This window comes from Monodelphis domestica, chromosome 6 (genome assembly GCF_027887165.1).
Source record: "Monodelphis domestica isolate mMonDom1 chromosome 6, mMonDom1.pri, whole genome shotgun sequence".
NCBI lineage: Eukaryota > Metazoa > Chordata > Mammalia > Didelphimorphia > Didelphidae > Monodelphis > Monodelphis domestica.
Genome location: NC_077232.1, coordinates 903991 through 970428, shown reverse-complemented (window position 1 = coordinate 970428; position 66438 = coordinate 903991). Strand labels below are relative to the sequence as shown.

Below are 66438 nucleotides of genomic sequence, written 5' to 3'. Positions count from 1 at the left end.
CAGTGGGGTGCTTCTGAGGAGGGAGGGGGAGCCACCTGAGGGGTGGGGAGTGTCCTGGGAGCCGGTAGATCACAGTTTGCCCCTCTAGAGAATGAGGGGGGTTCTCAGGCAGGGCTCCTCTCTCGGGTCCTCTCCCGCAGCACCCTGGGAGGAGGGGGTTGCCCTATTTTGTCTACCTCTGGTCATGGGGAAACTGAGGCACAGAAGCTTTGGGCTTGATCAAGTCACCCAGCCTGGAAGGACTTTTCCGGGCCCAGAGGCATTAAGGGATCTGCCCCAGGTGCGTGCCCATCTGAGCAGGGCCGGAGCCCTTGCCTTTGGGCAGAGTCTGAAGTCAGCCTCATCCAGCCCCCGAGGGACGGCCCGGAGGCACCCCGCAGCGCAGCCAGCGTGGCCAGGTTGGTTAGCTCCAGCTTGGAAAGGGCCGGGGCGCCCGGGAGGGGTCTCCCTGCAGCGGGCAGCTCCTGCCCTCCCCAGCCTGGCGCGCCCCTTCATGCACGGAGTCCCCGCCCGGGGGGGGGGGGCGCAGGAGGAAGAAGGTCGGGCGGGGTGGCCCAGGGGTGCCCCTTTGCCTCTGCTTCGGCGTCAGGGAGCGCTGCCATCCCCCGGCAGCCTCTCCCCGCAGGGCAGGCAGAATTCGGCTGCTGCGGCTGCACAGCCCGGGGCGCCGGCTTTGCTGTTGACATTGAGCATTAAAGGGCTTATTAGCGCCGCCGCCGCCGCCGCCGAGGGGAAGCCCCACTCACACTAATCCGCTTTGGCCCTGTGCGAAGAGCCGAGCTGGGAGGACCGGCTCCCCCGCCCCGCCCCCGCTGAGCCCTGTCGGCTGCCCCCGAGAAGCCGAGGCTCTGGCCGGAGCCTCGGACGGGCCAGCCAGGAGAGCTGGAAGGAGCCTCGAGCTGAGTGACGAGGCCGGGCCGGGGCGCACTTACCCGCCTGGTGTGGTGCGGCCGCCGCAACCAGCAGGGTCCAGACAAGGTCTAGGAGGCCCCTCCCCGTGCCCATGCTGAGTGGCATCTGCAGCGCGGCGTGGGGGCCAGCAAGGCTCGGCCACAGGCAGCCCAGGCTTAAATAGCCGGCCACACTGGCTCCCCTCCAGCTCCCACACGGGGCATGGAGGTGGGGCTCTGGGCCAGCAGCATCAGCCGCGGGGGAGTGGGCCCGAGCCGGGGGCTGCCCCTCCCTGGGAGTGGGCACCCTGGCTGTTTGCGCTTGGAAAGGAGCCAGGGAGCGTGGACAAGCCCAAGAGGAAGGGCGCCCCGACCCGACCCGACCCGCCCCGACCCGCCCCGACCGGGCCTGGACAGCTCCTTTAGAGAAAGCTGGGGGCCAGGCGGAGCTCTGATGGGTGGCTGGCTCACACCGTGCCCCCCACCCCCGCCCCCCAGCCTGGAAACTCCTCTGGGGCGGTGGGAGCCCGGGAAGGAAGGAAGGGAGGGAGGGATGGACGGAGGAAGAGAGGGAAGAAGGAGGGAAGGAGGGAGGAAGGAAGGAAGGAAGGGAGGGAGGGAGGGAAAAGGGAGGGAGGAAGGAAGGAAGGAAGGAGGAAGAAGAAAGGAAGGAAAGAAGGAAGGAGGTAGGAAGGAAGGAAGGAGGGAGGGAAGGACAGAAGGAAGGGGGAAGGAAGGGAGAGGAGAAAGGAAAGAAAGAAGAAGGGAGGGAGGAAAGAAGGAGGGAGGGAGGGAAAAGGGAGGGAGGAAGGAAGGAAGGCAAGAAGGAAGGAAGGGAAGAAGGAAAGGAGGGAGGGAGGGAAAAAGAAGGGAGGAAGGAAGGAAAGAAGGAGGAAGGGAGGAAGAAGGAAGGAAGGAAGGAGGGAGGGAGGAAGGGAAGGAGGGAAGGAGGAAGGGAGGAAGAAGGAAGGAAGGAGGGAGGAAGAGAGGGAAAAAGGAAGGAGGGAGGGAGGGAGGAAGGGAGGGAAGGAAGGAAGGAGGGAGGGAGGGAGGGAAAGAGAAGTGGGAGAGAAATCTCTTAGCATGAAGTGAGATCAAAGAATGGCAGCCTCAGAGCTAAAGAAGGACAAATCTTCCCATTCAGCCTCCCTCCATCCCTGGCAACTCCCTGCAGAAAAAAATAAAAGGAGAAAAGGCTTAAGCTCCAGGCCACTGGGCATGACTTTGGTTCATGGCCACAACTCCAGTGGCCAAAGGGATAGTCAGTGAAGCTCCAGAAACAGCAGCAGTGATCACTGGCACCCAGCCTGACTTCATAGAAAACGGGCCCTGCCACTCACCTTATTTCCCTGTTTGACAGCAGCATTACCAGCCTGGTAGGTCAGAGAAATCCTGGAGGTTTTTGTAAAATAAAAAAAATCAATTAAGAGATGGAAAAAGAGGCCGAGGGACCATTTGGCTGGAGGATGCAGTGCTGGCCGCCTGAGCAGACCCACAGCACAGTCTCTGCCAGCTCAGAAGACGGCCTCTCTTGGAAGGCCCCCGGGGTCTGGCCTGGGCTGCTGGGCAGTTTAGGAATGGTGGGCAAAGGGTGGGCTGGGCTGCTTGTCCCATTTGCTGGTGGCTAAGGCAGCAGCTCCAAGGGGAGCCCAGAGCCCCAGGACAACTCTAAGAGCACCAAGGAGGATGGTATGTGTAAAGCCTTTGACTCGGATTCCTAAATCTCCTCCACCCTAAGGCGAGGGCACTGAAGGAGAGGCGTATCTGAGGAAGATCTGGGGTTTCAGTGAACCTCCAGCTCGAGACATGGCAGGACAGGCACAGCCCCCTGAGGCTGCCATGGACAGAGAGCACAGGCCCTCCGCCCGTTTCCATCGTTGCCTTAGAGAGGCTGAGGGATGCTGGGAGAATGGTTCCCCCTCCTGTGTCCCAGGCAACTGAGTCAGTGATGAGCTGCAGAACAGCTCTGCTCTGTCCCAGCCCAGGCAGGAGAATGACGGTCCCTTTAGAGGCTGACCCAGCCTCCCCCACCCCCAGACTCCTCTGTCTCTGTATGTGTCTCTCTCTGGTTTTCTCCCTCTTTCTCTGTCTCTGTCTCTCTCCCTTTATGGACATAAACCCTGTGCAGGGCCACAGCATCCAGGAAGCCCTCCAGGACTCCTGCTCCCACTCAGATCTCTCTCCTCCCTGGGCCCGGCCACCCCCCCAGCCTGTCACAGATGGGCCTTTCCTGAGACCGGGAGATGCCCCAAGCCAGGGCCTGTGTGTCCTCCCGGCTCCCTGTCTCAGGCCCGGATGGGCACCCCCTCAGCCTGGCACCAAAAAGCAGCTTTACTATTGCCAAGGGCACAGGGGAGAGGATGGCCTGGGCCTGCGAGGACCGGTGTGGAAGGGACTCCTTCCTTGAGTGATGCTCAGCACATAGTAGGGCCTCAGCAAGCGCGGGGGGCGGGGCGTGAGGCGAGCAGCCCTGGGGGGGGGGGGGCGGGGCTGGGTCCGGACACTCAGCCCCATTGTGCGCCGGGTCCCATTGAGCCATCCCGGATGTGTGCTGATGGTGTGTGTGGAGGGCCCGGACGGCCTGTTTGCTCACCAGGGTTTACATCTTCACAGTTCAGAGAGCAGAAAGCAGGAAAGAAAGGCAAGAGGGGAGGCTGGCTTCCTGCTCGTAAAGTGCGGCTCGCTCTTTGCCAATAGCCTGCCCTTTGGGAGGAGGAGAGCGCTTTGGCCTTTGAGTGGAGGGCGGCCCTGGCCGTCAGGCTCAGCTCCTTCGTCTTCCTGACAGCCTAAGCCGGGCGGCTCTTGGGTAAACACGCTCAGCTAAGCCTCAGAGCCCGGAACGAGACACCGAGAGGCATTTCTTGGAACCCGCTGGTGCCCCAGTAGCCTGGCCTGCCCCCCCCCCCCCCCGCCTCCGGCCTGGCCCTCGGGCAGCACCCAGAGCTCAGCCTGGGAGCGGGGCTGCCCGCGGCTTCACTAAGGTGGCCCCTGTGCGCTGCCCCCTCCCTCCGTATCCCTCCATGGCCCTGGCACCCAGCAGAGCCGGGCCCATCCCTCTCCCCCTGCCGGGGATGTCCTGCCTGCTCGGAGGCTCTCGGAGGGGTTTTGCTTTCGGGTATTTCGGGTGGGACCCCCTGACCGCTGAGGCCCCGGGATGGGGCTTCGGGCTCGTCTCTCCCCGCAAGGATTTCTCCGACCACGATGGCCTTCCTCAGGTCAGAGAGCCCCGCCCCCTCCAGGCCCCCCACTCCTCTGTGTCTCCTCGTTCTGGTGGCTCCTCCGGCGGAGGGCCCGTGTCTCGCACCCTGGACTTTCGTGGTCACCGTCTAACACGTGGGAGCTTCAAGAAGCCTATCGAAGAGCCAGCACAGCATAGCCGGGCCACAGAGGACGAGGGAGCCAGAGGAACCTCCTTGTCTTTGTTCAGGATTGAGGCAGGAAGAGCAGAGGTGGCCCGTCCCCCTGGCCTGCCCTTCCCCGGCCTTTGGGCCATCATGGCCGCCGCCACCTCTCCATCCCGTGGGGCCTTGGACTAGTCCCTTCCCATCTCCCAAGCCGAAGGGAAGGCGCCATGCTGGGCGCTTCCCCAGATCCCTCCCAGCGCGGAGTCCAGAGACTCCAGGATCGCGGTCCGCCTCGAGCAAACAAGGGTCAGGCAGCCAAGAGCGGTCCAGCCATCACTAGCCCAGAGATTAAGAAGTGTCAGTGGGCAAACAGGCGCCTCCCTTCTCTCCAGGAAAGACGTGTTGACCTTTTTGAGCACATGTAGCACCCACACGGGCACCCAGGAAGCCTCTCGCTGGGCCTGGTGCCAGTGCGCTCCAGATCGGGGAAGGGCCTGGGGTGGGCGGAGGAGGGCAGGAGGCCTACCCTGGACTGAGGGGCAGAAGGAATGAAGGAGAAAGGACAGGGAGGATCCCAGCGAGCCTTTCTCCTGCCCTCCCCCCGGGGGCTAAGCCCCAGGCCCACTCCCACTCCCCTTGCAGGCCCAAAGCCTTCTGGGAGATGCCGAAGACCAGAGGCCCATCCCCACCTCCCAACCTCAGGAAGCCGGACAAGGAATGGGGAGACCCGCTGATGAGCTAATGGCCCTCCACGAATGGCCACAGCGCCGAGGAAGGTGCCGGAGGCAGCAGCGTGCCCGCAGCATCAGGGGGCTGCATGGTGCCAGCAGGAACGGTCAGCCCGCAGGGTCTGAGCAGACCCTTCCCCCAGGCGGCTGCCCAGGCCCTCTTGGCAGGTGAGGAGCAGCCCGAGCGCAGACCCGATGCCCAGCGGATGAGCAGAAGCAGAGAGCAGCCTGTAGAGGAGCAGAACTGGTGGCCGCCGGCAGCCATCGAGGACAAACCCATCCGCAGCCAAGCGAGGCCCTGTGACAGATGCCCGCCACAACCCAAGAAGGGCCTGGCAGGGGCCGGCTGCGGGCCGAAGCTGCCATCGTCCTCTTCTTCCTGAATCGTCGATTGCCCATGGGAGGAGCGCCTTGTGTGCTGGCCTGGGATGCCCTTCACCCGGCTGGGCACAGCCCTGGGCAGCGGGCAGGGACGGGATCTGAGTTCCAAAGGGGAGAACGCAGTGGCCAAAAATGCTTTCTACGTGCGATGGAGAAAATGGACGGGAATCAAGTCTCTCCAAAGGGCTTCTGGAGCCCTTGCTCGGAGCCTTGGGGACCACAGACCCAGCCAGCCCCTCCACGCCGGGACCGCTCGGGCAGCAGCCCCACTTAGGCTTGGAGCTTCTAAGCTCACGCTCTCACCGGCGCCCTCTTGGGCAGGACAGGGCAAGCCTGCAGCTGCCTCGAGTGACTGCCCAGCTCCCTGGGACCCCCGAGGCTTCTCTCTTCCCAGCTGAAGAGCCTCCCAGCCTTCCATGGACTCCCACATGCAGGAACCGCAGGCACTTCCCCATCCTGGGGCTCCTCTCTGGGCGCTGTGGTTTATAAATGTCCTGCTTAAACAGGAGGGCATAGATCACGAGGCCTGGAGGACCTGGGTTCGAATCTGGCTTCACGTGACTGGGCAAGACACTGAACTCTGATGGCCTGTTCAGTGCTCTTAGAGCTGGTACTAAGACAGAAGGTGAGGCTCTAAGAGGAAGCCGGGCCTTTGAAGCCAGCCTTCCACGGTTGTCCTTTGTGTCTCTCTCCTCCCTGGTGAGTGTGTTGGCCACTCTTATCGGTCCAGGCTCTCCAGAACGCTTTGGGGGGACATGGAGGAGGGGGGCCTCCCCTCCCTCTTCCCATACATGTGCACCTTCTCACTGCGTGGAGTCCATCGGGAGTTCTTGGCCACTTGGCTGATTTGGCCCCGGCCGGACCCCTCTCTGGCCCAACGTAAGCCCCCCCCCAACCTCTGGCGCCCTGATGGGGCGCTTCCTCCTTATGTCTCATATGCTTCCCAGCCACCACTCTGCACCCGTTCATGTAGCTCTTTTCAGGCTTCTCACATCCTTCCTTACAGCATAGTCACGTGACTCAGTTTGTTTGACCATCTCCCCAGTGACCGCCATCTGCTTTATTTCCAATTCTTCATTGCCACAAAAAGTGCTGTGACAAGTATTTGGTATGTGTGACTTTTTCTTCTTCTCACACCCCACTTGTGCAATCTCTAGGCTAAGGGCATTTTAGTCACATTATTTGCACGATGCCAACTCCACCAACAATGTACTAGTGTGCTCGTCTTCCCATAATCCCTCCAGCATCAACTATTCCTGTCACTTTTCGTCTTTGCCATTTGGTAGAGTTTGGGGTGGGGGATACCTGAGAGTTGTTCGAATCTGCGTTTCTCTTAGAATTGGTGACCTAGAGCTTTCTTTCATATTGTGCTTAGTAGTCTGAAATCCTTTTTTTTTAAAGCCCTCTACTTTCCCATTTAGAGTCAATACTAAGTATGGATTCCAAGGTAGAAGAGCAGTAAGGGCCAGGCAAGGGGAATTCAGTGGCTTGTCCGGGATCACACAGCTAGAACGTGTCTGAGGTCAGATTTGAACCCAGGACCTTGTATCTCTATCCACTGAGCCACCTGGCTGCCCCCTTGCCATTCTTCTGAGCATGCCTTGTCCATATCCTTTGACCACTTACCTATTGGGGAAAAGCTCTTGGCTGCTGCGTCTTATATCCCGAGCCATTATTAGGGAAATTTGAGCTTCACGATCAGAGCCATCTCTGTTCCCTCTTGCAATTCCCTCCGTTACTGGTTCGGTCCAGAATGCAGCCCCCACCCGGAGCTGGCAGGGCCAGCAGCCCCCCAAGAGCAGCCAGAGCGCCCAGCAAGATCACAGGTGTCCGTTCAGCGTGCCCAGGAAGAGTGCAGAGCGCAGGAGCCTCGCCAGGAGAATGCAAGCATCTTCCTGCGCCCAAATTGCAGAATGGGAAAGGGAAGAAGAGGGGGCCCGAGGCAAAGACTGCCAACGAAGGGGGGTAACCCCTGCGGCCTCCTGGGAAGAAGGGAGGGGCAGGGAGGGGGCATTTTATTTCATTTGGTGGCACTAGAGAAAAATGGTCCACAAAGGGCGATGGAGCCTTCCAGTGATTGCTGTGGGTAGAATTCTGGGCTTGGAGCCAGGAGGGCGAGTACGAAGACAACCTCAGCCACTTGCTAAATGTGACCCTGAGCCAGTCGCTTACCTTCTACTCTGCCTCGGTTTCTCCAACTGCAAACAGGCTAACCATCCCTACTCCCCATGGATGGTGTGAGGCTCCAGTGAGATGATGTCTGTGAGGTGCCCAGCACGCAGTAGGCACTTGCTAATGTTTGTTCCCTCCCCCTTACAAAGGAGGAGACCTACAAGGATTTGGGGCTCAGAGACCTCTCAGCCTGGAGGCAGATCGGAGCCCCGGGAGCGACCGGCACGAAGAAGAGCGGAAGGCCTGGAAGGGGCAGAGATAATATGTGATGGCAAATGAGGGCACGTGGGCACGGTCCTGGGGAAGGCGAGGGTTGTTGGTGACTAGCACAGTCCTGCCACAGGGACACCCCCCCCCCCCGGCTGCCTTCCCGCAGCCCCTGGTTTCCCAAGAACAAGAACCAAAGGCATAAGAAGAGGGCCGGGGCCAATAGCAGAGCAATTACTCAGACACGGAGGCCCAGAGAGGTACCTTCGAAGCCCCGGAGGACTGGAGGCAAAGGAAGGACTAAGTAAGTATTAGGGCCGTGAACCAAAGAATCCGAGACGCCAAATGATTTTTAAAAAGACAAATAATAAACACAAAGGGAAGATTAAGACTAACAAATAAAAGGGCAGCTGGGCGGTTCAGTGGAAAGAGAGTCAAGCCCAGAGATGGGCAGTCCTGGGTTCTAATCTGGCCTCAGATACTGCCTCACTGCGTGACCCTGGGCAAGTCACTTGATCCCCATTGCCTAGCCTTTATTGCTCTTCCCTTTGGAACTTAGTATTGATTCTAAAATGGAGGGTAAGGAAGGATCTAAAAAAAACAAAGTGAATTGGAGGAGAGAAGAGATTTGCCTGAGAAAAAAGGGAGACAGAATGAGGTAACCAGATAAAAAAGAAGAAAGCAAAAGAATCCCCAGAACTCCCAAACTAGGGAAAGGGGTGACGACTCAAAGGCACACCCCAAGTTTAGAAAATGCAGTGGAAAGAAGATTGTCTTAATGTAGCTAGTTAGGGAGGGAGGGAAAAGGGGAGAGATGGAGGGAGGGAGGGAGGGAGAGATGGAAGGAGGGAAGGAGGGAGAGAAGGAGGGAGGGAGAGATGGAGGGAGAGATGGAGGGAGAGAAGGAGGGAGAGATGGAGGGAGGGAGGGAGGGAGGGAGGGAGAAAGGGAGAGAAGGAGGGAGAGATGGAGGGAGGGAAGGAGGGAGAGATGGAGGGAGGGAGGGATGGAGGGAGAGATGGAGGGAGAGAAGGAGGGAGAGATGGAGGGAGGGAGGGAAGGAGGGAGAGATGGAGGGAGGGAAGGAGAGAGAGATGGAGGGAGAGATGGAGGGAGAGATGGAGGGAGAGAAGGAGGGAGAGATGGAGGGAGGGAGGGAGAGTTGGAGGGAGAGAAGGAGGGAGAGATGGAGGGAGGGAAGGAGAGAGAGATGGAGGGAGGGAGAGATGGAGGGAGAGAAGGAGGGAGAGATGGAGGGAGGGAGGGAGAGATGGAGGGAGGGAAGGAGGGAGAGAAGGAGGGAGAGATGGAGGGAGGAAGGGAAGGAGGGAGAGATGGAGGGAGGGAAGGAGGGAGAGATGGAGGGAGGAAGGGAAGGAGGGAGGGAAGGAGGGAGAGATGGAGGGAGGGAAGGAGGGAGAGATGGAGGGAGGGAGGGAAGGAGGTAGAGATGGAGGGAGAGAAGGAGGGAGAGATGGAGGGAGGGAGGGATGGAGGGAGAGATGGAGGGAGAGAAGGAGGGAGAGATGGAGGGAGGGAGGGAGAGATGGAGGGAGGGAAGGAGGGAGAGAAGGAGGGAGAGATGGAGGGAGGGAGGGAGAGATGGAGGGAGGGAAGGAGGGAGAGATGGAGGGAGGGAAGGAGAGAGAGATGGAGGGAGGGAGGGAGAGATGGAGGGAGAGAAGGAGGGAGAGATGGAGGGAGGGAGGGAGAGTTGGAGGGAGAGATGGAGGGAGGGAAGGAGGGAGAGATGGAGGGAGGAAGGGAAGGAGGGAGGGAAAGAGGGAGGGAGGGTTTGTTAAGTTCTTCTCTTCGCAGATGCTGGGCACAAATAGAAAAGTGAGACAGCCTCTACGCAACGTGGGGAGGGTGGCAGCCGGAGAGGGAAGTCTGGGGCTGAGAAGCCAGCAGGGGAGGAACGCTGGGGGCAGAGGCCAGGACGAGGGTCCAAGGCGGCGCATAGGTAGCACATGGCAGAGAAGGCCAGAGGAGCCCGAGCTGAGCAGAGCCGGGGATGGCCGACTGGACCAGGCTCTGGACAGACTTGGGGCCCTCGAGCCGTCTGAGCCCCGGGCCCGAGGGGGGCAGCTCTGCAGGCTGTGCTGGAGCCCTCGCTCTCCTCCTCTGTGCTGGCGGCCGGCCAGCCTCCAGCAGGAAGCGGGCTGCGGTCGACAGGATCCAAGATCCCGCGAGCCGCTTTCCGAGCGAGCCAGCGAGGTCTGAGCCGGCCTGGCGGGATCGGCCACTCGGTGCTTTGGTTTCAGGGCTGTGGCCTGTGGACACAGGATCCTTGGCTAATATTGACCAGCCAGGAGGGAAGAGGAAGTGGGTGGAGGGCGGAGATCGATAGCCTCCACTTCTCTCTTAGGCAACCAGAGGCCGAAGGACGGGAAACCTGAGAAAGGCTCCCTGCGGGCTAGAGCCGGACTAAGGCTTCCCGGAGACTCGGGGCTCGTGTTCATCCAGGAACCGATCCGGCCTCAGTCAGCAAACGCTGATCAAGCCGCCTCTTCCCTGGCTCTCCTGGCCTGGGGAGGCTCTCGGGGGAGGCCTGGCTCAGGGCCACCTCGGCATGCCTCGAGTCCAGGCCTCCCACCTCCCCGGGCTCCGGCGCGCAGGGTGGGGGGATCCCTGAGCTGGGAGCCAGGCGGCCCAGGAATCCCGGCTGTACCCAGGCCGCCCGCCTCTTCTCCAGGGGCCTCCGCTTCCCTCTAGCGATCGCGTGCGGAGGGTCTCTGCGAGAGCCTCCCTGGATGGAGACCCTTTCGTTGTTGAGCCGCCCTCACCCATTCTGGGCAGCCTCCGGGCTCCCAGCCTCCCTGTGTCTCCCTGAAGGCAGTGACCGGAGCATCAGGAGTCCCTCCCACAAGCCCGGCCTGGGCCCTCGCGGAGCTCCGGCCACAAGGGAGACCGACCGTGGTGAAGAGAAGGAGGCCAGCCGGCCCGAAGGAGCAGCCAGCAGAGACACAAGGAGGGGATGGAGGCCGGCCAGCCACAATGGAGGCTGCACTCAGCCCGGAGATGGAAGGTCTCGGGCAAGGAGGCCGACGGACATGTGGAGGGAAGCGAGAGTGACCGGCGGAAGAAGACCGGCCAGCTGAGGAGGGCAGAGGCCCAACGGAGGGCCGTGGGTCCGATTCTGGAGGCAGCAGGAGCTGACCGGACGGAGGCCACGTCTGCCCCTTGGCAAGGCCCCTTGAGTAGCGGAGTGGAGGACAGTCTGGAGGGGGCAGCAGCTCTTGCCATCGCTCAGGCCTGAGGTCCGAGGAGAGAAGAAGGCTGGCGAGGCACGTCCTCAGGCCTTGGCACCGACGTGGACCCAGGGCTAAGAGAGGGGCTCCCGGGCGCCTTCGGCAGTAAATGGGGAGCTGCGGGGCTCTAAGGGGGTCCTGCTCGCCTCAGGACCTAGAGAGAGGCCAGGCTCCCCCTCCCCCCCCCCCCCCCCGTGGGAGCAAAGCCCCCGGCCTGTGCACGCCAGATTCCAGAGGCCTCGCCGCTCGCTGCTCTTGTACAGATGTCAGGGAGGTTCCTGCTCTGGCCGGCATCTGGCCGCAGCGAGGGAAGGGGGGCGTTTCCATGGGAAGAAAACCCTAGAAACGGGGTCTTTGACCTCAGCAGGCCGACATTCCTCAAGCACCCAAAGGGGGGCCCTTTCGCGAAAGAACAAGCCTCTCGGCTCCGGGCGGTGACGTTGGTGCCGGGCCGCGGCCCATCCGGGGCTCCCTGCTGTCCGAGGGGGCGGCCGGCCTGCCTGGCCTTGGCTCAAACCGTGCCCTCGAGGAGGACGCGTAGCCAGGCGGGGCTTGGACAGAGGCGGGGATGGTTCGGTTAGGTCAGGGAGCCTCCAGGAGCCGCGGAGCTTTGGCGCGGGGCAGAAGCCGCCCGTCCATCCCTCTCACAGACCCCAATAGCTCCTCGATCTCAGCCCCGTGGCGCTTCGGGCTCCGTGAATCCCGGCTGGGATGCAGGCAGGCCCCCAGGCCCCTTCCAGGACGCGGGGAGATGGTGGTCGGCACCTAGTTCCTGTCACGCCGTGCCCAGGTTTCCCCCCACGCGTTGTCCCCAAAGCTTGGACCTCTGTTTAGCAGACAGACTCCGGCCGCTCGCTGGCCATTCTGAGCTCATCTAGGCCACGGCGCCGCCATTCCGTTTCTCAGTATCAGCTTGTCTCGAGGGCCGTCAGAGACGTGCTCCTGCTTGGCCACCTTCTTTGCCCTTTTGCCCTTGACCCCCGGAGGCTCCGGAGCGTCTGTCCTTTGGGCTCGCTAGTTTGGTTGGCGTGGACGCCGTCAAGGGAGAATTGTCATCTTGGTCACCTTGACGGGCCTACGCACGGGCAGGGAGCGCCTCTGCAGCTGGCGCCGCCAGTTTGTGTGCGGAAGTGCCCGACGGCCACGTCCCGCCGTCCGGGGATCTGGGCGGGAAGACACCGCGGTAGGCGGAGTTTCTCTTCCCATCTCTTGTCGGTAGCAGAAATGCCGATGATTCACGTGGCTTTTCCGCCACTCCCCTGAGGCTGTTCACTGGGCCACTTGGCTGATTCTGAGGCCGCCAGAAGCCATCTGCAAGGGACGAGAGCTCGCCTTCCTCGCAGACCATTCCAATGCTTCCTATTGCTCGAGGTCCCGTTGCCAGCACGGTAGGGAACCGAAGTGGGGGCGGCGGCGAGCCTTGCTCTCCCCCGGCCTCATGAGGAAGCTTCTGCCCTATCCCCACGATGCAGCAGGCTGCACAGTGCTTTAGGAAGCCGCCACTTCCCGGCACCTTCTAGTGTTTTCGATGTGAATGGCTGGCACACTTTGTCCAAAGCTTGTACTGCCTCCGTGCGGATAACCGCATGACTTTGCTTGCCTTGGTTATTGCTCCGGCCGCAGGGTAAAACCCTGCCTGCGCACCGGGCACGATCCGATCCCTGGCCCGGATTCTTTTGGAAAATGTTGCCTCGATAGTCAACAGGAAAGTGGTCTATATTTTCTTTCTGTTTTCGCTCTTCCCAGCTTAGGTGGCAGAGCAGCGACCAACAGGAATTTGGTGGGACTCGTCCTTTGCCGATTTCCCCCAAAACTTCATATAGGATTGGAACCAATCGTTCTTTAAATGTTTGGTGAATTCACTTGTGAATTGTGGGGACTTGGCCAAAAAGAATTCAATGACAGCTTGCTCACCCCCCCCCCCCAAGATATGGCTGCGTATTCCTTTGTCCTCTTCTGCTAATCAGGGCAATTCATGTTTTTGTAAATATTTATCCATTTCATTGACATTAGTAGATATATTAGCCTATAACAGGAAGATGTATCCTAATAATTGCTTTAATTTTCTCTTGATTGAGTGAATTTGTGCTTTTAACTTTTATATCGGTAATTTAGTTTTCTTCTTTTTTCATCAAATTAAGTTTTATCCCTTTTTCCCATGAAATCATTCCTGCTTTTATTTAGTAGTTCAATGGTTTCATTACTTTCAATTTTATTACCATCTTTAATTTTCAAGATTTCCAGTTTCCTGGTTAGTGGAGGCTTTCTAATGTTTCCTTTTCTATTTTTTTTAGTTGCACAACCAATTTATTGATCTGCTTCTTCTCTGTTTTATTGATATAAACATTTAGAGATATAAAATTTCCCCTAAGTACTGCTTTGGCTGCATCCCATAAATAGGGATTGTCATCTCATTGTTGTTATTTTCCTTCCTGAAATTATGTTTTAATGGTTTATTCTTTGACCCATTCATTCTTTAGGATTAACCTGTTTAGTTTCCAATTAATTTTTAATCTGTGTCTTCATGATTCTTATTGGATGTGATTTTTATTGCATTATGATCTGGATTGGATGCGTTCAATATTTCTGCTTTTCTTCATTTGGTTGTGATGTTTTGATGACCTAATATGGTCATTTTTGTGAAGATGTTATGTATAGCTGAGAAAAAGGTACACTCCCTCTTATTCTCATTTAGTTTTCTCCAGAAATCAATTATATCTAACTTTTCTAAAACTTTCTAAAATTCTATTCATCTCCTTAATTTCTTTCTTGCTTGTTTTTTGTTAGATTTATCTAGTTCTGAGAAGGAAAAGTTTAGTTCCCCTACTAGTATAGTTGTACTGTCTATCTCCTCATTTAACTTTTCCACTAAGAATATAGGTGGATGCTAAAACATTTAGTATATATATGTTTAGTATTGATAGTACCTCATCGTTGATATCTTTTAACAAAATGTAATTTCCCTACTTATCTCCTTTAACTAGATGTATCATTTGCTTTTGTTTATGTAAGGCTTAAATTTAGTGGTTGGATAATAATTCTATGAAATTATGTGCTCAACCTCTAATGCAAATACTATCAACAAAGCAATGGGTTCAAATCAAGAAAACATCTAATGCCCAGTGGACTTACGCGTCGGCTATGGGGGGTGGGGGGGGGGGAGGAAAAGAAAATGATCTATGTCCTTAACGAATAATGCTTGGAAATGATCAAATAAAATATATTAAAAAAAAAAAGAAATTATGTGCTCACCAATATTTATTATATCTCGAGTCAGAAATCTACTTACACATATTTACAAAATGGAGAGGAAACAATAAAGTAGAGAAATGTGAAGAGGTTAGAGAGGTTATCTATCCTATCAACCTAAATGTTTACTCTAGCTCTGCTTAATCCAGACAGAGATTAATTAGCTCTCAACCAGGAAGGCTGGTGGGGAGTTACCACATGGCCTCCTCCAAGATGGAAGCTAGACTCTTAGAAAACTAGGAAAGAAGTCAGTCTTTCACTCACCCGTTGATGCAGTCTAGGAGTCCGAGTCTAAATTGAAGCCGAGCTCCAAGCCCACAATCCAAGCCACAGTCTCCAGTGAGGCTCCCTCAAAGACTCTTCCCAGTCAGAAGACTATCTCCAGAGGACAATCTCTTCAGACTATTTTCTCAAAGATAATCCAGTCTGAGGGAGTTCAGGGCTTGCTTTTATGGCAACATATTGTCTCTTCCCCTTTTCACAGGGGACAAACACAGTTTCCAAATTGTCTATCCCTGCCCAGGGGGCAGTGTCTGGGAGATTCACACCTCTCATCCTCTGAAGGTGTCAGCTCTTATAAAAGGCCTCTGAAGGTGCCAACTCTGATCATAGGATTCACAAGTTTCTGACTGAGTTAAAAAGGTAGAGCTCTCCAAGTAAGTGACTGTGAACTCCCTCACTTAGCATTAAGTAGGGGTGTTTTTAAGGTTTTGGTTGGTTAACTCAACATAGACAAAGAGAATAAAGAATTCCCTTTCACATTTTATCTGAGATCATGAGTGCTAACCCTGTTGTTTTTTTTTTACTTCAATCATATGTTTTTCTTTTGCATTTCTATTCCCACAGTTCTTTCTTGGGTGTTGTTACAAGGGAATCACTTTAAAAGACTGATATATATTAATTTAAGGTCGCCAAGGAATCAGCTATGTAATTCCTAAATGAAAAACTCAAGTCAGCCGTCAGCCTTTTTTGGAGTTTAATTACAATAGGAGCAAGAAAGGAATTAGAGATATATATAGAGAGAGAAAGGGGAGAGAAGGGAATAGGGCTTAAATACCCCTTCTGTTTAGGCTGGGCCAAAAGGCCCAAGCCCTTAGATAGCTGGGGCAAAGAAAAGAGATCAGTCCCTATTACTCACGTGTCCAAAATGGAGAAACAGTCTCAGGGGCCTCCACCTTCAGCTTCCTTCAGAGCAAGCTTCTCAGAGCCCAGGAACCACACCAACCAAAAACTCAACAACCTCCCTGAGTCTCCAGACCCTCCTATCTTTAAGGAAACCATCCAAGTTCCTCCCCTCCTTTCTCCCATCTACCAATCACTGTTCATCAATTTCCCTGTGCCAATGGAGGCTCTAGCTTAACCCAGGACCGCCCAGAGGCTTTGCACATGTCTGTTGAAGGTCATATTTTCAAATGATTAAATCTTTACTCCTTTGCTACAGCCCTTTCTAAATCCTGTTAACCTGAGTAGGGTAGAGATTGGAATAATTAAATTTTGATCTAGGCTGCAGCCCTTACTCAATCCTGTTAGGACTGAATAGGGTGGAGATTTATTCCAAGTATCTCCATTGTATCAATTCTAAAATCAATCAAGACTCAAAGAAATTCCTGTTCTATGCTTAAGCATAGGTCAAAGCTCTTTCCATTGTTCAGCAAAGGGTTTCTGTCCTAAAGTAATCTGAAGAAGGGAAGAGAAGGAACCTCCCATGCCAATGGGGTTCCCATTCCAATAGACTATCAGTAAGAAAATTTCCAAGTATGAAATATCCCAATGGTGAAATTTCCAACATTTATAAGTCTAAGGAAATTTGAGGTTTACAGTGTGGATAGTGTTCTTTCTCATAAATTCCTCAGTGTTGTCTTGGATCCTTGAATTGCTACTACTAGAAAAGTCTATTACATTCTATTGTGCCACAATGTATCGGTCTTTGTGTATAATGTTCTCCTGGTTCTGCTCTTTTTACTCAGCCCTTAACTTTCAGACGTAGAAATATTCTGGGCCAGAAAGTAAGGTTTTAAAAAAATAAGCTAGAAAAATAAATTGGGCATGCAACTAAAGAAAAACTAGAAAAAGAAACATATTTAAAATCTCCAAACTAAATGCCAAATTGGAAATTCTGAAAATCAAAGGAGAGTTAATAAAAATGAAAGCAAAAACAATCATTAAACTAATAGATAAATCCTTGAAATCTTTTTTTAAAACATGCCTTTCAATAGTCAAATAATCTTAAATTATCTTTTAACCCATTTTTCTTGTCAGTCACATTTTATTCTATTTTTTATTCAGTGTTACTGCTTCTTGTAACCAGGAGTTATTAGTTTCCACTTGCCAATTTCTAATTGTTTTGCTTTTAATCTTTAATATATTTTTTCTTTTTTTTTAAACATTATTTTATTTGGTCATTTCCAAACATTATTCATTGGAGACAAACATGATTTTCTTTTCCTCTCCCCTCCTCCCCCCACCTCTCCCATAGCCGATGCGCGATTCCACTGGGTATCACATGTGTTCTTGATTTGAACCCATTTCCATGTTGTTGGTGTTTGTGTTAGAGTGTTCATTTAGAGTCTCTCCTCAGACATGTCCCCTCAACCCCTGAAGTCTAGCAGTTGCTTTTCCTTGGTGTTTTTACTCCCACAGTTTGTCCTCTGCTTGTGGATAGTGTTTTTTCTCCTAGATCCCTGCAGATTGTTCAGGTACATTGCATTGACAATAATGGAGACGTCCATCATGTTCGATTGTACCACAGTGTATCTGTCTCTGTGTACAATGTTTTCCTGGTTCTGCTCCTTTCACTCTGTATCAGTTCCTGGAGGTCATCCCAGTTCACATGGAATCCCTCCAGTTCATCATTCCTTTGAGCACAACAGTATTCCATCACCAACAGATACCACAATTTGCTCAGTCATTCCCCAATTGAAGGGCATCCCCTCATTTTCCAATTTTTGGCCACCACAAAGAGCGCAGCTATGAATATTCTTGTACGAGTCTTTTTCCTTATTATCTCTTTGGGGTACAAACCCAGCAATGCTATGGCTGGATCAAAGGGCAGACAGTCTTTCAGCACCCTTTGGGCATAGTTCCAAACTGCCCTCCAGAATGGTTGGATCAATTCACAACTCCACCAGCAATGCATGAATGTCCCAACTTTGCCACACCCCCTCCAGCATTCATTACTTTCCTTTGCTGTTATGTTGGCCAATCTGCTAGGTGTGAGGTGATACGTGAGTTGTTTTGATTTGCATCTCTCTGATTATAAGAGATTTAGAACACTTCTTCAGGTGCTTATTAATAGTTTTGAGTTCTTTGGCTGAGAACTGCCTGTTCATGTCCCTTGCCCATTTATCAATTGGAGAATGGCTTGATTTTTTGTACAATTGATTTAGTTCTTTGTATATTTGAGTAATTAAACCTTTGTCAGAGGTTTTTATGAAGATTGTTTCCCAATTTGTTGCTTCCCTTCTGATTTTAGTTACATTGGTTTTGTTTGTACAAAAGCTTTTTAATTTGATGTAGTCAAAATTATTTATTTTACATTTTGTGACTCTTTCTATGTCTTGCTTGGTTTTAAAGTCTTTCCCCTCCCAAAGGTCTGACATGTATACTATTCTGTGTTTACCTAATTTACTTATAGTTTCCTTCTTCATTCACCCATTCTGAGTTTATCTTGATGTAGGGTGTGAGATGTTGATCCAAACCCAATCTCTCCCACACTGTCTTCCAATTTTCCCAGCAGTTTTTATCAAATAATGGATTTTTGTCCCAAAAGCTGGGATCTTTGGGTTTATCATATACTGTCTTGCTGAGGTCACTTGCCCCAAGTCTATTCCACTGATCCTCCTTTCTGTCTCTTAGCCAGTACCAAATTGTTTTGATGACCGCTGCTTTATAACATAGTCTGAGATCTGGGACTGCAAGGCCCCCTTCTTTTGTATTTTTTTTTCATTATTTCCCTGGATATCCTTGATCCTTTGTCCTTCCAAATGAACTTTGTTATGGGTTTTTCTAAATCAGTAAAAAAATTTTTTGGAAGTTCCATGGGTATGGCACTAAATAGATAGATGAGTTTGGGCAGGATGGTCATTTTTATTATATTGGCTCGTCCTATCCATGAGCAGTTAATGTTTTTCCAATTGCTCAAGTCTAGTTTTAGTTGTGTGGAGAATGTTTTGTAGTTGTGTTCATATAGTTCCTGTGTTTGTCTCGGGAGATAGATTCCTAGGTATTTTATTTTGTCTAAGGTGATTTTGAATGGGATTTCTCTTTCTCGTTCTTGCTGCTAAACTGTGTTGGAATTATATAGAAATGCTGATGACTTATGTGGATTTATTTTGTATCCTGCAACTTTGCTAGAGTTGTTGATTATTCCCACTAGCTTTTTGGTTGAATCTCTAGGATTCTTTAAGTAGACCATCATGTCATCTGCAAAGAGCGATAATTTGGTCTCCTCCTTGCCTATTTTAATGCCTTCAATTTCTTTTTCTTCTCTAATTGCTACTGCTAGTATTTCTAATACAATGTCAAATAATAGAGGTGATAATGGGCATCCTTGTTTCACTCCTGATCTTATTGGGAATGCATTTAGTTTATCCCCATTGCAGATGATATTAGTTGATGGTTTTAGATATATACTGTTTATTATTTTTAGGAACGACCCTTCTATTCCTATGCTTTCTAGTGTTTTTAATAGAAATGGGTGTTGTATTTTTATCAAAGGCTTTTTCTGCATCTCTTGAGATAATCATGTGATTCTTGTTGGTTTGCTTGTTGATATGGTCAATTATGTGGATGGTTTTCTTAATGTTGAACCAGCCCTGCATCCCTGGTATAAATCCTACTTGATCATGGTGGATGACCCTTCTGATCACTTGCTGAAGTCTTTTTGCTAGTATCCTATTTAAGATTTTTGCATCTATATTCATTAGGGAGATTGGTCTATAGTTTTCTTTCTCTGTTTTTGGACTGCCTGGCTTTGGAATCAGAACCATGTTTGTGTCATAAAAGGAATTTGGTAGAACTCCCTCTTTGCTTATTCTGTCAAATAGTTTGTATAGTATTGGAGTTAGCTGTTCTTTGAATGTTTGATAGAATTCACTGGTGAATCCATCAGGTCCTGGGGATTTTTTCTTAGGGAGTTCTTTGATGGTCTGTTGGATTTCATTTTCTGATATGGGATTATTTAAGAAATCTATTTCTTCTTCTGTTAGTCTAGGCAGTTTATATTTTTGTAAATATTCGTCCATATCGCCTAGATGGGTATATTTATTGCCATATAATTGGGCAAAGTAATTTTTAATGATTGTCTTAATTTCCTCTTCATTGGAGGTGATGTCCCCCTTTTCATCTTTGATGCTGTTAATTTGCTTTTCTTCTTTCCTTTTTTTAATTAGATTGACCAGTACATTGTCGATTTTGTTTGTTTTTTCAAAGTACCAGCTTCTAGTCTTATTTATTAGTTCAATAGTTCTATCACTTTCGATTTTATTAATTTCTCCCTTAATTTTTAGGATCTCTAGTTTGGTTTTCTTCTGGGGGGTTTTAATTTGTTCGCTTTCAAGTTTTTTATTTGCATTTCCAATTCATTGATCTCTGCCCTCCCTAGTTTGTTAATATATGTACTCAGAGATATGAATTTTCCTCTGATTACTGCTTTGGCTGTATCCCATAAGGTTTGAAAGGATGTCTCGCCATTGTCATTTTCCTCGATGAAATTATTAATTGTTTCTATGATTTCTTCTCTAACTAACCAATTTTGGAGTATCATATTATTTAATTTCCAATTAATTTTTTATTTGGTTCTCCATGTACCCTTACTGATCAATGTTTTTATTGCCTTATGATCTGAAAAGGCTGCATTTATTATTTCTGCTTTTCTGCATTTGTATGCCATGTTTCTGTGACCTAGTGTATGGTCAATCTTTGTGAATGTGCCATGTGGTGCTGAAAAGAAGGTGTATTCCTTTTTGTCCCTATTTATTTTTCTCCATATGTCTATTAACTCTAATTTTTCTAAGTTTTCATTCACTTCTTTTACCTCTTTCTTATTTATTTTTTGATTTGATTTATCTAAATTTGATAATGGTTGGTTTAAGTCTCCCACTAATATGGTTTTACTGTCTATTTCCTCCTTCAATTCTCCTAGCTTCTCTATTAAAAATTTGGGTGCTATACCATTTGGTGCATACATGTTGACTAGTGATATTTCCTCATTGTATATACTCCCTTTAAACAAAATATAATTACCTTCCCTATCCCTTTTGATCAGGTCTATTTTTGCTTTGGCTTTGTCAGATATCATGATTGCAACTCCTGCCTTCTTTCTATCAGTTGAGGCCCAAAAGGTCTTACTCCAACCTTTAATTCTGACCTTGTGAGTGTCAACCCTTAATATATTTTTAATATTCACTTTTTGAAATTTTGAGATCCAAATTCTTTTTCTTCCTCTTCTACCTCACCCATTCAAAAGATAAGAATGTGATATTTGCTCTACATATGAAGTCATGCAAAACATATTTCTAACTTAGCCATATTAAAAAAGCAAGAAAAATAAAGTGAAAAAAATAATGTGTCAACGTGTATTCAGATTTCATTAGTTCCCCCTCTGGAGGTGATTAGCATTTTTCATCGTGAATTCTCTGAAATTGTCTTGCCTCATTGTATAGCTAAGTCATTCACAGCTGATCATCATACAATATTACGGTTACTGTGTACACTTCTGCTCGTTTTCCTTTATATCAATTCATACAAGTCTTCCCAGGTTTTTCTGAAGGCTTCTTGCTCATTATTTCTCGTATTTAATTTCATTTTTATTGTCATGCAAAACACACCTCCATATTGGTAATTGTTATAAAAGCACACTCATACATAACCAAAACCCCAAACTGCAACCAGAAATACACTGATGTGAAAGATGACTCGAACAGTTCTTTCTCTGGAGATGGATAGCATTCCCCATCATAATTCTTCCAGGACTGTCCCAGATCAGTGCATTGCTGAGAGTCGTCAAGTTTTCACCGAGACTCATTGCACAGTATTGCTGTTACCATAGAAATTGGTCTCTTGGTTCTCTTTATCTGCTCTGCATTGGTTCCTATAGACCTTTCCAATTTTTTCTGAAATCATCTTGCGTATCATTTTCAGTAGTGCAATAGTATCCCACCACCATGTACTACAATATGTTCAGCCATTCTCCAGTTGATGATGGACAACCCCTCAATTTCCAATTCCTTGCCACTACAGAAAGAGCTACTGTAAATATTTTTGTACCAGTAGGTCCTTTCCTCTTTTTTTATTATCTCTTTGGGATATAGAGACAGTAGTGGTTTTACAGAATCAAAGCGTATACAAAGCAACCTGGTGTTTGATAAACCCCAAGACCCCAGCTTTTGGAATAAGAACTCACTATTTAAGAAAAACTGCCAGGAAACCTAAAGCATAACTAATCCAAAACCAATTGGTAGCTTGATTAGTATCCACTGAATAAGTAAATCAATTTAGATAGAATTGCCATTTTTATTATTTTAGCTTGGTCTGCCCATGGACAATTAATATTTTTCCAATTGTTTAGATCCAACTTCATCTGTTAAAAGTATTTTGTAATTGTGCTCATATAATTCCCATATTTGTCTTCCAATTCTAAATCTTAATGAATTCTTTTCTTCAGTGAATTTGTACTCTTTCCATTTCCAATTCTACTTTTTAGGTATCATTTTCTCTAGAGTATTTGTTTGTGTGAAGAGAGAGAGAGAGAGGGAGAGGGGAAAAGAGAGAGAGAGAGAAGATATGTGCTTCCTTTACCAAGTCATTGACTCTCCTTGTGTAATTTTCTTGCATCATTCTCATTTCTTTTCTCAATTTTGCCGCAACCTCTTTCATATGATTTTTTAAATCCTTTTGACTTCTTTCAGGAATTCTTTTAGGTCTTGTGGCAAATTCACATTTTTTCCCCTAAGGTTTCATGTAGCTTTTTTTTGTCTTTGTTGTCTTCTGAATGTGTGTTTCTATCCTCCTTGTTACTATAGTAACTTTTTAAAGTCAGGTTCTTTTGTTGTTTGCTCATTCTGCAGCTTATTTTTTTACTTTTAACTTTATGTTAAAGTTGGACTCTGCTCCTACAGTGGAAGGAGCACTATCCCAAGCGTTTTTCATGTTGCTGTTTTCAGAGCTAGTTTTGAAATCTGTATATTTTCAGTTCTTCTAAAATGTTATAAGGAAAGGTGTGGTTATCACTCTCCTGGTGTTAGATTTAATTGTGGATGGACTCTGAATATTTATATAGGTGGTTGCCAGGGATTTAATTTCTAAATCCCAAAATGAATTACTAAAGTAAATGGAATTTATGGTAGTTTATTTACAATAGAGGGAAGATATTAAGGAATAAGAGCAAGAGATAGAGAGGGAGAGAGACAGAGACAGAGACAGAGAGACAGAGAGAGACACAGAGAGAGAGACACAGAGAGAGAGAGAGAGAGAGAGAGAGAGACACACACACACACACACACACAGAGAGAGAGAGAGAGAGAGAGAGAGAGAGAGAGAGAGAGAGAGAGAGAGAGAGAGAGAGAGAGATCTGGCTCCTTCTGATATCAGTTAAAATTTCTAAGGCCCTAATTAGGGAAAAAAGTCTCAAGACAATGGGCCTCCAAGAAAAGGCAGGGTCACTAAGTCAGCCTTTCACTCACCAATGGTGACTGTCTAAATGAAAAAGCAGCCTGAGCTTTCCTGCATGAGTTCCTGCAGGGGTCAAGTTCCTCCAGTCCAACCCTGAGTCAGAGAATCCTCCATCCAACTCGAATCTTGAATCGAATATTTTCTTCTGGCCTCTTGTCCTCTTTTTTTTCCATTCCTAAAAGTTTTACTCCACTTACACCAACTTAATACGCATGTTCTCAACCATTGTTCACGGGAATTTCATAAGACATTAATCAAAGCTAGCTGTCATCTCAAGTTATGTCCTTGTTAACTGTTTTTACAGCCCGTGCGTGTTAGGCAAGTTGCAAAAACACCCCCAAAGCAAAAATGCTAAAAAAGGCTCAATACAGGGGTTCTTGTTTTACTGCTGTGCTTGATAGACAGTCACTTTATGCGTGTCAAGCAACTCATTTTTACTGCGTCTTTACTCGTACGTTTGTTCTTAGGTTGCCCAAACCATTTAAATACAAATCAAATGAGTAGCAAAAATAATGAAAGCGACCAGCAGGTAACTTTACAAATGCTGGAATGTGAACCGTTTCTGCCCTTCTCCAGAGTAAATTGGCCGCTTAAAACTTTGCCTTAAGGAACACTTTTGCAGCTGCAATCACGAAGGTGTACACGCTGAGATTTGTCTGTTCCACAGGTACACATGGCATGGCGTGTAGTATCTGCGGCACGTCTGTTTCCACCACAGCCAGGAGTGCTCCAACCCCAAAGTACCCCACAATAACTACACCTGTGGCTGGAACCAATTATCCCCCCCACCCCCCGCCATGACAGGCCAATATGCAGGCAGTTCTCTGTGCTTAGACATGGAAGCTGTTTTAACGCTGGCCTTGTGAAATCACAATGGACCAAAAGTACTATGTGCGTGTAAACCGTATATAAAAATTCCGTATCCCCATCTTGGCCGCCTCAGATGCAAACTCCCCAGACGTTAACGGGCTCTACTCCCCTAATATTGAACATAAAAACCACGTGGGGTGGAGAAATCCAAATAGAAGTAACACAAAGCTGTCATGAATCTACTTGTGGGACAGCCTGGATGACAAATGGGCTGCTGTGTACACTGTAGACTGAGGCAGACAGAAGTTGGAAGGCTGGTTGCTTCTCCCCTCCTTCTCCTGCTTTAGCTGCATCTCCTCGGTGTCCACGAGGTCACGTCGTCTCTCAGCGGCGGCATTATTCGTGTGCTCTCTTTGCACGATTCTTCACTTCCCGGATCAAGTTCAGCCAAGGCTTCCTCAAAAGCTGTCTTTGCAAGGGAGCAGCCTTTCTCTGGAGAGTTCAGGACCTCATCATAGAACACAGAGAAGTTGCCGGCCAGACCCAATGTCAGAGGAGGCCTTGGTTTGCTGACTTCAAATGCTTCCTGATCTGCTTCTTGTGACTGATCCACTACACGTTTCTTGTCATCACCAGCAGCAACCTCAGCCAAGTAGCGCAGTCGTCTCCTTCCATTTTCAAATAGAAAACTTCGTTTTCTGCTTGGGAAGCATTAAGAATCGAGAACTTTCCCAATAGAGAGCACATCACTGCAGGTACCTCTTAGTTCGGTCCGTTTTCTCTGTGTTCTCGGCCCATCTGCTCTTTTTTCTCAGCACCTTCTGTCTTTTGCTCAATGCTTTAAATGGCCCTCCAAGATGACCTTCGGGTCCCTACGACATTTTTGGAAGCAACAGAGAGAGGGTTCCTCTCATTGGATCATTCAGCTCCTTGCTCAGTTATAGACTTCATGCAGGATGCCATGCCGTCATATGTCTCAGCCTGCTCAGCCAAGTTGGCCTCCTGCACCAGCTCATTTTTATCCATGACTGAATATTCTGTGCCTGGAGTGAGTGGTGGTGGCGGCCAGACAAACAGGGGGTTCAGTGGTCTCTGGGCGGCAGCAGCGGCTCTTGTCCTCTTTTTAAAGCCCCTTTTCTCTTGTGTTACCTCCCCTAAATTTCTCATCTACCAATCACAGCACATGCTCCTCTCCAGGGTGGCTCACTCTTTAGCTCACACCTTCTTTGGAGAGATTCTATCTTTTGGGTTACTGAACACCTTTTTGTAGTTAAAATGGGCAGATCTGCTTAAAATACCAAGTTACCACCTTTTTGTAGATTAAAATCTAAAAATAGATTGTGGATTACAATTCAATCTTCCCAATAAAGGAAGAGCTAAGTATCTTCATTGTTACAATCAAGGGAGAGCTAAATCCAATCTTCACAGTTAGGAGAGGCTACAAACATTCTTCTTCACCCTGAAACTGTAATTGGGGCCCCTATCCTCCTAGAGCTCCTCCTCACCCCAAGACTGCAGTTCAGAACTATGTGTGCGCAATGTGACAGTCATGCATCTGCAACCAGAAAAGGCCCCCCTATAATCTCCTTTTGCCAACTTGTTCCCCTTCCCTAATATCTGTGGCCTGAGAGCTCCTGAGGCCACCATTGCCTCTACTGCAACTGCCTCCAAAGCCCTTCCTGATGACCTCCTAAGTTATCTTGATCAACCAGATCTTTTGTTGGTTTTCTGATTGGAATTATGGCATATGGATTGACTTCCCTATACATCAACTGACTCTATTTGTGTCATCCTGGACCTAAATGCCCTGGATAGGAATTCCCCATTAGAGGCCAGGGGTGCTTAACTGTTTGTGTCCCTGGTGTTTGGCACAGAAGGAGTAAGTACTCACTCAATGCTGTTTCCTTTGTTCCGTCACTCACTCAGACCATCTCTTTTTCCTGTCCTCCATCTGTCCGTTAGCATTCTTAACACTGATTCACCTGAGCTATGCAAACATCGAATGAGGGTTATGGGCTCCTCAAGCCCACTTTGATCTTTTCCTTTGCCCTTTGGAGCAATTCCTCAGAGATTGAGGCATTCTGTGACTCTTGCCCATACAACATAATTGGGGAAATACAGCTTTGCAAAGAGAGACCTTCTAAGGCACCACTTATTTCCCCCCAAGTTGCCCTTCCATCTCTCCTCCTCCTTTCCTTCTGGGTCTCTTCACAGCATTCTGTGGGGTGGAGGAGAGGGAGTTTGCACACTTGGGAGAGAGCTTAGGATGCACACACACATACTGAGTCACTGAATGAGAGGGTGAAGGATACATCTAAAAGTTATTGGCCAGATCCAAAGCATCCTATAACTGGAAGCTAATAGCAGCAGCAGCAGCAGGAGGAAGAGGAGGAGGAGGAGGAAGAAGAAAAAGGAAGAGAGAGAGATGGAGGGATAGGTAGATAAAGGGACAATAGAGGGAGAGAGAGATGGATAGACAAGTTGAGCGATGAACAGACAGGGAGGAATGGAGAAATGAAGAGAAAAGGCAAAGTTAGAAGGATGGATAAAGGAGGGATGCATGATGTGGGAAGGATGGATGGATGGATGGATTGGTAGATGGAAGATTAGACAGATGACCAGAGGGGAGGTGTAGAAGAAGAGAGGTATTGATGCATGGAGGGAGAGAGGGATTAAGAGAGTGGTGAAGGGAGGGATAGATACATAGAAAGATATAAGGATGGACATAAATGGAGGGGTGGATGAATGGTTGGAGAAAGGATGGGAAAGATAGCTGGAAAGAGGAAAGAAGGGCAGGACAGAGAGCTGGCTAGATAGATAACAGATTAATGGATAGATGGTTGGTATAAGGAATGGAGAAAAGGATGTATGAATAGATAAAAGAATGGAAAGAGGGGGGATTCGTCAGATGGATAGAGGGAAAGATGGAGAAATAACTGAATGGAGGTATAAATGGATGAACAAATGGAGAGAAGTATGGATAACAGAATATTTGGGTGGGCAGCAGAAGGCAGGGACATATGAGGGATGGTTAGGTGTTAAAGGGAAGGAAGGATGGAGAGATATATGGCAGGAGAGGTTGCTAAAGAAATAGGCAAAATGATGGAGGGAAGGAGGCATAGCTAGATGGATGGACAGGCAAATGGAAGAGCAGATAGTTGGATGAATGGATAGAGGGAGACTTGCATGAATAGATGAAAGGGATGTATGGAAGGAAAGGAGAGGTGAATAGAGAGATGGAGGGAAAATGAAATGGATGCGGAGAAGAATGGACTGATGGGTTGAGACAAAAGAAGAGAATGGATGGATGGATGGATGGATGGATGGATGGATGAATGGATGGATGGATGGATGGATGGATGGATGAATGGATGGATGGATGGATGCTTCTGCAGAAATCCCTTTTGGCCTCCATCCCTTGGAGCTCTCAAGGCCGCGAGGCTGAGATGTCTCTGGGCTCAGCCGTAGCCGCCATGTTCTTTGGAGGAATCCTCCCTTCTGGTGATTCTCTCCCTCCCTGTGCCTGGCTGGCTGGCTGGCTCTGCTGTACACAGAACCTAGACTTCACCCCAACCACTTCCCCTCCAGGTCCGGGACACAATCCCCAGGCTTCCTTGTGACTCAGAAGTAAGCACTGGGTTGAACCTTTCTGGTAATCCTCCCTGGCAGGCCGCGAGGTCAGGAGAAGAGCCTGCGTGAGTGGAGATCATCTTTCCGCCTCTGAACAAAGCCGCTGGTTTCTGTTTTCACTTCCTACCTGTCGCTCCGGGAGAACTGATGAATTGGCGGAGGTACTTCCTGGCTCACCGGCCGGGCAGGACTGCGGCTGCCCACTGCTCATTCTACCAGAACGGGAGGCCAGTGGGAATGGCTGTGCTTTCTGGGCTGGGCTGGGAGCTGACTCTGGAGGGCTCCAGCAGCGACTGACCTAGGCATGAAGCAGAAAACCTGAAGCCACGCAGTCCCTCTCCCCATCAGTCTAGGAGCCGCCCGGGCCAGTGGAGCGTTCTAGCCTGCGCGTCAGGAGGCCCGAGGGCTATTTCTAGTTCTGTTGCTACCTTGCCTTGTGACCTTGGGCAAGTCCCTGCCCCTCTCTGGGCCTCGGGTCGCCCAGATGCAAAGTGAGGAGGGGCTGGACTCGGTGTCCCACCTCCACGCTCGCTCACACTCCCAGCCTTCTAAGCCTGGCTGCTGCCTCTGAAGCGCGCTGCTCTCTCTCAGCCTGCCAAGAGGGACCTTGCTTGCCCTGGAGACCTTCCGTCTGGGAACCTCCTGAGCCTCTGGGCCGGCCTCTCCCTTCTCCAGCTGCCTAGGCCCGTTGCTCGGGGGGCCCACCCTGCAGGGATCCCGGACGCCAAGCCCGGGGTCTCGGGCCCTGTCGCCGGGCCAGGACGGCGGGGCACTGGCTCATCCCTGATGATGACCACCCCAAACGCCCATCCCAGGCTACATTACAAACGTGTTTGTGCTGGCCCTGCCCTGCTGCCTGTGCATTGCTTCCAAGGCAGAAGAGTGGGCAGGGCGGGGCACTGGGGGTCAAGGGACTTGCCCAGGGCCAGTCACCCAGCTGGGAAATGTCTGAGGCCGGATCGGAACCCAGGACCTCCCCTCTCCATCCGCTGAGCCACCCCGCTGCCCCTACGAATGCATTTAGCAGGGCCTGCTCGGGACCGTGCCCCACCCATGGGAGCAGCTTGAATTGTGGGATTCCAGGAAACGGGGCAGGGCTGGGAGGGAGAGTCAGGGGCATGCTAAGGTCACCCTGCATTGCCCAGGCTGCCCCTTCTGCTGCCCTGGGGGCAGGTGTGGGGCCCTCCCCTTGCCTCCCGGCCGCTTTCCTGCATGAGGAAGAGCTGAAGCTGTGAGGATGCAGTGGGGTGAGGGGTGGCACCAGACGTGACCTCTTTCCCGCAAGTCCAGCTTGCGTAACCCTTGGCTGGGGGGCCTGAGGGGGCTCGGAGGGAATTACCGTGATCTGGTTACTCCTTGATGAACCAGGCCTTTGTGTGGGCCCTCTCCCAGCTGACAAGAGGCCAACACAAATAAGGAGGGGGCCAGGCCTCTGGCTGCGCAGAACCAGCGCCCCGGCCCCTGCCTGAGGCCCCCGGGGAGGGTGGGCACCACCCATTGGCACGTCCTCCTATCGGCTGCCCCCTGACCGCGGACACTGGATAACCTCTGCGTGGGGCCAGGCGTGGAGCGCTGGCAGGGAGACCGCCTAGCCCCTGGCACGAGGTGCCAATCACCCAGCAGCCTCAGGCAGTGCCAGAGGACCCCTCGGGTGGCGGGCAGACGCCTAGGAGAGGGCAAACCGAGCTGCCCTGGCTCAGCTCCGGATGTTTTGTTCTTGAGGTCCCAGAGACAGCCGAAGCTGCCCCTGAGATGGCCGCTGAGTGAGGCTGCAGCCAGCAGGGCTCCCAGGCTGGACCCCCTGGCAGAGGCCCGGGGGGCCAGAGGCGGGCGCTGCTTGGGGGCTTCAGCCGGGGGGGGGGGGCTGAAAAGATTCATTCCCCAAACACTGCTGGAGCTGGGAATGAATGGAAGCAGGTCAGGCCCTTTGAGGCATTCACACTCTCGTAATTTCATGGAATTCTGAGCTGGAAGGGTCTACAAAGGTCCCAAGCCCAATGCCCTCAGTATACAGAAAAGGAAACTGAGGCCGGGCTGAGGAAGGGGCTCCTTCTGCCTTTGAGTCTGGGGCTGGAGGGGAGGAGACGGGGACGAGGCACGGATGCAGAACCACGGATGACTACCCAGGAAAGGAGGATTCCAGGCCTTTACTCTGGGATTATCAGCTCCTCTTTTACAAATAATTCTAACCAGCCTGGCTCTCTGATTTCTGACACAGAACAGATTAGAAGTGGCAAGCAGGGGCAGCTGGGTAGCTCAGTGAATTGAGAGCTAGCCCTAGAGACGGGAGGTCCTAGGTTCAAATCTGGCCTCAGACACTTCCCAGCTGTGTGACCCTGGGCAAGTCACTTGACCCCCATTACCTACCCTTACCACTCTTCTGCCTTGGAGCCAATACACAGTATTGACTCCAAGACAGAAAGTGAGGGTTTAAAAAAAAAAAGAAGTGGCAAGCAGATGGGCAGCTCCAGAGGGGCACAGGCACTCGAGAGAAGCCACGGCAGACAAGCTACAAAAGTCTGCCTACAGGGACTCAACGTACAGCCCCATGCTTCCTAGCTTCTGGGACAAAGACTGGGTTTCCGCCCAGAGTAGCAGCTGCTGCTCTCTGGAGTGACCCTCTAGGGCCATGGTGGCCAATCTATGGCACGTGTGCCAGAAGGAGGCACTCAGAGCCCTGTGTGGTCACACACGCCATCACCCCAGCACCAAATTCATCAGAGTTTGTTACTAGAAAGTCAGAGGGACATGGGGTGCCCCTCTTCATGTGAGCCAGAGGGCATCACCCCCCCCTAAAAGGCCTGCCATCACTGCCCTAGGGGGCACTCGAGGTCCTCTGCTTAGGAAGGCAGAAATGGAAGAGACCTCCATGGTCACTGAGCCCAGCCCCTCATTTTACTGCAGAAGAAAGCGAAGGAGCCCCAAGTCACAGGAGTACAAAAGAGCAGCTTGAGATTTGAACCCAGCTCCAGGACACTGGCCCCAGTCATGTGTCCCCCCTTCCTCTCCCAGGAATGATAGACCTTGACTTCAGGTCCTCATCACATCCCCTCCAATCTTCTTTGGAAGAGGATTTTCACCCCAAATGATTAATGGAAGAACCGCTTGGTGTTTAATGAAGGGAACCTGCCCCAGCCCTGGGAATTCATTCATTCATTCATTCATTCATTCATTCATTCATTCATTCATTCAGGCACTGGTCAAGCCTACTCTGGGTCTCTGTTCCCCAAAGCCAATGAGTTTCTCAAGCCCAGCCCAGAGTCCCAAGAGAGGAAAGGCGTCAGGTAAGGCATGGCTGAGCCCCTCCGGCTCTGGGCCTTCCTATTCCCTCTCCCCGGGGCCTCCGCCTGGCCCCTCGGGAGAGCTACGCTCCCTAAGGAAAGGTAGGAAGCCTGCCAGCCTGCTGGTCCCTGATGCCCTCTAGTGCCCAGTGGGGCTCCTGCAGACAGACTGGCTCTCGCTGCCTCCCAGCAACCAAAGCCTTTCCCGCAAAGGAGCCAAGCTGGGCCAGGCCTTCCCCCTCGTCTGCCCCAACTCTGCCGGCCCCTTCCCTGAGCCTACTCGTGCTGCGCTGAAGATTAGGGAGAAGAAACTGGGGGGTTGGGCCCGGGCGACCCTTGCCAATGTCTGGCCAGCCCTCTGAGGACCCCCTTTGCTGCGGGCCAGGACGCTTCCCGGTCCTCCCCCCGCCCAGGATCCAGGCCACATCCAACTTGTTCCAGGAGCTAGAGCCCAGCTGGGCCCCGAGGGGGAGGCAGTCAGGGTGTCACGGGGCAGCGGAGGTCCATTGGAGTTGGAGTTGTTGCCCAAGAGTCTGGCTCTTCCATGAGGTGCTGAGTGCCCTGGGCCAAGCTCCTTCCTCTAGTCTGAGCCTATCTCCTGCTCTGGGAATGAGGAGGCTGGACCAGATGGCCTCTCCTGTCCTTCTCAGTTGAAGGAAGGGTTCCCTCGTCTATTTGGGGAGGTAGTGAGCTCCCCATCCTTGGCAGGATTTAGGACTCTGCCAACAGGATTCCTCCTTGGGAAAGCGGGTGGGGCTATGTGGCCTCCTTCCAGTTCTCCAGTCCCTCCTTTTCTCTGCCAGGACAGACTCTCCTCACTGCCCTCAGAGGCTCTCGAGCTCACCTCCCTCCCTCTCGGGAGCCCAGGTTTCTCCCTGCCCCACGTCCCTGCAGCTAAACCAGGGCCATTTCCCCCAAAGCAGGTAGACAGAGGCTGAGCTCTGGAGCCCGGGGACTTGGCTTCCATCTCCGTCCTGCTGCATGCTCCCTCTGGGCCTCAGTGGGCCTCAGAGGCCCCCCGCTCCCTTTGCCTCTCACTGGTACCCAACTGCACCTTGCTTCCAGCCCAGAGAACATCTCACTGGGCTAGGCTGCCCTCAGCAGTCTGCTCTGCCCAAGCTTGCCCCTGCCACGGGCAGACACTGTGGCTGGTGTGGGTGTGGGGAAGGGGTGAATGCCTTGGGGCTGGGGGGGCGGCCTCTCTGGGTGGGGCTCAGAGGGGACCGCAGACGCCCTGCTGGTTTACTCAGTGGAGATGGGAGCCAGACTGCAAAATGCTGAAGGTTTATTTCTAATGGATCAGGCAAACATTTTTGGATGAGGAGAAGGCCGGCAGGGCCAAGAAAGGAGACAGCTCTGGCTAGGCCAGGGACGACGGCAGGGAGCAGAGCTGCACCTGGCGCCACTCCCTACAGTCGGACGTGTCCGAGCGGGCCTCCCAAACTCTGGGTTGGAGACCCTCAGAGTCCTTCGTTTGAAGCCTTTGCTCAGCTGGGCATCTGTCTCTGCCCCAAAGAGCCGCTGGTGGTGGCGGACACAGTGTAAACAGAACATGCGTGCCACAGCTGCCGGGCAAGGGCCAAAGGGGGCTCCAGGAAGGCCTTGGTCAGCATTTGGGATGCCATTCAGTGTTACTGGGCCCAGCTCTGGGTGACACGGGAGGCCGGTGCCGGTCAGTTCCAGACCTCCAGAGAATGCCAGCTTCTTCTTCCAGCTTATCTTGCCCGCCGGCCAGCCAGCCATCTGCCAACACAGGACTTCTGGTAGGACAGGGCCAGCCACAGGGGCAAGGGGGCAAGCTGCCTGGAGCTCTGGAAGCATCGGGGAACAGCCACAAAGAGGCTTAAACTAGCTGGGTAATGGAGGGGCGGTCAGGGGGCAACGGAGATGTCCAGTAGGCCCAGGAGTGGGCGGTTTGGGCCCTGGCCCTCCCCCAGGGAAGTCCTGGTGTCCTTTTATCTTTGGGGCTGGAGGCTGTGGGTGGCCCTTCGCCAACGCAGGGCCTGGCCCCCATGGGGAGGCTGGCGCGGCCCCTGTTCCTGGCTCTGCTCCTGGATGGCCTCACTCTCTCCACTGTCCTCATCGCTCCTGCCACCATGCACGTCATCACATCGCAGGTGCTGGCAGCCACACTCCTCCACCTGGGTGAAGAGGACGGCCAGGCTGGAGCCGTCGGGGCAGCTCAACGACACGTTCCTCTGGCTGGTCCTCAGCTCTCGGCAGCACTTGCAGCTGTGCTCCAACACATTGGACTTGAAGGAATAGCTATTGGGAGAAATGTGGGGCTAAAGTAGGGGCTCCACTGCAGCCAGGGCCTCAGGCCCCAGGCTGGTCCCCAACAGAGCCCCAGAGGTTGGGGCTGTGGCTCATCAGGGCCTGGCCGCTGTCCACATCCCCCCTCCCTCTGCTTGCCTTTATAATCTGACTACCGTATGCAGAGTAGCACACTAACCTGGGGCTGCTCCTGGGGCCAGGAGAGCCTCTGGTGCAAATCCCACCATTATGCAAGCCCCCTCTCCTCCCTAAGCCTCACTTTCCTCATCAGTGAAATGGGCATAATTATAGAGGTTGACCCATGGGGTTTTGGGGGTTCCAATAAGGCTGTGTCCATAAAGTGCCCTCAAAACAGCAGCCAAGACCCCTCTTACTTCTGGGCCTGTCATGTCCACCTGCTCCCCTATAGTCCCACCATTGGCCTCCAGGCCTCACTCCCAGTCTAGCCCATCCATCAGGCAGCCCCCCTCACACCCTGAGCTGGCACTGATCTGGGAGGCCATCTATCTAAGCTAGCCTCCCCCGAGGCCTGGAGAGTGGGAGGGATTTGCCCAGGTCCCAAAGCTAGTACCAGAGCCTCGGGCTCTTTGGATGCTGCCCAGCTCTCGCTCATCTGTCCAGGGGGACCTCTCCTTCCCCCACCACCCCTGCCTCTGCTCTCATTTCCGAGCTTCTTCCTGACTCTTCATGGCCACCTCGGCCCAGGCCTGGCTTCTCAGGGCTGTGCCCAGGCCTCCAACATGCCCCGAGCCCATCTGCTCTCTTCTCATTCCCCTTGAGGTCTGCCACCGAGGTCCTCAGAGTCAGGGCCTCGCCTCAGGCGGGCCTCGCGCTGCAGAGCCCAGTGGAACGATGGGCCTCCCTCCCTCCCTCACTCACATGGAGGTCGTGTCACCGCAGTTGCCCTGGCAGTAAGTCACTTCCACTGGGCTGGTGGAGCTGCAGCCACCCTTCCGGATGACTTGTGTGCGTCGGCCCACGTCGCAGTGGTAAACCTCTTTGAGGCAGAGAGACAGAGCAGTCAAGGCCACGGGAGGAGGCGAGCGAGGGACAGGGCGCGGGGAGACAGAGGGAGCGGGAGGGCAGGGGGAGGGGGCACGGTCTGGACGGTCTTCTTGCACTGCCACTGGGGACAAGAGTCTGGCTTCTTGGGGTGATGGTCTGCCTCCCCTCCCTGTTTCCTGCCTCAACCTCTCCTCTGGGAAACAAAGACTCCAGACGGGGGCATCAGGAAAGGGGGAGTCAAGGTCCACTTACGGGGAGGTGGGGGACACACCAGACAGCAACCATCTTCACTCCACCTGACTTGTTCCTGTGCCCGTGGAGAGACCAAAGCCACTTGGAGTCAGTGGCCAGTGGGACGCCAGGCAGGAGCAGGTTGGCATTGCCCTCTGCTCAGCCTCCTGTGCCACCCTCTTGCCCAAAGTCTTGGCCCTCGTGGGACTCTCTTCGGGGGTGAGGAGAGGAGGGCCCAGAACAAGGTGGGTTGGGATCTGGTGTGGCCCCGAGGATGTCCCACAGCACGAAGCCCTTCCCTCCACGCCCAGCCACGTCGGGGCGTCCTGGGCCTCGTCGTCCCCAAGCCTGCCCTCCCGAGAGCTTACCGGCGAGCAGAGGGCGGGGGGACAGGCCTTCTTCACAGTCACCAAAATGAGCTGCCCGTTGACTCTCTCACATTCGTACTGGACACATTTATCCCCGGGACTGGACCAGGTTTCCCCCGGCTGAAAGAGACCAGCGAAGGGGGTGCGGAAGGCCCGGCTGGGCTCGGCATTTCTCTAGAAAGCATTTCTGGGGGCCCAGGCTGGGCTCAAGCGCTTCCGGAGCTCCTCCTGCTGAGCCACGCCTGGAGGGCACTGTGGGCTTGGCCAGGGCTGTTCGAGGGAGGCTGGGAGGGGGCCGGTGCCACCTTCTAGAGCCATATTCCTTGTGTCGGGCCCAGCTTCCTCGAGGAGCCTGGATCCCCGGCCGGGCACTTCGGGCGGTGCAGGGGCCCCGTAGGCTTGTTAGCGCCCTCCCTCGGAGCCCCTTGTGGGGTGCAGGCGCCAGAGCCCCCCCTTGGTGCCCTCCAGTCTGTGAGCTCCCTGAGGGTGGCGCCGGGGCCAGACCGGCCCTCTGGGAGGGCACAGGGAAGGGGCTCTGCCGCAGTGGGCCTGGCATGCTTACCTGGACCAGATGCACCGAGCTGTCATTGGAATGCACCGAGCTGCCATTGGAATGCACCGAGCTGCCATTGGAATGCACCGAGCTGCCATTGGAATGCACCGAGCTGCCATTGGAATGCACCGAGCTGCCATTGGAATGCACCACGCAGGCAAACGGCACGCATATCCCGCAGCACTTGCCTGGCACCTTCTCCATCCTGTAGCCCTGTGGCACAAGGAGCGGAGGGGTCCGGGGGGGCTCCTGGGGCCGGGCCAGGCTCCCTGCCCCCGCTGCGCCCCCAAAGCAGAGGCGGGGGGAGTGGGCGACTCACCAGCGGGCAGTGGGTCTCGCAGACTTTGACGTTGCACTGGATGCTGTGTGTCCTGGACTCGGGGCTGCCTTCGGGGTCACAACTGCACGTCTTACAGGGATCCGAGAACACCACGGTGCCAGGCTAGGGGAGAGGCCAGAGGCGGTGCCAGGGTCACTGCCAGGGGGCACCATCCCTGCTTCCCCCTGCCCTGGGCCAGCTCACACCCGGAAGATGGCAGAGCCGAAGCGGAGACGGCCCTGGATCCGGCACGAGCCCGGCCGCCCCTCTCTGGGCTGCCCGCCACGGCCGGCTCCCTGTCCTCGGCTCAGCGAGCGGCCACGGGCGGCCGCCGGGTCTCCGGAGCGGCCTGGAAGAGGCCGCCTTCCCGCCTCTGGTTCTTCTCTCCCGGATCGACGAAAGGAACACGGACCGCTCTTCTCCGGGCCTCAATGGCAGCTTGTCTGCCATCTCTGGGCCTTTCGAAGAAGCCCCCGAAGACTCTGGGCCAGCCTGGCCAGGGGATGCGCAGCCCGCCGCCCCTCCCCACATGGAGCCCAGCTCGGCCCGCTTTCCCGGGCCTCTGCCTTGCCACCACTGCTCCGTCCTCCCAGAGGCTCCCTCCTCGGCCTCCTGCTCCACCCTTCCTCTGCTCTTCACCCGGCCTCCGGAGGCTCCTTGAGGGCAGAGGCTGTGCTCGGCCTGTGCCCGGCCCGGGGAAGCCCGTGGCCGATCGCGCCGTGGCCCGGCCCAGCGCCCGCCCCCTCCGCCCCCCCGGCTGCACATCCCAGGCTGTGCGGCTCTTTGAAGGGTACACGGTCGCCAGGGTGACTCGGAGGGCACGAGCAGGGGGCAGAGCCATCCCGGGGCGGGCAGACTAGAGAGCGGGGCAGCGCCAGCCAGCGGGCTGTGCCCCCGGGAAGGCCTGGCAGCCCCCTGACGCGTGCGCCTGGCCCAGGACTCACCTGCACGGGCTCTCCGTGGGGGCCTGTGCACCAGGCTGAAAGAGAGAAGAGAGGCGGGCGCCGGGCTTAGGAGAGCGAAGCGGCGGGGCAGGTGGGCAAACCCCGGGCACAGCCCCGCCCGCAGCGCTTACACTGGCACTCGGAGGGGGTGGCTCGCACGCAGACTTTGGAGCTCAAGCTGAAGAGGGTGGTGCCGGCGGGGCAGAAGCATCCCTCGGTGACTCGGCTGAGGTCTTCGGCCAGGCTGGGGGAAGAGAGGAGGCGCCGTTAGCCAGGCCGCGGCCCGTGGCGAGAGCGGCCCGAAGGGGCGACCCGAGCCACTTACGTCAGGCTGGTGTTGAGGCTCCCCTCGGGGCTCTGGCACGTGGGCGGGTAGATGGGGCCGCACGCCTGGTACACCTTGTCAGCAGGGCACGTGAACGCTGGGCGAGAGGGCGAGAGCCGCGCGTGAGGCCGGCCGCGTGTGCCCGGGCCAGTCGGACTCCCCCGCCCATGCCAGCTGCCGGCGGCTCCCGGCGTGCAGGACGGAGCCCGCACGCCTCCCCCAGCCTCGCCCTGGTCCCTGCTCTGCGCCCCGAGGCCCAGAGGGTCACTCACAGCACTGGCCGTGGGTCTCGCCCCTCCAGTCGATGCACAGGCCTTGCGCGGCGCAGAGGGAGGCGTAGAGCTCCAGGCCGGAGCAGCCCACCCTGGCCTCGGGGATGTGGCACTGGTCATACACGCAGCCCTCGAAGTAGAACTGCGGCGGGACGATGCTGTGGCACGGCTCGAAGACCCTGCAGAGAGCCGCAAGTCAGCGGGCGGGCGGGCGGCCTCGAGCTCTTTCTGAGGGTCTCCTCCGCACAGGCGCCGCCCTCCACTGACCCCTCGCCGGACGAGCCCGAGGATCTGGGGCTGCCCAGACCCCGCGGAGGCACCCTCCGCCGCGCCCCTGTGCCCGGCGCCGGCGGGCACACCGCTCTTGTGGGCACCCCCCGTCCTCGGAGGGCTCTTCCGCAGGGGAGCCGCAGTGGCCCCCTCCGCGCCCTCCATTTGCCCCCGATTCCTCTTCGGCTCTCCGGCCGCTTACTCGCTCATGATCAGCAGGCAGAGAGGGGACGGTGGGCACGGCCTGGGCGTGGTGGGCGGCGCTGTCGGGGTCGGGGGCGGCCTCTTAGCACAGTAAGGCTGGCCGGGCACGCTGTACTTCCAGGAGCCGGACATTTCCGAGCAGGAGGACACAACCTTCCCATCAGGCAGGCGGCACTCGTCTCTCTTGTCGTTGGTACAAGTCCCTGCGAGGGGCCGGGGTGGGGGTCACTGAGGGGAGCGCCGGGAGCCCCCTGGCTACCCGGAGACGCGAGAGCCCTCCGCCAGCTCCAGCTGGACACAGCAGGGCCTGCAGAGGGCCCGCACGCCCGGCTCCCGACTCAGTGCCAGCCCAAGGCTGAAGCGAGTCCACCCGCGTCGGCTCCCCTCTTATCATTTGGCCCAGAAGCCACCTCAGGGCGTCGTTCTCCCAAGGGCTTCGTCTGCGAGTGGCCCGAAAGCGAGGGCGTGAGGCGGGCCGCTCTCAGCTCACTTCAGCCGAGCCCCGACGGCCTCCCTTGGAGCCGGGCATGTAGGAGAGCCGCGAAGACCCAGGCACGTACCACACTGGCCTTCTGTGTTGTTGGCAAACTTGGTGAAGGGCACCTCCACAGAGAAGAGCAGCCCGCTGAACATGACTTGGACGCCAATCTCTGGGATGGTGACGTACATGTTAATGCCCAGGGTGGAGATCACGATGCCGTCTTGCTTGAACCCGGCACCGATGGTCCGGTTGTTGAAGATAATCTGAGCGTGGGGACACAGTCAATGAGGGCCTGGGCTCAGGCGGGGCTGCCCCCCATCCACCATTGCACATGCTCCTACTCCAGGGCCAGCCCCTCGGGCTAATTCAGAACCCCCCCCCCGGAAAGCAGCCGGACCAGAGAGACCATCAGGCTGACCCAGGCAGCAAGTGGGAACCACCTGGCTATGCCACACGTCGGGAAAAGGCGCCCAGCAAAGGTCTGCCCTTGTGCAGCCCCACATGGAGCATCCCGAAGCTCTTCTCATTGAGTCGCCCCTCCCAGAGCTCATCCTCCCTCCTGTGCTGGCAGGGCCTTGGGGGCCTGCGGCCAACTCTACCCACTAGGAGAGGGAGGAGGAGGAGGAGGAGGAGGAAGAAAGTGAACCAGCCCTCAGCCCCTGCCCTTCCCTAGGCTGTTTCTGCCATGTTGGCTGGCTCGTGCCCCCACTGAGAGCCCTGTTTGCTGGCAGGCAGGGCCCTTCCCTTCTCCTGCACTATGCTCTGGGCTCCCCTCCCTTCTCCCAGGCGGTGTCCGGTGAGCGGGCGACAGCGGGCGCTCTGGGATGGCTGGGAGCCCTCCTTTCCCCACCTCGTTCTCCATCACCCCACGGACCAGGGCGCGGGTGAGCACGATGCGATTGTCCCTGTACTCGACGATGATCGACCGAGGACAGGATAGCCCGTCGCGGGCATCACAGAAGTAGTTGTCGATGAGCACCCGGAAATGGCCGTAGATGGCGTAGATTTGTTGTACTAGGACATAGGTGCAGTTGTCCAAGAAAGTGTAGTAGACGCCATCAAAGGTGATGTAGTGAGGATCTCCCCAGCCACTGCACACACCTGGCAAAGAGACGAGACACAAGCCCCCGTGACCCTGAGCGAGGAGGAGGAGGGACCAGGGGAGGCCCACCATTCTGGCTGGCACCGTGACGATCTCGGGTCCCGGGCACACGGATGCGCTGCCACTGGCCTGCCTGTCTGTGGCATCTTGGCTGATTCAAAGAATGTGCCTTGGCGCCCGCCCTGCTCCTGACGCTATTGCATGCTGGGGGGGGGGGGGGGAAGGGGGGGGGCGCATGGCCTCCGCACCCAGGCACTGGCAGGTCCTACAGGGGTGGAAGGGGCCCCCAAGCTCGAGCTCGCTTCCTCCAGGACTAGTTATTCTGGCTCCCTGGAGAAAGCTCGTTCAGCACCCTGGACACCTCCCGGCTTGGCTCACAGGCAGCCCTCACTCACATTGGCATTCGTAATGGTAGCAGCAGTGGTCAGCGTCGTCGTAAACCTTCACAGGAGGGTAGCCGTTAGCACAGGCCACCTTCTTCACGGCAGGGCAGCTCACAGGGCTTAGGGTGATCACGTTGTCCCCCTCGCACGTGGCTTTCTGGCACTTGTGCAGGAGCCAAGTCTCTCCTTTCTGCGAGAGAGGACACAGCTTGGAACAGGGGCTGGGAGGGAGCTCAAGGGAAGCCCGGAGTGCCAGTGGGATGGGGAGAGGAGCAGCCTCAAGCCTCTGCTGTCACTAGCCTTTCCTGGCGCCCTCTCGAAGTCAGGCCTCAAATCTCATTGGTAGAGCCTCTTGTATTCTTGTATCCCGTCGGCCGGCCGGCCTCCTCTCCTTCCTGCGCCATCAGCCTTATTTGGCTCCGTTGTGCCTGAAGCCCGGTCCACTTCTACTCTGACTTCATGAGCCTCCCTTCTCTGGGTCCCAGAACACTGGGGCTCCCTAAGTTTGTCCCTGACCTTCTCTACTCGCCACACTGTTCCATCAGAGAACCCTGGCCCAGCCCCAACTCCCCACCATACCTGGATCGGCGGCCTTAGGCTTCCTCCTGAGCTAACGGTTCCTCCCCGACTGTTACTCGTTGTTTCTAACTCAGCACATGCTAAAGCTCTCAGTTCCCCAGAGCCAGCCTCCCCTCCCTACTTCCCATTCTTGTCGTGATCTTCCCAGACCCGCCAGCTCGACACCCTTGAGTCACTGAACATTCCTGCATTCAGCTCTTGAAACTGGTCTCCCGAGTGGCTGAAAGGAAGGAAGGAGACAGAAGACACCCAACCAACCTTTCTTGGTGGTACTACATTGAGACAATCTGATCCTGTTTTTCCTGTTGTAGCTGGAGGATGAGAAGGAGACACTGATGGCGACGTGGGAGTGGATTCTGGTGTGGACCCAGATGTAGGCGTAGTTGGGACTGGAGGAGCAACCGAAGTGGAACACACCTCTGCTCTTCTCTCCACAGTACAGTCGTCATTGCAAATGGCAGAGTAGCAATGCCCCGCATTGTCAGTCCGGTTGTAAATCAGAGTTCCTATGGAAAAAACCCAAAGCTTGAAATGACCCGTACTTGGGAAAGCCGCAGGACGCCGAGGGGGACGCTTATTGGGCTTGGCTTTGTTGTCCTTTCACTGTTTAGGTTCCTGTTGGAGAAACCGCCAAAATAATAAGAATATCCAAGACAGGAATAGGAATGGATTGCAGGCTCTCCATGAACTGGCATAAGGCTCTGTATGCATTCTAAACTCTTTAGTGACTCAGGGGAAGCCTTGGATGGAAGAACTAGCAAGCAAAAGGATCCTAAACGGAGGGCAAAACTGAGGAAGAGGAATGGGCCTCCAGGGATGGGGGAACATCTGAAGGAAAGCGATGTGACACATAATGCAACGTTTAATAGGTGCTTACCAGATGGGTAGACTTTTCCGGATAGGAAGCAGAAACAAGGAGTACTTGTATGTGTAGACAAGGGGGTAGAGCTTGTGGCAACATATATCGTTGGGGTCATAGTAGATGGAGTGGAGGTAGTGACTGATGTAGTTCTAGAAATGGTTGTCATGGAGGTTGGGGTGGGTGTTGTGGAACAGTTCTCCATGGGTTCACAGCAGAGAACACGGATCTCATAATTGAAACACATCTTGAATTTCCCCTTCTGGTCCTGGTTCCTGCAGACGAGCCCATAGTCACGGTTGCACTCTACCACCTGTCCAATCTCCTGGATGCTAACTTCCGGGTGGGTCTCTGAACGGCACTCAAGCTGGCTGATGTATTCGGGTTTGTGGCAGATCTTCTCTCCTCTCGCCATGATGTTGTTGTAGGTTTCAACATCTCCACTGTTGGGGCCAGATTTTGGGAAATCAACATCAAACCACTTGGTCCACGAGCACTGGGGCTCACAGGTGGGAGATGGTGGCTGGACATATGTGCTAGAGGGTGTCATTGGATGAGATGTGGATGGTTTTGTCCTTGTAGTTATAGGGCTAGTGCTTGAATGCTCTTGGGTTGCAGTGGAAACTGATATTGTTGTAGTTAGGGGTGAGGTGGTGGTGGTGAGAACAGAAGGGGAGGTTGTCTCAGGAACTGTGGTCGTGAAGGGCACAGGAACTGTGGTCGTGAAGGGCACAAAATCGGTGCTTGTCTCAGGACTTGTGGCGGTGGTGGCGGTCACAAAATACGTGCTTGTCTCAGGAACTGTGGGGGTGGAGGGCACAAAATATGTGCTTGTCTCAGGAACTGTGGTGGTGAAGGGCACAAAATATGTGCTTGTCTCAGGAACTATAATGGTGCTTGTCTCAGGACTTGTGGCGGTGGTGGTGGTGGTGGTCACAAAATACGTGCTTGTCTCAGGAACTGTGGTGGTGGAGGGCACAAAGTTAGTGGTTATCTCGTGACTTGTCTTTGTGGTGACTGATGTGGTTGTGGGGGTGGTTGGAGATGTGGCCGTGGTGGTGGAACAGTTCTCCATGGGTTCACAGCAGAGAACACGGATCTCATAATTGAAACACATCTTGAATTTCCCCTTCTGGTCCTGGTTCCTGCAGACGAGCCCATAGTCACGGTTGCACTCTACCACCTGACCAATCTCCTGGATGCTAACTTCCGGGTGGGTCTCTGAACGGCACTCAAGCTGGCTGATGTATTCAGGTTTGTGGCAGATCTTCTCTCCTCTCGCCATGATGTTGTTGTAGGTTTCAACATCTCCACTGTTGGGGCCAGATTTTGGGAAATCAACATCAAACCACTTGGTCCACGAGCACTGGGGCTCACAGGTGGGAGATGGTGGCTGGACATGTGTGCTAGAGGATGTCATTGGATGAGATGTGGATGGTTTTGTCTTTGTAGTTACAGGGCTAGTGCTTGAATGCTCTTGGGTTGCAGTGGAAACTGATATTGTTGTAGTTAGGGGTGAGGTGGTGGTGGTGAGAACAGAAGGGGAGATTGTCTCAGGAACTGTGGTCGTGAAGGGCACAAAATCGGTGCTTGTCTCAGGACTTGTGGCGGTGGTGGTGGTCACAAAATACGTGCTTGTCTCAGGAACTGTGGGGGTGGGGGTGGTCACAAAATACGTGCTTGTCTCAGGAACTGTGGCGGTGGAGGGCACAAAATACGTGCTTGTCTCAGGAACTGTGGTGGTGGAGGGCACAAAATACGTGCTTGTCTCAGGAACTATAATGGTGCTTGTCTCAGGACTTGTGGCGGTGGTGGTGGTGGTGGTCACAAAATACGTGCTTGTCTCAGGAACTGTGGTGGTGGAGGGCACAAAGTTAGTGGTTATCTCGTGACTTGTCTTTGTGGTGACTGATGTGGTTGTGGGGGTGGTTGGAGATGTGGCCGTGGTGGTGGAACAGTTCTCCATGGGTTCACAGCAGAGAACACGGATCTCATAATTGAAACACATCTTGAATTTCCCCTTCTGGTCCTGGTTCCTGCAGACGAGCCCATAGTCACGGTTGCACTCTACCACCTGACCAATCTCCTGGATGCTAACTTCCGGGTGGGTCTCTGAACGGCACTCAAGCTGGCTGATGTATTCGGGTTTGTGGCAGATCTTCTCTCCTCTCGCCATGATGTTGTTGTAGGTTTCAACATCTCCACTGTTGGGGCCAGATTTTGGGAAATCAACATCAAACCACTTGGTCCACGAGCACTGGGGCTCACAGGTGGGAGATGGTGGCTGGACATGTGTGCTAGAGGGTGTCATTGGATGAGATGTGGATGGTTTTGTCCTTGTAGTTACAGGGCTAGTGCTTGAATGCTCTTGGGTTGCAGTGGAAACTGATATTGTTGTAGTTAGGGGTGAGGTGGTGGTGGTGAGAACAGAAGGGGAGGTTGTCTCAGGACTTGTGGTGGTGGAGGGCACAAAGTTAGTGGTTATCTCGTGACTTGTCTTTGTGGTGACTGATGTGGTTGTGGGGGTGGTTGGAGATGTGGCCGTGGTGGCGGAACAGTTCTCCATGGGTTCACAGCAGAGAACACGGATCTCATAATTGAAACACATCTTGTATTTCCCCTTCTGGTCCTGGTTCCTGCAGACGAGCCCATAGTCAGGGTTGCATTCTACTACTTGTCCTATTTTCTCAATGTTGACATGGGGATGGTCCCGTGCCCGGCATTCAAGCCGCGTTATATAATCAGGCTTGTGGCAGATCTTCTCTCCTCTTCTGATGATGTTATTGTAGGTTTCAACATCTCCACTGTTGGGTCCAGATGATGGGAAATCAACATCAAACCACTTGGTCCATGAGCACTGGGGCTCACAGTTGGGGGGTATTGGTTGAGTAGATGTGCTAGCGGGTGTCATTGGATGAGATGTGGGTGGTTTTGTCACAGGGCTAGTGCTTGAGTGCTCTTGGATTGAAGTGGAAACTGATATCGTTGTATTTAGGGGTGAGGATGGAGGTGAGGTGGTGGCGGTGAGAACAGAATGGGGGGTTGTCTCAGGACTTGTGGCAGTGGAGGGCACAAAATACGTGCTTGTCTCAGGAACTGTGGTGGTGGAAGGCACAAAGTTAGTGGTTATCTCGTGACTTGTCTTTGTGGTGACTGATGTGGTTGTGGTGGTGGAACAGTTCTCCATGGGTTCACAGCAGAGAACACGGATCTCATAATTGAAACACATCTTGAATTTCCCCTTCTGGTCCTGGTTCCTGCAGACGAGCCCATAGTCACGGTTGCACTCTACCACCTGACCAATCTCCTGGATGCTAACTTCCGGGTGGGTCTCTGAACGGCACTCAAGTTGGCTGATGTATTCGGGTTTGTGGCAGATCTTCTCTCCTCTCGCCATGATGTTGTTGTAGGTTTCAACATCTCCACTGTTGGGGCCAGATTTTGGAAAATCAACATCAAACCACTTGGTCCACGAGCACTGGGGCTCACAGGTGGGGTGCATTGTGGGCTTAAGTTCTGTGCTTGTTTGGCGATCTGAATGGGAGCTTGGAGTCTCTGTGGTTGATGTTCCCGGGCTGCTCGTTGGTTTCCAGTGAGAATCTGAGGTTGTTTTGGTGGTCCGCTCTCTCCCACACTTTGTGAGCTCACAACATTGAATTCGGATCTCGTAATTGTAACATATGGGTGGGAACTGATCTTTGTTCAGGCACAAGAATCCCTCGGTCTTGCTACACGTCACGTTCTGCTCCAGCTCGTTCAGAGGCGTGTTGGGGAAGCTCACAGCTCTACATTCCACTGCTTTGGGGACATCACAAAAGTGGTATCCTTTCGCTCTTAAATCCTTGAAGGTGTCGAAGTCTCCCCCATCGATGTCTGGTTCTGGATAACTCCCATCTATCCAGGGTGTCCATTCACAGACTTCCTGAAGACAAATGGTTGGCGTCGGTGTCGGCTTCCCCTCAGTAGGGAGCCCCGGTGTCCCGGGTGTCTCTGGGGACGAAGAGGGCCCCGTTCCCGTTGTTGATGGAAAAGGTGTGGATTCGGGAGGGTGAGTATTTGTAGTTTCCCTGTGTTCTGGCATCGAAGTTGCGCTCAAAGTTGACTTGGCCGGGGTCACTGGTGCTGTCACTGTAGCCGTGGCTGTGTGGGGCTCACATGGCTGAGAAAGGCAGCACAGGATTTTGATCTGGTAGTTGTCACACTTTCCGGACACCTGATCCTTATTAAGGCAGACCAACCCCTCTGTTGGGCTGCACGTCACGTTTTGATTGAGCTCCTGCCAGGGCACGGCAGGGAAGTCGGCAGCTCTGCACTCCACCTTCCTGGGGGACTTGCAGACTCGATAGCCGGCAGCTCGGATGTTCTCCAGCGTATCGAAGTCTCCACTGTTCGCTCCTCTTCCCGGGTGGCTGACGTCCAGCCAAGGGGTCCACGTGCAAACCTCTTGAACACAAGCCGGGGTTGCTGACTGTGTGCTGACGCTCTCCAGGGAAGTCGTGGGTGTGACACTAGTGTCTGTCGTGGGCACGGTGGCTGGCTGTGTGATGGTGCTGACTTCAGAGGGGACTGGTGTGCGGCTAGGAACCTCTGAAGGTTCTCCAGTGGAAGGCAGAGTCGTTGATGGAGTTGATTGTCCCGGAAAGGTGGAGTGGTGCCCTGCGATTTGAAAAGAAGAGGAGGATGGAGTGTGGAGGACCTCCGCCCACCAGCCACATGGCACTGGCACCTTTGCTGGGAGCCTGGAACTCTAGGGAAGCCGAGGATCATCTTGGACGTCTGGTCCTAGGCTGGGGGGCTGGCAAGATCCTCCCATTACTTAAAGGAACCTCAGGGAGGAAGAAGACAGTGGAGGAGAAAAGAGCCCGGGAAGCCGTGCTGGCCAAACCGCCCAGAGCAAGCGAGGAAGGTGCTCTGCCCCCCCAAGTTACTTCCTTTCCCTTTTGGGTCCCCGTGGTTTTCTTCAAGAGCGTGGAAGCTCCTGGGTGGGGGGGGGGCGTCCTCTTTCTGCCTTTGGACAGCTCCAAAGTCGTAGCCAACACTTACTGCCCGGACTGCAGGCTTGGCTGTGGCCTTACCCAGGGTGGTGATGACCGAGAAGGGGGCGGAGGTGGAGATGACCGAGAAGGTGGTGAAGGGGGCCGGGGTGCTGACGCCGCACTCGTACACCTTCGCTTCTTTCGTGCCGTTGGGCCCGCAGGTGGCGACGATGCAGCCCCCGATGCCATCTGTGGTGTTGTAGATGACCTCCCCAAGGTGGAAGCGCTTTCCCTCGTAAGTGCAGGTACACGCTGGCAAGCAGAAGAGACGGGACGCCATGAAAGCCCTGCCAGGGGGCCAGCCTGGGGGTGCCCGCAAACACAGCCCATCTCTTACCGCTTGAGTCGTACGTGCATTCGATGCCGGCCTCGGTGCACAAGCTGAAAGCAGAGAGAAGGACGGGGCGGGGAGCCGTTTGCTCAGCTGCTCCAACGCTCTCTCCTGGCTGTTTCTCACGAGGTTTCACCAGTCTGGTTGGCGCAGCCATCGGCAGCCCCGCTTGCTTGCCTGCCATCTCCATTTTGTCTCCCCTTCCCCCCACGCCCCGCCCGGCATCGCTTCCTCAGCACGGGGCTTGGGGCTGACAAGGCCGGGTGAGCCCGAGCCCCAGGAACAAAGGGAAGATCCCTGTGGGGGCGGCACCCCCCACCCCGAGGAACCTCTGCTGGAGGACAAAAGCTCCAAACTGGCGAGGGCCACATTTGCCTCTGACGGGCTCCTCCGGGGACATGGGCTGACAGTCATTAGGATCACCTGGAATACGTCGGGGCAGTGGGCGGGCGGGAGGGAAGGCTGCCGGGCTGGGAGGCCCCTTCACAATCCCACTCACAGTGCGCCTGGGTGGGCCAGGTTAAAGGAGCTCTTACCACGACTGGCAGTTCTTGCGCAGGGGTACTGGGGAGCCTGGAGGGTAGTACGTTCCATTGAGGTAGCAGGGAGCACAGCTCTGGACACACTGCATCTTGTCTTCGTCAAAGATGGGGGTCTTTGGCGGGCATTTGGGGTAGCAGCCTGCAGGGCCAAGGAGAGGGCCTGCTCTCAGACCTTAGCCTCCCCTCTGGCCGAGGTTCATGGACAGACAGATGCCTGCTGCACTTCCTCCTGGCTTTACGCAGCCAGAACCTGACAGGCGGATCCCACCCAGAGTTCGCTTGGAGGGGATTGTCTGTGGGGCCCAGAAGGTGCCGTGCGTGTGCCAGGAGGCTGCTGGGGAAAACAGGTGCCCGGGAGTCCCTGGGGCTGGGGGGGGGGCAGGGAAGGACCTCAGGGCTCCACTGGGTCCTGGAGACCGGCCTGGAAGGAGGATGAGTCAGTGCAGTGGATCTGCTCCGGGGACAGACAGGGCACACACTATCACTGAGCAGCAAAGAGGGAAATGTCTGGGCCGTGGCTGCCTCAGTGTGTGCCCAGGGTAGAGGGGAACCCAAGAGCCCTCCCTGTTCCTGGACAGAGACTATATGGGAGAGGGAGAGCAGCCTGGACACTGGGGGTGAGTGAGGAAGAGATGATGCAAAGACTGGGAGGAGTGATGGGCTCCTGAGGCCCTCCCAGCTCCTGTCTGGGGAGGGACGGCTTGAGGTCGAGGCACAGGGTGGTAGGCAAGGGGTCCTGGCAGGTATTAGACTGGGCTGCCTCCCCTCTCCCCTTCCTGCTCTCTCCCCTGCCATCTTCTTCTCCCTCCTCCCCAGTGTGGTCTCAGACAAAGTGCTTGGCTCTTGTGACTTGGTGGTGACGAGGCACTAGACCAGCCATGGACATGCCAAAGGCACCCAAAGTCTTGGGAACCCTTTGACTCCTTGGGGACTCCTTAGGGACTCCTTGGGAACCCTTTGACTCCTTGGGGACTCCTTGGGAACCCTTTGACTCCTTGGGGACTCCTTGGGAACCCTTTGATTCCTTGGGGACTCCTTAGGGACTCCTTAGGTACTCCTTGGGAACCCTTTGATTCCTTGGGGACTCCTTGGGAACCCTTTGACTCCTTGGGGACTCCTTGGGAACCCTTTGACTCCTTTACCTTCCAGGCCTCGGATGTTGTGGGAGCACTTCCCACTTGGGTTGTGGCAAGTCTTCATGCAGGGGGCGCCGCAGGGCTGGTAGTGCCACTCGCAGGAGCCGCTGGGGTTGTAGTAGTCACAGAACAGAGCTGGAAGAGGGGAGCTGGGTCAGTGTGATGTGCAGCTGTCATTAGGCACACTTCCTAAAACTGAGATTCCTTAAGGGTGAGCAAAGCATGTGATAGGCAACAGCAAAGGCGGTTTGGTGTTGCCCCATCTCCTGTGCCCACCTGACTTTGGGGGTCATTCTGGAGCAGCCCGAGTCACTCTGGTGAACCCCAAAGGTGTCACAGAGAGGGTGGCAATACAGAGAGGCTTGGATAAGGGACGGTCCTTCGGTGTGCCACTGAGTAGTTCTTTCTGTCAGATCCCCCTGTGCCCCCTGGCAGAATCTTTGGAGAGCCACCTGGCATCTCCTCCCTCGCCATGTCCTCTGAGATGAGCTTTGGGGGAGAAGAGCTATAGGCAAAGCTGGCTTGGGTCCTGCCTGGCTGCTCACCCTATGGGGCCTCTCCCACCACATCGGACTCAGAGACTCACGACAGATACTGGGCGTCCTCCAGGAGACACAGATGTTGATCTCACTACAGGCTTGGGCATAGGCGGCCACGGCTGTGCAGAAGCACTCACAGTCTCCACCAGTGTCACAGGCACAGGCGTCGGACACGCAGGCCTCATAGTATTTGGTGGGTTCAACCTGTGGATGGAAAAGTTACCATTTGCATTTCTGACTCCCCAGCAGGACATGGCTAACCCTCAAAGTCAGTCAAGCTTCCTCTCTTTCCCCCTGTTTACAACAGGAAGATTATGGGGTGCAGTGGGGGACCCCAAGTCTGGCTCAGAGTCTTTAGCTGAGAGAGATGCTGCATTCCCCCAAGAGAAGAGATTGAGGTTCTCATGTGTGCTTGAATGCCTGAGATACTCATGGGAGCAGCCAGGGCAGAGAAGACACAGGAAGCCCCATCCCTTGGCACAGAAATAGTCACAGGAGGAAACTGCTGCCACCCTCCCCAGGCTCTGCCTTACATGAGGATGGCAGGCGGCAAAGACGTCGCTGTTGATGAGGCTGCACTGCTTCTGGGCCCAGGCCTTGCGGTAAGGGTTGGTGGTGCAGGGGTCCCTGGGGGAGGCAGCATCCGGGCACGACGGGGAGATCTTCCAGCTGTTGCCAAACTCCTGCACGTCGCCCACCACCGAGAGGCTCCTGGTGGTGAAGTCGTTGATGCTGTTGCCGTCGTAGTTCCCACAGAGCCCACAGACTTTCCCCTGCCCGGAGAAAGGATGAGGTCAGGGAGGTGGAAGAATGTGCCCCAGATGTGCCCAGGCACTGAAGCTGCCCTTGCAGCAGAATGCTGCCTCACTTCCTAACCAGCCCCTGGAGCTAGCCTTGGTACTACTGACCTGGTCCAACCTCTCCCTCTCTCTGTCTGTTTCTCCCTCTCTCCCTCTCCCTCTCTCTGTCTCTCTGCCTCTCTTCCTCTCTGTCTCTCTCCCTGTCTCTGTCTCTGTCTCTCTTCCTCTCTGTCTCTGTCTCTCTCCCTCTCTCTGTCTCTGTCTCTCTTGCTCTCCCTCTATCTCTCTCTCCCTCCCTCTGTCTATCTCTGTCTTTCTCCCTCTCTGTCTGTCTGTCTCTGTCTGTCTCCCTCTCTCTCTTCCTCTCTCTCTCTCTCTCTCTCTCTCTCTCTTTCTCTCTCTCTCTCTCTCCCTCTGTCTATCTCTGTCTTTCTCTCTCTCTGTCTCTCTCTCTCTTTCTCTCTCTCTCTCTGTCTCTCTCTCTCTTTCTCTCTCTCTCTCTGTCTCTCTTTCTCTCTCTCTCTCTGTCTCTCTCTGTCTCTCTCTGTCTCTCTCTGTCTCTCTCTCTGTCTCTCTCTCTCTCTCTCTCTTTCTGTCTCTCTCCCTCTCTGTCTCTCTTCCTCTCTGTCTCTCTCTGTCTCCCTCTCTCTCTGTCTCTGTCTCTCTTGCTCTCCCTCTGTCTCTCCCTGTCTCTCTCTCCCTCTGTCTCTCTCTCTCCCTGTCTCTCTCTCCCTCTGTCTCTCTCTCTCCCTGTCTCTCTCTCCCTCTGTCTGTCTCTGTCTCTGTCTCCCTCTCTCTCTTCCTCTCTCTCTTCCTCTCTGTCTGTCTCTGTCTGTCTCTCTTCCTTTCTGTCTGTCTCTGTCTCTCTGTCTTTCTCTGTCTCTGTCTGTCTCTGTGTCTCTCTTCCTCTCTGTCTCTCTCTCTGTCTCTTGTCTCCCCCCCCCCCGTTTCTGTCTGTCTGTCTCTTCCTCTCTGTCTCTCTCTCTCTTTCTGTCTGTGTGTGTGGCTGTCTCTGCTTGGAGGACCCAATCTTCCCTGTTAAAATCCACTGGCCCCAGAGGATGTGGAGTGGGGGAGGCATTCCTCGCATTCTACCACTCCTAAGAAGGAAAAAGTTCCTTTTCCTCTTCTGCAAAAAGGACCCTGGCCCCGACTCCACACACAAACATCAGGGGAGAAAAGCATTCTGTAACATTTGTAACAGGGAATTGTGCCTGGCCTGGGCACTCTTGTGCTGGGCACTCATGCTGGCAAGCTTCTGCCCCCCACCATGCCCAAGCTCCCTTTGTTCCCCCGCCCCCATCTGCCTGGCATCGTGCCCATCTGCTGCACAGTGAGCGCCCTACTTTTCTCATCTCTGTCTTCCCAAGCCATGTGTGGGGTGGCAAGGTGGCCGGTGTCCGTGGTCCTGAACTTAGCCTCTAGCTGATGACTGCAAGCGCACACAGCACCCTGTGCACCTGCCTGGGCACACACACTGGCAGCCCTCTCCAGGCAGCCAACATCCCCTGGCCCACTCGGGCTCCGCAGCGGCGGTACCTTGAAGTCCGGGCTCAGTTGGACAGAGATGCTGGTCTTCTTGTCCCACAGCAGCACCAGCCCCATGTTGGTGTCCACGATAAGGTAGATGCCCATCTGGCGGATGCTGTAGGGTGGCTCCTCCTTGGCATCTCCCTTCTCCACCACCTCCACCTTCCCTTCACTGAGTTTCAGCTCATAGCTCTGGATGAGGAAAGCCCGAGGCTGATCAGCGCCTGAGGACATGGGGCCGCCCTGGGCCACAAGCTGTTGGCCAGGGGTCCTGTGCCCACCTTTCCTGCCCTGTGAAGGCTGTGCCCAAACGCTTCTCCCTCAAGCCTCTGCCCCAGACAGACACCCACCCCAAGAAGATCTTGATGGCCTTGGAGCAGGTGGTGCCCGTGGTCCCGCAGGGGATGTTCTCTGTGATCACTCGGAAAGTGCCCTGGGTGCTGCTGTTCTTCCCAACAGTGGTCCTGCCAAGGGAAGGCCCCATCAGTAGAGGGCCTGCAGGGGCAAGGCCAGGCTCCTCCTAGCCCAGGATGCGTGGTGGCAAGGGTGGCAGTCAGGAGTCTCGAGACCTGGCTCTCCTGCCAGTTCTCCCGCCCAAGCCCTCCCCAGCTGGTGAAGTAGATGAAAGCTCTTCTTCCTTCAAATCCACCCTCCAAGCCCACACAACACATTGGGAGCTTCTGCCGTGGGGTCGCTCTCTGGGCCTCAGACACGGACCGTGGCCCCTCTCCCTTTGAAAATGGCCCGTGCCTGGCTCCCTCGCCTCACTGGGGACGGGCCTCTGGCTGTTGGTTGGACAATCGGGGTCTTGCCTGGAACGTCCCCTCCCCAACTCTATTAGTAGGAGGGTCCCGTCTCCTTCCGCTCAGCCCTCAGGGACAGCGGGGTGGGGGCAGGGGGTCTCTGGATGTCCTGAGAAGAGGGCAGAAGGAAAGGAGGCAGGGAGAGAGGGGAGGGAGACGTGGCCAGTGTGGCCCCCACCCTCACCTGGACCAGAGTGTACTCGCAGCCCCCATTGAAACTGTAGCGCTGGGCCATCAAAGGTGATGTAGTGCCCGTCACCGGTACACGGCACATGTGGCCAGGCAGGACTCGTCAGTACAGTGCCACATTCGGTTCTTGCAGGTGCTGAGGGGAGAAGGCAATCAAGGGGGTCAGGCATGTCCTTCAGGCCCAGGGGACCAGGGAGGAAGTGGGAAGAACAGGGAGCAGGTGGAGGGGGGAGGCCAAAGAGATGCTGCAAAGATGGGCCAGGGCCTCGCACGGCCCTCTGCCACGGCTGGCTCCTTCCTCGGGGAGGGGCCCTGCAGCTGGCAAAAAGACCCAGCTCATGCCCTTCTTGCCTCCACTGGTGATCAGCAGGAAAGTCCTTTAGGGGCCTGCAAAGTGCCCGAGATTCCTGGGAGAGGAGTTTGGAGATCCGCCCCCTCCTCATCTCTCTGGGGCGCCCCGAGGTTCTCTGGGGATGCCCTGATCAGGAGGAGGCCCTTCTGAGCTGCTGCAGTGAAGAGAGCCCTCCCTCGCCCCAGCTGCCTTGCCGCAAGGAGGTGAGGCCGGGGCCCCTGGGACCTGGGGACACCTACCAGGTGTTGCACTCCACCTGGATGGTCTCACAGCCTTGTAGCTGGCCTCGTTGTGGACACACGGGCAATTCTCCTTCTGGATGCAGCCTCCTTCTCCGTCAGACACCAGCCCGTCCGGGCACATGCAACCAGAGACACACTGGGTGCTATACTGTGGAGGGCAAGAGAAAAGGCACGTCAAGGGCCTGCCCGAGACAGCTGCTGGGAAAGTGTGCAAACCAGCAGGGGACAGGAAGACAGACAGACAGATAGAACAGCAGGCAGGCAGGCAGACAGAATGTCAGACAGGTAGATAGGCAGACAGACAGGGAGACAGACAGACAAGTAGGCAGGCAGACAGACAGGGAGACAGAATGGCAGACAGACAGACAGGACAGACAGGCAGACAGGACAGACAGGTAGACAGGCAGGCAGACAGACAGGCAGACAGACAGACAGACAGACAGAATGGCAGGCAGGCAGGCAAGGCAGAACTGATGTGGGCTGCTTGAGCAGCAGTCCTGTGGGAAGATGAGCAGCTCAGGATGGCTGTGGGCAGCGTGAGCTGGACATGGGCCCAAGGTGAGGCCAGGGCTCTGGGTTAAGACTTCAAGGAAAGCGAGTGGGCGGCGCCTGTGCCTGCGCAGTGGCCGGCCCCCTAGGTCCCGGCACGTCCCCTCCGGGGTAGCCTTCGGGCTGCCCTGAGGAAAGGGGAGCTCCTGGCACCTCACAGGGAGAATGAAGGTGAGCTCGTCCTGGTCTCAGGACTTCTGCACAGGCTCCTGGGCAAGAGCAGAGAGCCACATGGCCCACAACGCCTGAGGACGGGGAGCAGCCAGCAGCAGAGGGGGAGCCAGGACCCCTCCCTCATGGGATGACCATGGCAGTGGGCCAGGCCCCCCCTCACTGAGAATGGCCGGGCACGTGTCCTGAGTGTGTGCACACACTCGTGCCCACGTGCAATGGCACAAGCGCTCTGCCTGGCGCCCGGATCCCCCTCGCTCCCTCCGGCGTCGGCATGCGCAGGGTGGGCGATCTGGGGCTCCCTCCTGGCCCAAGCGCAGGGCGTGGCGGCCCTCTGGGGACGGGGGAGGCTCCTCGGGGCACTCACACAGGCCATGTCCAGCGTGTGGCAGCTCTTCTGGCACTCGGCTCCCGTGACTCCCGCCGGGGGCCTTGCTGCAGTCAAAGTAGACCATGGGAGCGGCGCCAGACTGGAAGAGAGCGGGCAGCGAGCAGTGAGCAGGCTGCGAGCCCGAAGAGTGGCTCTGCGGGGAGACCTGCACTCGGCTCTCTCGTGGGCGAACACAGATGGATGCCCCGAGGTGGCCAGCACACAGGGGAGAAGGCGGGCCGCCCGCAGGGCTAAGGAGGTCATCCGCACCCCACGACTTGGGACCGGATGACCTTAGGCAAGTCCCTTCCCCTTCTGGGCCTCAGTTTCCCCTGCTGTAAAGTGTGGGGATGGCCTCCACACTCCCTCCCAGCCCAAGGCCAGGCCGCCGTGGTCCTGGGCCGTCCTGGGCCCAGCTTCGGGGACACTGTGGGGGGGGCTGGGCCCCGGGCTGGCAGAGGCACCAAGCAGCAGAAGGCTTACCCGGCTGGGGCACTGGGCCTCCGATGCAGTCCAGTCTGCCCTGGGTGCAAGTGCTGGAAGAGAAGAAGCAGGCTCAGCCCCCGGGGCCCCGCCAGCGGGTCCGGGCAGCAGGGCGGGCAGGGCAGGGGGCAGCGCCTTACCACAGGGCCCCGTTGTCGTGGACAGACTCTCCGTTGGGCACGACGGAGCCGTGGTGGTAGCACGGGCAGCTGTCCGCGGGCACGCACTTGCCCGCGGCGTCCAGGAAGGTGCCCTCCTCGCAGGTGCAGCCGTCCACGGGGAAGAACTTGATGTTGCAGGTGACGTCGGGCTCGCTGAGCGAGCGGCAAGGTGGGCTGGCACGCGCTGATGTTGTAGCGGTACGTCAGAGACTTGGGGCACGAGCTCATGGGCTTGGCTGCAGAGTTAGGGGAGCCCCGCGGGGGCAGTCAGCGTCTGGGCATGCCCAGGGTCTCCCAGCACGTGTAGGAGCCCGAGCTAGGCACTGGGTCTGGAGGCAGAAGCCCGAGTTCAAATCCAGCCTCAGCCATGTATTCGCTGGGTGACCCTGGACAAGTCACTTTGCCACGGTCTGCCGGTTTCCTCAATTGTAAAATGGGAATAATAGCCAGCCCCTCCATGGCAAGACTGTCCCCTTCCCCTCCGTCATTCCCTCCCTGCGCACTTACTGCAGACTCCGGCCCTCCAGCCGCTCAGCACCAACTCCCCCGGGCGGCGCAGGCCTGCACGTAGGAAAGAGAGCGCCGCACACAGACAGTCCTCGCTCTTCTCGCAGTTGCACGTGTCGAACATGCAGTTCTGGGGAGCAGAAAAGCACCTCAGTGACGCCCTGCTGTGGCTCCCCGGGGCGTCCCTCGGGCCAGTCTGAGGCGGGGCTCCCAGAGGGCCGAGACTGTCCGGGCGCCCACTTCCCAGGGGAAGTCCAAACAGGGACCACGGCCAGGGCACACTCAGAGGTGGGGTGAAGCCCCCCCGCCCCCCGGACCAGGGCCAGAGGCAGGCCGATGGGGGCTCCCGGCCAGGGACACCAGCATGGGGGGGCGAGCCGAGCGAGGCGCCCATGGGGGGCCCTGCCTGTCCTGGGGCTCCCTTCAAACACGAGCAGGGCCTGGGCCCGGTGCCCGCCCCCCCGCTGCTGAGCAGTGAGGGGAGCCCGGAGCCCCTGCCCTGCCGGCTGTGAGGAGCGAGGAAGGCGATGCCGGGACGGGCAGCTGGTGTTGGCGCCGTCCTTCCCTTTGAAGTCCGGCCTGGGGGGGGGGCATTTGGCTTTGGCCAGCCAAGACGGGCAGCAATTACCGAGTGGTACAGGGCTGGGTTGGACCCACCGCGTGGCACAGGGCAAAGACTCCCTGCGGGTCAGTGAGCAGGCCACACCAGTGCTGGGCGTACTTTCTCTGCAAACAAAAAGGACCAGGGAAACCTTTAGGCTGGGGGCAGGAGCTCCTGGGTCCCGCAGCCCCCCTCCGAAGCCCCTCCTTTCCTCCATCCCAGGATCTGGCAGTTGAAAATGATCCCAGAGGCCTCTGGTGCCCACCTCTGTGCCCACCTCAGAGCCCAGGGAGGGGGCAGCTCCCCAGGAAGCCCCTTCCTTGCCAGGGTGGCTCATTGGGCGCCCCTCGAGCCTCTGTTGCCTCTCTGTGGCTCCCAGGGGCCCAAGCAAACAAGGCTAATGCCTGCCTGGAAGGGCCCTGGGGCTTCTCTGGCCAGGCCCCCCACGGAGGCATCCCATTGCCCCGGTGGGCCAGGCCCCCCAGGAGGCATCCCATTGCCCCGGTGGTCCCTATCAAGCTTGGGGTCCCCCGGCTCCCAGATCTTTTTCAGATGAGTCTGTCTTTAGCCCAAGAATGAGCCGGGCCGCTTCTCCCTCTGGGACCCACCGCTGTGGTTTCTGGGAATCTCCCTTCCGGGCCTGGGCCACAGGCATCGCGGCCCAGACCCGTCCCTCCCCTCTGGGGTGCCCTGCCGGCCCCCAGAGCCTCCAGTTCAGGGGAATGACCGCCCGGAGGGTCCTGCCTCTGCCCCACCCCCGCTAAGTCTGGGAGGCTCGGCCGCGGCCGCCCCACCCACCGTTCTCCACGCTGAGCGAGCACGGGTCCTCGAAGTGGTTCCTGACGTTGGGACAGTCGGCCTGAGTCTTGAAGGTGTTGGCGAAGGCCGCCGCCGTGCCTTCCACCACCCCGCTCATGCTCCTGAAGTCGTCCGCCTGGATGCTGTTGAAGTTCCCACAGAGGCCTGCGGGGCGGGAGGTGGGGGCGGGGCGTCAGGCCCGGCGGGGGCGGGGCGGGGCGGGGCGGGGCGGCTCTCCACCTACCGCAGGTCAGCCCCCGAAGGGACGACTCCAGCTGCACAAAGACTTGCATGGTGGGGATGAGCTGGATGGTCAGCTGGAGGCCCAGGTTGGTCTGAGCGATGATGAAGAAGGAGGAAGGCCTGAAGAGGGTGACGTTGCCTGGAGACACACAGAGAGGCCGCTCAGCGGGGGGTGGGGATGGGGGCAGCCCGCCCCCTCCCCCCGGACTCCCCGGAGGCCCCGAGCGGCTGCCTCACCGGCCGAGACGGGCAGCTGGGTGTAGATCCAGTTCACGAACACCTCCCCAGAGGCCTTGACCACGACCATCTGCGGGAGAGGGAGCAGGGAGGGGCCAGTGAGGGCCCCTCCCTTCGGAGGGGGGCGGGAGGGGGCGGGAATGGCTCTTCGTGCCCCGCCCACTTACCGTGTGGCCGCCCCCGACGCTGAGAGTCACGCTCTTGAGGCACGTCTCACTGTCGGTCAGTCCGCACTTGCGGAGCTCCGCCAGGACTGTGAAGGCCTCGTCGCCGCAGGGCTGCAGGACGGAAGGAAGGCCCAGCCCAGCTCACCTGGGGCCCAAACCGCAGGAGGGAAGAGGGGCGCCGGGCAGGGCAGGGTGGCCTCCTCCGCCTTAGCGGTGCTCCTTTGGGAGCTGTTGCAGTCTGGGGGCAGCAGGTGGGGGGCGCTGAGGAACCCCCAGATGGGGTGTCTCAGCGCACGCTTGTGACACGCTCCTGGCGAGCTTCGCTTCCCTGGATTCTGCCCAGGCTGGAGCCTGCCTTGGTCTCCCCCCCAGTCTAGCTGCTTCCCCCAAGGCAGCATCGTTGGCCATTTGGACGCGCGGCCTCTCCCTGCACTTAAAAGCCCAGGAATGCTTCTAAGACAGCCGGGCAAGGAGTAGGCCAAGGGTTAAGTGACTTATTCAGGGTCACCCGGCCAGGAAGCATCTGAGACCACGTTGGAACCCAGGCCCTCCCGACTCCAAGCCTGGAGCTCCATCCGCTGGCTCGCTCGCTGTCCCCGCTGACGCTGCTCCCTCCCAGAAGCGCAGGACGTTTGCCGGGCGGCCTCCAGGGCAGTCTGAGCCGCCCCGAGCCCTACCTTGACCAGGACGTAGCTGCAGTCCCCGTGGACCGTGTAGTGCTTCTCGTCGAAGGTGGAGAAGTGGGCGCCGCCCGTCACGGAGCAGGTGCCGGGGCAGGGCAGGTCCCGGCAGCTCCACTTGCCCCCGGAGCACGTGCTGCGGGGACAACGGGGCAGTTTGCGGCGCCCAGCGCCCTCCTGCGCCCTCCCGCCTCGGCCGCGGAGCCTGCCGGGACTCCGGCACTCACCAGTTGGTGCACTCAGTGGAGTAGAAGGTCCCGGGAGCGAAGGACTGCCCGTTGTACGTGCAGAAGCACTGCTCCGCCGGCACGCAGCCCCGGCCCGCCACGTCGTCCAGCACCGTCCCTGCAAGAAGGCCGCCAGCTCCGGCTCTCCCTCGGGGCAGAGGGGCCGGCCTGGAGCCCCTCCCCAACTGCTGCCGGGCTGTTAACCCGCCCGAGGGCGAGGGCGGGCGGCACACGGGAAGGCCACCGCGGCGCCCTCAGCGCTCTGACCCGCCAGTATCTATGGGCTCCCGCGGAGCTACTGGGCTAGCTACGGGGCTGGCTGGTTGGCTACCCATGTCTCTGCAGCCGTCCATCTAGCGCGCTCTCGGTCTCGGTCCTGGTCTCTGTCTCTCTGTCTCTGTCTCTGTCTCTGTCTCTGTCTCTCTCTCCCTCTGTCTCTCTCTCTCCCCCTCTGTCTCTGTCTCTCCCTCTCTGTCTCTCTCCATCTCTCTGTCTCTGTCTCTTTCTGTCTCTCTGTCTCTCCCTCTCTCTCTCTCTCTCTCTCTCTCTCTCTCTCTCTCTCTCTCTCTCTCTCTCTCTCTCTCTCTCTCTCTCTCTCTCTGTCTCTCTGTCTCTGTCTCTCTCCCTCTCTCTCTCTCTCTCTCTCTCTCTCCCCCTCTGTCTCTCTCTCTCTCCCTCTGTCTCTCTCCCCCTCTGTCTCTCTCTCTCTCCCTCTGTCTCTCTCTCTCTCTCTTTCTCTCTCTCTCTCCCTCTGTCTCTCTCTCTCTCTCTCTCTCTCTCTCTCTCTCTCTCTCTCTCTCTCTCTCTCTCTCATTTAGTGAGTCAGACCCAGGAGGCAGTTTCCCAGCCCAGAATGGTCCCAGCAGAGGAGGAGCGGCCCCCTGAGGAGGTGGTGGGCTCCGGTCCTGGAGCCGGGCAGAGGGACTTCTTGCCTGGGACAGGTCGACCCTAACCCGGAGCTCCCTCCTGAACAGACGTTGATCCCCTCGGCCCCGGCACGGCCCTTGGCCCACGAGTAGCCCAGGCTGGTTTGGGCCCGGCCAGGGAGGCCCTCGGGATGGTCTACACTGAGGGAGGCAGTGAGGGGCGAGGGAGGGGCCTCACCTGGGGGGCAGAAGCAGCCGTCCGTGCAGTGGTCCTCACAGAGCAGCGACTGGTCGGGGTTGGAGCAGGTGTCCCTGCAGGGGGAGCCGCACTCCCGGTACTGCATGTTCCAGGGGCAGGTCTTGTCTGGAAGGAGACGGAAGGTGTCAGCTGGGTGCCCTCCTGAGGGGGGGAGGCTTGGGCTGGGGGGCTACTCACGGCACAGGTCGGGGGCCCTCCAGTTGGCGGGCAGCCCTCCGGCGTGGGCGCACTGGCGGGAGTACTCCGCGAAGGTGCTGCAGATGCAGGCGGTGTAGTGGGCTTCCTCGCAGAGGCACACGTCCTGCCGGCAAGCCTCCACGTAGCTGCTGACGTCCACCAGAGCATGGCAGGCGAAGAAGGGGGCGCTGTTGAGGATGGCCCCACAGAAGTCCTGGGCAAACAGGAAGCGCACCCTGTGGCGAGGGCCCCCACATTCCCGCCCGCTCGTCCTCCCTCGCTCCCTCGAGGGTCCCCAGGGCACCCCGGGGGCACAGGAGAGGGCACGTGCCATGCCTGGGCTGAGGATGTGAGCTGTGCCAGTGGCACTTACAAAGGGAACTGTGCAGTTCTGCGGGGCTCTTGGGATGGGGTCCTGGCACTGCTCCATGGGCCCGTCCATCTTCTGCAGATTCCCAAACTGCACTGCTGTCAGTCTGACATCTGGGCGAAGCAAGCAGAGCCCAGCCTCAGTGCCCATGGCGGGCATTTGGGTGCACTCACTGAGCCACGCTGGGATGTTGGCCTCCTGGCCCTTCCCCAAGCCAAAATGGCCCCCTCTTGGGATGCGGCACCCGCCAGATTCACGGCCATGAGATCTCCACCCATTTCTCAGACAGGCATGCGCACGCGCAGGTGCACACACACATACACACGTGCACACACGCACACGTGCACACACGCACACGGTTAGGGGTTGGCTTGGCGTGGTCTTGCTCTCCTGCTTTTAGGGGGACGGAGGGAAGACAAAGACTGGGGAGTCCTCCCTCGTCCCCCGCAGCCCCCAGAACAGAGGCTGGGGTCCCGCAGCTTCCTTACCATTGGAGAAGAGCTCGTTGTAGGTGGGGATGCCATTGAAGTCTCCACAGAGGCCGCAGGTCTGGTTGGCATACTTGGCATCTAGCTCCAGCTGAAACAAAGGGAGAAGGCTTAGGGCGCCTTGGTCCTGCCTCATTCCGGACAAGAACGGCGAGGAGGCGAGCCCAAGGGGCCACCAAAAGGGCTGAAGGGCCGGCACGGAAGAGAAAGCTTCCAGGCTGGAGCCTCCCAGGGCGAGGGCGCTTTGCACTCAAGCCCCCCGGGGACCTTAGGGGCCAACTCCTTGTCAGGCCTGACTCTGGGCCTGGGCACAGACTGGCACCTCAGAGGCAGCAGGGACCCGAGTCCTCCAGCCCAGGTCCAAAGCTCTCCGGGGAGGCCTCCTGCCCTTTGGGCGCTGCCCACTCCTGGCGAGCCCCCTGGCATGGCCAGGCAGGACCGTGCCCTTACCAGGAGCCCGTCATCTTGGTTCCACATGAACACCAGGCCCAGCTTGGCCACGACCTTCACGGAGGTGCCGCTCTTCTCGACCAGGATGCCCGCTTGGCTGAAAGGCAGCTGAACCCTGTGGGGAAGGCTCAGATCTTCAGCCGCTGGCGGCGGGCGGGGAGGGGAGGGCTCTCTTAGGGGCCCTCCGGCCCAGGCCAGCTAGAGCCTGGCAGAGGCAAGGAGGCCTTGCTGAGCACAGGCGGGCATGGGGCAGAGCAGCCCACACGTATGAGAGGGACCTTCACGCCGGGCTGGAGCCCTGGGAGTTCGGGGCGTCTCTCCCCTTGCATCTGCCCGCCCAGCCGCAGTTGGCCCTTACGGGGCCAGAATGGAGAGCTTCTTGCCCAGCCCTGGTACCTCCCGGGAGGAAGCTAAGGCGAGGAAAGGAGGAGGGCCGGAAGCCAATCAGGGTCCGGAACTGGCCGGGACTTCAGAGGGCGTCCCGGGCTGGGGAGGGGGCTGGCCCAAGAGCTCTTTCCTCCGACCTTGCCTGGAGGCCCCACCTTCCCCCGAGGGACGGTGCCCTCCCCACTCCCAGAGCGCACACTCACGGGCGGCCGTGGACCAGGATGACGTCCTGGTTCATCTCCACCACCGTCCCGTCGAGCTTCAGGGTGATCCGGCTCACGGCCGTGGTGGCGTTGGGCCCCGGCACACGCCTGATTTGGATGTTGAAGTCTTCGTAAGGCGACTTGCAGTGGGAGGAGAAGACGTAATTGCAGAGGCCGGGAAAGTGGAAGATGTCCCCATCGAAGGTCTTGTAGTGGAAGTCTCCCCACGTGCTGCACACGCGGCCGTTGTGGGACGACTTCAGAGCTGCAGAGACCGAGCGAGCCAGCCTTGAGGCGCCAAGTGGCCACTCAGGGGAGCAGCCACCCCCTCCTCTGACTGGACCTCCTCCTCCTCCTCTCCTCTTCCTCCTCTCCTCTTCCTCCTCCTCCTCCTCTTCCTCCTCCTCTTATTCCTCTTCCTCCTCTTCCTCCTCCTCCTATTCCTCCTCCTCCTCTTATTCCTCCTCCTCTTATTCCTCTTCCACCTCCTCCTCCTTCTCTCCTCTTCCCTCCTCCTCTCTTCTTCCCTCCTTTTCCTCTTCCTCCTTCTCTCCTCTTCCTCCTCCTCCTCCTCTCCTCTTCCTCCTCCTCCTCCTCCTCTTCTTCTTCTCCTTTTCCTCCTCCTCCTTCTCTCCTCTTCTTCCTCCTCCTCCTCCTCCTCCTCTTATTCCTCTTCCACCTCTTCCTCCTCCTCCTCCTCCTCTTCCTCCTCCTCCTCCTCCTCCTCTTATTCCTCTTCCACCTCTTCCTCCTCCTCCTCTTATTCCTCTTCCACCTCTTCCTCCTCCTCCTCCTCTCCTCTTCCTCCTCCTCCTCCTCCTCTTATTCCTCTTCCACCTCTTCCTCCTCCTCCTCCTCCTCTCCTCCTCCTCTCCTCTTCCTCCTCTTCCTCCCCCTCCTCCTTTTCCTCTGTTGGCCAAGGCCATGTGGCTGTTTGGTGGCCAGCTCTTTTCTCCATGCTGCCTGGCCTCCCCACACCAGCCCATCTGCCCTAGGCTGGGAGGGGGCATCCACTCCCAGCCCCAGAGGCCAGCAGGCCCTGCTGGGGAGCCTCCTCTGCCCCAGGACACCCCGGGTCCTGCCCTGACCTTAATGCCGGGACCAGCCCATTTCCCGTGGCTTCGGCCACCCTCCTGCCCAGGCCCATGCTTACTCTTGACAGTGGAGATGGCGGTCATGGGAGGGAGCGTGGCTTGGAGCAGGCTGCCTGAGGAAACTGGGGAGAGAGGGGGGGCCCTGCCATGAGCAGGTGCGCACGTACACACGTGTACAACATGTATGTGCTACATGCAGTGACCTGCAGCCATCGGTCCCTGCGTCTACACAGGCACCCTCAGGTCGCTCTGGACATAGGTGTGCCCACGCACCTGCTGCTGGCCTGTGAAGGCTGAGAGGCTCCCTCCTTGGGTGGAGGGGGCACAGCCAAGGCTTGGCTTGGGCACTGTCGGCCCCGATTCTTTGACTCCCTCCCTCCATCACCCCTGCAGTGCCCAGTGGAGAGAGCCGCCCCCACAGCCCACAGAGGGGCCCCGGCCACTCACCACCCGGCTCCTGGAGAGGGCCTTGGTAGTCATACAGGATGTCCGATGTGTCATACAGGGCTTGCCCTGGAACCCAAGGAGACAAGGGACCATCCTCAGCGGGCTCCCAGCACGGGAGGGGGGCCAGGGCACAGGAGCCTCAGCAACCATGTGGGCCAAGTCCCCCATCACACAGAGGGGAAACTGAGGCCCGGGGGTTCAGACTACTTGGCCAAGGTGGCATACAGCACAAGCAGCAGAACTGACAGATCAGACTCTGGTCTCCCCTGTGAGCTCTGAGCCTCCTTCCCTGGAACCCCAGCCTCCCTCGAGCTCTGCCTGCCCAGGCCTTCCTGGATTGGCTCCAGACAGAGAGACCAAGGCCAGGGCACCTACTGGAAGCCTGCAGTGAGCGGGGGGGCAGACACCCCCACTAGAGCAGAGGCTGCTCAGGGAAGCCTGAAGGTGCGATCCACAAGGAACAGAAAAACAGGGGAAAATATTTTAGAGGATCGCTGCCCAGCGGATTGTAGAAATGGCAGTGTGGGCATGGGTGCCCTGGGATCCTGGCCCTCTCGGGCCTCCCTGATGGACCTGGTTGGGGTAGTCCTGACTGCCCTTGGAAGCCTTCCCTCCCCAAGTTCTATGTCCTAAGGTCCCTCCTAGCCTTCATATTCCATATTCTGTGTTCTAAGGTCCCTCCTAGCCTTCATATTCCATATTCTATGTTCTAAGGTCCCTCCTAGCCTTCATATTCCATGGTCTGTGTTCTAAGGTCCCTCCTAGCCTTCATATTCCATATTCTGTGTTCTAAGGTCCCTCCTAGCCTTCATATTCCATGGTCTGTGTTCTAAGGTCCCTCCTAGCCTTCATATTCCATATTCTGTGTTCTAAGGTCCCTCCTAGCCTTCATATTCCATGGTCTGTGTTCTAAGGTCCCTCCTAGCCTTCATATTCTATGTTCTAAGGTCCCTCCTAGCCTTCATATTCCATGGTCTATGTTCTAAGGTCCCTCCTAGCCTTCATATTCCATGGTCTGTGTTCTAAGGTCCCTCCTAGCCTTCATATTCCATGGTCTATGTTCTAAGGTCCCTCCTAGCCTTCATATTCCATATTCTGTGTTCTAAGGTCCCTCCTAGCCTTCATATTCCATGGTCTATGTTCTAAGGTCCCTCCTAGCCTTCATATTCTATGTTCTAAGGTCCCTCCTAGCCTTCATATTCCATGGTCTGTGTTCTAAGGTCCCTCCTAGCCTTCATATTCCATGGTCTATGTTCTAAGGTCCCTCCTAGCCTTCATATTCCATGGTCTATGTTCTAAGGTCCCTCCTAGCCTTCATATTCTATGTTCTAAGGTCCCTCCTAGCCTTCATATTCCATGGTCTATGTTCTAAGGTCCCTCCTAGCCTTCATATTCCATGGTCTGTGTTCTAAGGTCCCTCCTAGCCTTCATATTCCATGGTCTATGTTCTAAGGTCCCTCCTAGCCTTCATATTCCATGGTCTATGTTCTAAGGTCCCTCCTAGCCTTCATATTCTATGTTCTAAGGTCCCTCCTAGCCTTCATATTCCATGGTCTATGTTCTAAGGTCCCTCCTAGCCTTCATATTCCATATTCTGTGTTCTAAGGTCCCTCCTAGCCTTCATATTCCATGGTCTGTGTTCTAAGGTCCCTCCTAGCCTTCATATTCCATATTCTGTGTTCTAAGGTCCCTCCTAGCCTTCATATTCCATGGTCTGTGTTCTAAGGTCCCTCCTAGCCTTCATATTCTATGTTCTAAGGTCCCTCCTAGCCTTCATATTCCATATTCTGTGTTCTAAGGTCCCTCCTAGCCTTCATATTCCATATTCTGTGTTCTAAGGTCCCTCCTAGCCTTCATATTCCATGGTCTGTGTTCTAAGGTCCCTCCTAGCCTTCATATTCCATATTCTGTGTTCTAAGGTCCCTCCTAGCCTTCATATTCCATGGTCTGTGTTCTAGGTCCTTTTCAGCTCTGGCATTCCATGTTCTATGTGCTCTGAGGTCACTCATGGAGGCCCTAATGGAGAGGGGAGGAAAGACCACGCTTGGAGGCTGGAGCCTGGAAGACTCCAGGAAAAGATGAGCAGAAGCCTTCTTGGCGCCTCTTACGAGAGTCTCTGCTGACCTCAGTTCCCATAAAATGAGGGTAGGATATTTGGCCTCAGGGTCCCCTGAGGACTAATAATGAGCAGGAGTCACGGCCAGTGGGTGGCCAGCAGGAGTCTCTCATGCCCCCATCTCATGGGGAATGTTGCCTTTGCTCTAGCACAGCTATCACTCCCTCTCCAGGCATGATGTCTTTGGGAGGGGCTATTCTGGCCCTCACTTTATGAGTGAGGAAACTGAGGCAGAGAGGGGAGACGAGACCCACGGACCATCATCCTACTCCGGGCCCTCCACCGCCCGCCCATCCACCATCCTCTACTGGCGCCCTCCCAGGCACTCAGGGTCCGAGGAGAGCTCTGGCCAGCCCCGGAGTCAGGAGAGATCTTGGATGCGAACCATCCCTGACATTTCCCAACAGTGACCCTGGGCAAGTCACTTCAGCTTGGAGCCTCAGTTTCCTCCTTGTGCCTCGTGGCTCAGAGTCCCCGGAGCCCCTCCCTGCCAGCACAGAAGAGCCAGGGGCCCCTCGGGGCACCTGTGCTATCCCTGTTTCCCTTGCCCAGCCTAAGGACGTGGCCCCAGCAGGACGGACACCCAGGCTAGTCCTCGCCAGCCAGAGCCGCGTCTAGGGTTCTTGGGAGACGCCGGAGCTTTGAGGGGCCTGGGGCCCCGCTCTTGGCTGGGAGCCTCCCCCACCCCTGCCCTGGGGCCGAGCACGAAGGGGGCCTCAGAGGACCACAGCACGGCATGGCTAGTGGGCTCTGGCGCCGCCTCCTCACTCGCACTCCCAGCTCCGGGGGCTTTGAGATCTCGGCTCCTCCCCTGCACGTGCCCTGACCCAGGTCAGAGGCTCCTTGAAGGGAGCCCAGTCCCCCGGCCAAGGGACTTGTCCAGGGTCCCACGGGGAGGCCGCCCTCCCCCTACACTCCACTTCCACGAAGGGATGCCGAGGGCCAAAGCAGAGGCAGCGAGGGAGGCCTGCCCAACGGTGTGGCCCTGGACCAGTGCAGCAGCCGGCGGCCACCCTCCGGGGATGAGCATTCCTGGGGCTCGGCTGCCGGGGAGGAGGCAAGAAGGCCGGGTCCGATCGGGCCACTGAGCTGGCCTGGGAGAGGGGCCACGCCGGCTGGCCCGATGGAGCCCCAGCCAGAGGACGGGGCCCCAGGGGACACTGGGGGGGCAGGAGGGGCTCCCCAAAGGGCTGGCTGTGATCCAGCCTCAAAGCTGCCTCTGGCCCTGCGGCTCACACGCATCGGCTGGGGGTCTGCCGGCCCCGGGAGGGCCACAGACATCCAGGCTCCCCCTGCCCCAGCCGGCCGGCCTCTCCGGCCCCGTCTGCAGCCCCTGGAGGCTGCTCGTGGCCTCAGGAGCGCGGCGGTGCCCCCAAGGGTGCCCTGAAGGCCCTCCAGGGTGGCCGCTCCGACTCCGGACGGACGAGGGGGCGAGCTGGGCCCGGGCAGCCCCGCAGGAGGCCACAGGGCGGCCGCTCGGGAGATGCCCCGGGCGGGGAGGGCCCTACCTGGCTGCTGCTGCTGCACCGAGGAGGAGACGGCCAGGAGGAGGGCCCAGAGGGGCAGGGCTTGCCGCCTGCTGGCACCCATGGTGGCTGAGCTCCACCCGGAGAGAAGGCCCGGCCTCTGCCAAGACGGCTGGCCCGGGAAGCGCCTTATGTATGCCCGGAGCTGGCTCGGGCCCAGGCCGGCCCACGTGGGCTGGGAGGGCGAGGCGAGGGTGGGGCCTGCCGCTCTGCCCCTCACTCGGGGCACCGGGGGGGGGGCTGTTTGCACACTGGGAGGAGGGCCCCCCCCTCCCCTTCCCGCTCTCCCCACGGGGTCCTGGGAGCATCTCTCGCCCCGACTGACCCTCACCGGACGCCCTCTTCATTCCGGCTGCCCACAAGAGGTGGCCAGAGGCTGGTGGGGCCCGGGGTGGCCCCCGCAGGGACCTCTGGAGGTGCGGGGAGCCCCACAGCTCCCGGGAAGGGGCAGGATCTGGGGCCGCCCCAGGGCTCTCCCTCCGTGGGCAGGCCCCGGCCCGAGTGCCAGGCGGGACGTGAGCAGCGTGGCCGGGAAGCAAAGGCCCTGCGGCCGGCCGAGGCGGCTTTCCTGGGCAGGCG

At 56.3% G+C, this 66438-nt stretch overlaps 1 protein-coding gene and 1 pseudogene across 1 annotated transcript; both read right to left on the bottom strand.

Moving 5' to 3' along the window:
- Nucleotides 1–23933: 23933 nt before the first annotated feature.
- Nucleotides 23934–24728, bottom strand: LOC100617427 (14-3-3 protein zeta/delta-like; annotated as a pseudogene).
- Nucleotides 24729–31881: 7153 nt separating this feature from the next.
- MUC5AC (mucin 5AC, oligomeric mucus/gel-forming) lies at nt 31882–65923 on the bottom strand. Its single transcript, XM_056803555.1, is given in 55 exon segments — nt 31882–32878; nt 33767–33884; nt 34145–34199; nt 34492–34611; nt 35054–35257; nt 35364–35486; nt 36308–36342; nt 36439–36551; nt 36633–36729; nt 36905–37083; nt 37377–37581; nt 37939–38122; nt 38710–38960; nt 39357–39534; nt 40182–40429; nt 40801–45438; nt 45858–46070; nt 46156–46199; nt 46686–46830; nt 47834–47962; nt 48414–48570; nt 48900–49139; nt 50706–50888; nt 51043–51150; nt 51152–51160; nt 51684–51728; nt 51730–51759; nt 51761–51824; nt 52280–52310; nt 52313–52430; nt 53370–53430; nt 53432–53468; nt 53797–53799; nt 53856–53908; nt 53996–54183; nt 54185–54252; nt 54524–54653; nt 55152–55178; nt 55181–55247; nt 55919–56087; nt 56167–56304; nt 56403–56472; nt 56570–56680; nt 57247–57385; nt 57477–57594; nt 58581–58706; nt 58779–58992; nt 59152–59261; nt 59637–59727; nt 60087–60201; nt 60677–60941; nt 61830–61892; nt 62218–62283; nt 65247–65427; nt 65570–65923. Coding segments are annotated over 55 exon segments (11538 nt in total). The 3' UTR covers nt 31882–32568.
- Between the last annotated feature and the right edge of the window lie 515 nt (nt 65924–66438).